A 72,089-nucleotide genomic window follows, 5' to 3' on the forward strand; every position below is an offset into this window, starting at 1 on the left:
CATCACACAGGTACCACGGTTTGGGAGAGGGAGTGTGGAAGGGAATCAGGTGCACAAAATGGCATACTCACACACCCGATTCTCCACGCAGGAGCAGTCCCGAGCAGCATCACCTATTACCACCAGTCACCACATAAGCAGAGAGGGCAAAGTCAGAGCCAAGCGACCTCACCCCCGGGAGGGCTGCAACTGTGCCCCAACGCCTCGGCAGAGACCAGGTGAGCGTAACAGAACCTTGAGGTGGAATTTGCAATTGGTGATCGGTCGACGATTGCTCGGATCTTTGGGGTCTAAATTAGGTTTTTTTGGTAGTGCAGTGACTGTAACAGTCTGATGGCCTTGGGAACCACACCATCTCTAAAGGACGCATTTACAAATCGCATAAATATCTCCTTATGCTCTAGAATAATATTGGGAGGCAGGATATTCTCTGTGCATGCTGTGGGCCGCATGGACATTAACATTTTCTACATCTCTGGTGTAGAAATTTCCAAAAAGGCGAAAGGAGTTTGATGGAGTCTTTAATAGTAGGATGAGAAGGAAGTTAGAAGTGCTTTAGGTTTTTCAAGCAGTCTAAGTGTCTCAAAGAGTTCTCATGTTTAGTTTCAAGATTGAAGTAGTTATTTTTATTGTCTGTGATTGTGTCTTTGTACATTTTATCTGCCTTTTTCCAAACCTTTTTATTTTCCTCGTTTCTGTGCTTTAGCCAGAGAGGTTCTAGTCTCCTTTTTTCCTTTTTTAAAGCTCCCAAATTAGGTGTGTACCATTGTTGATGTCCGGGGTTGTCTCTAACTTGTCTGGTTCTACTTGGAGCTATGTTTTCTAATCTCTTAGCTATGTTTTTAGCATATGAATCGAGTAAGTGTTCGGCTGAATCCATGTTCCATTATGCTGGCCTTTCTGACTGACACTGTCTTATCTCTATTAGCCTTTTAGATATAGATGGCTCCCTTGGATTCCTTATATAGTTAAATGATAAACCTTTTTCATACTAATTTTTACCAATGTCAGAACGATGAAGGTTAGAGAGGCAACGGATGCCTGACAAGTGCATGATTCTAAAGTCAGCTATGAAGTATGATAATGAATCACTTCCACAATACTTTTTTTATCAACTTCTGAAGAATTTAAGGCCGAATCATCACCCCAGATTCAAACCTGTAACCTTCGGGTTACACACATATCGCTGCAGATTTTGCATTACCTATTGAGATCTCTTACTGAGCTAGCACATCAAATTGCAGTTTAATGTGCTAGCTTATCTGAATAATATTTCCACATGTGCAAGACTATTCTCCCGCCTAGCCTCCTTTTCCAGCATCACTCCACTGCTTCTTTTCCCAAAACCTTCTAACACTTCAGGCAGCCTTTGAATTTGTTCAGTGTTTTGTTCACTGAGAATCAATTTGACCCTTCCTGAAATTTTTTTTAACTCGCCCTGGATTCTATAGCTCTTAAGGAGAATTGTGCAGACTTTTCATGTAATACAAGTTTATGGTCATAAATAAAACTACCAAATTGCACTTGAAGATTCGCAAAAACCCACAGAATACCCTTTAAAAAGTTTCCCTAGGCATTATCCTGACAGCCAACCCAACGACCAACTGTTTTGTGAGGGTTTGTAATCCAAACATTCTATGTGCCATTGAGCAGGAGAGTAGACTTTTCCAAGAAGTGGATTCTGGGAAGACAGAGAAAATTGTGGTGCAGTGGGCCTTCCTCGTCCACCAGTTGTCAGCTTTGTGGGGGTAATTAACAGAGACAGGATGTGTAAGAGGGTGTTCCCAGAAGTAAAATACTTAAGGAGACCGAGCAGCCCTGAAACTCTCACTAAATAACCCCGACCATTGATGAAATGATGGCTAACCTGAAAGCTTGACTCCAAATCAGGCTACCATCAGTTCAAGCTTGAAACGAATCTTGAGGACTATCCAGATATTCCTGAACTACGCTGCCCTCCGAAAATATGAAAGACTCAATTCTTGCATCTCCTCAGCAGCAGGGGTTTCCACGACATAATTCATGGTGTGCTCACTGGCCTCAAAGAGGTACTCAATTTCAGCAATGACATCCTAGTCAACTCAAAGTAAGGCGATGCATACTTTCACAGTATCTGAGCTGTGTTCCAAAAGAAGTGTGAAAACATCAAGTAAACAATAGAGTCCTTTGGGTATGTCTTGTACAAGGAAGGCATGCAAACAGAGCTCAGAAGGTTAAAGACGTCAAGATGATGCCACCACCTCAGAATGAATTGAAGCAGCTGTTTCATCCCTTATCTGGCCACAATCACAAAGCCCTTGTAGGTTCTGACAAAGTCCAGCACAAAGTGAAGTGGACTAAATGCTACCAGTCAGCCATAGAAGACACTAAAGAGTCCCTTCTCTGTGTTACAACCATGACATAATTCGACATAAGCAAATCAGTAGAACTCTTGGTTAATGACATTTGGTTTCATCTAGGCAGTGCCCTTGCACAAGTGGACAGATACAGAAACTATCAAGTGGTGGCATACCACTAGTACCCTGACACAGTTGAGGCAGTGAAACTTCCAAACAGAAAGCTATAACTTCACAAGCCGTGGCTTCCCATAGTTCAAGACTTTGCCACAAGGCCACCTCCTCACATCAACAAATGCAACTACAAAGATTCAATTTCATGGTAGAATTCTGCCAAGAAGTGGACAACCATACAGATTTCATGTCCAGAGACCCATGGGCCACGGCTACCTTTGAAGTCCGACAGGCTCAGGAGACAGAATAAAACATTTAAATAATCATCAAATTTGGGACACTAGAGGCCATCCAGACAAAATATCTAGTTAGAAAAGTGCCAAAGACCAGTGCTTACAAGTGATCCTGCAAGCATTGCAATCTCAGCAATGTTATAACATCATTCAAGCCAGTGTGCATCAGATGCCTGAGTTCAGTGCACACTTACCAGATAGCACCACACTACGGAAATAACTATCCAAGTCAGCAGAGCCGATCCTTCTAACAGACAGATGGATTGTGATCACAGAGGCTATAAAAGACAGAGCAGTCCTGGTAGCCTATGAAGGGCCAAGAATCAGTGATGCCCCATCATTGATAACAGGGTTGAAGCATCCATAGCCACGCGTGTCACGTGTCAAACAACAGGGAATGCCATGCAGGTGGTAAGAATAGAAAATGTTACTGAGAAGCAAGAGGTAAAAACACAGAGGTCCCTGTCATTGAAGACCATCAGCATGTGCCATAGCAGGAACCAATAAGTATCCCCCAGCACATTCATTCACACCCAGATCTAGTCCATTGCAACCCAAACAATCATCAAACTGCAGACCATGACACAGGGCCAATAAGCTGTCACTGAGAGTGAGAGGGAGCCAGTTGAAAAAAAAGAAAAAAGGAATGAACTTTTCACAAATAAATATAGAGATAAAACAGTTACTACAAATATCTCAATTTACAGGTTAAACACATGCCATAACATTTTTAAAAGACACAAGTAAGTTTTAAAAATTAAATATCATTAACTCTCATCATTACATTTTTTAAAGTCATTAATGGGCTACCATTCAATAAAACCCAAGCATTTGCAAAACCTTAATGTTGTTATGGTCCGTTTGACCTGTCTACCAGAATAATATTGTTGACAGTATAAATCATCTTCGATTCCCACAAAACAAAACATCGAACCTATGAGAGTCTCACACACTCTATCAAAAGGTGTCTCAATCAATGGGCCTCATGCTGTGTTTTCCGGTCCGGAAATAAGGGTGCCGGTAAGCTCACTGGCACCCTTGTTTCTGGACCAGCAAACTACGGGTTTGCCTGCCAGTGCCGCTGTGCCCGACAGGTCTGACAGGTCTGACTCTGCCGGGCACAGCTGTCACGGTAGGCAAAGCCGTCCAAGAAGCACCGGCACCGTTAACAAAGGTTCCGGTGCTTCCGTGTCCCCATGCAATTAACAGAATTACAGGCGCCTGACTTTGCGACCACCAGTCTTGTAATGGCCTGGTGGCACCGGGAAGTCAGGCACCATTGATATTTTACGGGTCCTGCGGCAACCAGCCGATAGCACCGGTAGCATTACTGCCAGACCCATAATGAGACTCAATGTCTCTTTTGGTGTATAGTTTTTACAAAAACGACAACATGGGTTCGAATGGTCAGTTACATTATGGATGTTACAAATTCCACCCGTCAAATTGAGGTTGATGCCAAATCTCATAAACAGTACTCTTAATCTTCCATTTGTAAATGTTTCCAAATATCACACTAAATGACCCCATTACATCAGTTGTTGATGCGTGCAACCCACACCATCTAATATGGTTTGCACTTATTAACCCAACCTAACAAGAACTCAAAGGTTTTACCTAGTAACAGATCCTTAATATTGGAAAATAGGGTTGCAGGAGGGGGACTTAAAGAGGAGTAACATGTTTCATGGCACACAAACTTCCAAAGATAGGAGAGCAAGCTCATAACGGATGACCATAAGCAGTGCACATTTTGGTATGGAGAGTACCTTCCTCCATAATCTTGCCTCTAAACCTTTCATTCATTCCCTATTAAAAGAGATCATCATCTCCAAACCAAATATCAGTTTAGGGACCACTTTCATTGTGTAGCATTTAGTTACCAGGCTCTAAGGGAAAGTCACATATTTTCTATCACCTTTCACTTGTAGTGACTTGTGTACATCTCCAATTCTTCTTCTATGTATCAGGGACCAAAGATTCATGAAGTTCTGAACAGTATCAATACATATGTTCTCGAGCATCCATGTGAATGCCACCTTCCTTCTTCCATCCACTAGTAACACTGGTAATCTGCTATCTGAACAATGACCTGCAGCAGATGCCCAAGAGAGAGAGACAGGGGGCAATGTGGGGTGTGTGTTACCCAGTGGAAGGTCTGGGCCTCCTGATCTGCATTACAAATTCCTACCAATCCATGTCAAGGTATTCCCAGAGGTGAGGAGACACTCAAATATTGGAGGGAAGGAAATGGGAGAATGTGAAGATGCACTGTGCTGGCCCTGCTGTGATTGGCTAAACGGGGGTTGGCAGAGCAAGAGGAAGGGGAGGTGTCAGACTCTTTCAGACTGTAACACTGGCAGCAACGGGGGCTCATGCACGCACAAGATCGTAACTGGTATTGTTTTGCTGAAAACAGTGAGGAGTGAGCTACGGGATGCAGGGACATTGGTTAAAAGTGGGCCTAGTTCCAGGCCAACAAAGAGGGATGTAAAGGCAGTGATTCTGGCATGTTTACCTCCAAGAGGGAAAGATGCTTGATTGGATGAAAAAAGGGAGGTGGATTAGTATGTGAGTGGGGGGCCAGGATTGATGAAAGAGAATTGTAGTGATATGAGGGAGAAAGACAGGTGAATAAAAAGGGTCAGCCATATGATTACTGTGGCCACAGAAACATGTATTGTAGGCGAAGGAATCAAGCCACAAGAAGAAAACAACTGAAAAGGTGGAAGGGCTTCAGAAAAAGTAAATAAGTGGAACAAAAGAAAGTGAAGTGAGGATTTATTTATTATTTATGTATTTATACAGTGAGTAACAATACTCTGTTGATCACAAAAGAAGATACAATAGAGAAGAAATAACGGGAAGCAGTGAGCTTCTTACAATGGGGTGAGTTTAAGTAACATTCTGACCAAGTTGTGGGGAGCGGGGGCGGTAAATGAAAGTCCCTGAGGACAATACATGGGTGGACATACATAGATTAAGGACAACCAACATTAGACATTTTTAAGTGCAAGTAGACGCTACGACCATCTGTGTTTACGGATGTGACCATGATGGATGAAGCGCTAGAGTGGAGGCAGTAAAAAGTGAGGGGCAGGGTAGAGGCGAGCAAAAAATATTAGCTAGAAGGCAGATGAGAGGTAGGCTAAGAGGGTAACTCAGAGATGAGGAGGTAGGCTTTTAGTTTGGGTTTGAACAAATCATTGTGGACTGTTTCTCAAATGTCCGAGGGAAGACAATTCCATGCAGGCTGAGCAAGAAGAGAGAAATAGCGAAAGCAAGAGGAAGGACACGAGGGTGAGGCACCACAAGCATAATCAAGGAGGCAGAGCGGAGATTACGAGAAGGCTTATAGAGTTGCATAGGTGAGGATAGATACAGTGGTGCCTTTCCATGGATAGATTTGTGAACCAGGAGCAGAAATTGAAATCCAGCCCTGTTTTGCATCATCAGCCATCTGGCCTGGTGACGGTACAAGAAAGTAGGTGTGGAGTGAAGGAGTTCAAAGAGAGGGTTCTATGTGAAAATAGCCCATGGGAAAAAGTTGCCAGGTAGGTGACTTTTTTCCCTGCACCACTAAAAGCCTTCCCCATATATTCTAGGATGAGTAACATTTTCAATTCTAACTCCAGTCCTCCAAAATTTGGGAATGTGCTTGATTTTTAGTGGGGGTGCAAATTTGGGCAAATATCGCCCCCTGGCAACCGTTTCCCAGGTAACCTTATCACTGAGTACCAAAGAGAGTCCAGGTAGCGAAGTTAATGGTCTTGTCAAGAGGACAGAAAATCTAGTTGGGTAGACCACAGATGATGCTGGCACAGTAGTCCAGTTTAGAGAATAGAAGAGTGGATAAGAGATGATTGGAGGTGTTGAAGGGAAGCAGGCACCTGACTTTCTTGATATTTAGGAAGTTTAGGTGAGTCACTGTTGCCGTTTTGGAGATAAAAATAAAGACGGTGTGAGAAGGGTCATATATGACACCAAGGTTTCTAGCTGAAGAAGAGTAAGGGAGAGTGTCAGGTGGGAAATGGATAGGCAGGCAAGAAGAGCACCTCTGTTTTGATAGAGGTTAACATCAGAGAGTGCAAAGCTATCCAATATTTATTGGCAGAGAGACAGTTTGAAATTTTGATAAAGAGAGTTCAGAGGAGAGTTCAGGAATGAGAAGGAGATTTGGGTGTCATCCGTGAAGAGTTGATACAAGAATCCAAAGGAGGAGATTAGTGACCCAAGAGCTGAGGTGCAGAATGTAAAGAAGAGAGGACCCAAGACAGAGCCCTGTGGAACACCAACACTTAGTGGTGTGAAAAGAGAGGTATTTTGTCGCTCCAGGATTTAATCCAGGCAAGGGTTTGATTGTGAATATCAAGAAGAAAGAGAATATTAAGGAGATCAAAGTGATTAACAGTGTCAAAGGCAGCGGACAGGTCAAGGAGAATTAAGATAAGAGATAGGTTGAAGTGCTGAGCAGAGGAGATGAAGTTGGAGACATTCATTAGAGCAGTTTCCATGGAGTGACAGGAGTGGAAACCTGCTTGCACGGGGTCTCGAAGGTTGTGGATGCTTAAGAAATTGGTAAGACAGTTGAACACAACTCTTTCGAGCTCTTTAGAGTAGTGCGGAAGGAGAGACAAAGGGCCAAAGTTAGCTGGTAGATTCGGGTCAGCCCCTTGCTTTTTTAGGAGAGGGATTACCGTGGCCATTTTGAAAATATAGGGAATGCAAGCAGAGTCTAAGGACAAGTTGAAGAGTTCAGCGAGGTGAGAGACCATTAACTAGCTGAGGAGCAAGAGGGTCTGATGGGGTACAAGAGCATTTAGGCTTCATCAATAGAGATAATACTTCTTCAGTATTAGTGTAACTAAGCCAGAGGATGATGGTAGAGTAGGTGGAGTGTAGAATGTAGGTGGAGGGAGTGTGAGGAAGGTCAGGAGAGAGTCTCTAATTTTGGAAAGGTTTGCAGTGAAGTATTCAGCTAGGTCGTTATCTGTGAGATTGGAGTTGATATTCATGGGTTTAGGAGGAGTGAAGAGTGAGTTTAGGGTACTCTGTAGCCGGTGAGGATGGATGGAGTGAGAATCAATGATGTTGCACTAGAAATCCTTTTCTGGTTTATCAAGAGAGGACTTGAGAGAGTTCAGGGTAAAGAGGTAAAGTTTCAGGTCCTCACACGAATGGGTACACCTCAATTTGCGCAGCGGCCGAAGCAATGTCTCTGCAGAGAGAGCGTATGAATGGGGTGACTCGTGGTTTTGGATGCTGAAACTTGGGGGTGAAAGTTAACAGTGGGAAGTGAAAGGAGAATGAGTCATATAGTAGTGATTGGAAGCCGGAGAAGGCAGTGGTAGTGGAAGGGGCATCAGGAGCGTAGAAGGCGAGTGAGAACTGTAGGTGTTAGAGAAAGGGAGGAATGGCAGAAGGTTTACATTTGATTTCAATTATAGGTGAGGCAAGTAGTAATGAGAGGTCAGAGGGTGGAAAGGAGATGGTGGTGGAAACAATGGAGTGATCAGATAAGGATTTGTGACACTAGTATTAGTAGCTGAGAGAGGGGTGGAGATGAGTAAGAGATCAAAAAAGTTGCCCCAAGTGTGGGTTGGTAGGTTATGGATAAAGTAGAGAGCGTTGTCATTATGAAAAGACTGAAGTTCAGATTTCGGAAAAGTGGTTGGAGAGGGAAGGTTATAGTTACCTGAGAGAATCAGGTGATGTTTAGTGGAAAGAGAATCACAGAGTTGCACAAGTTCATCAAAGAATGGACTAGTGGGACCAAGAGGTTGATAGATGGAGATGATGTGAACCGAGTGAGGTGGAGCAATAGTAGAGATGGTGAATTCAAAAGAGGTCAGAGAGAATTTGCCATTGGAGATTTTATTATTATTATTATTATTGTATGTATTGAGCATGGGCCTAGCTTCGAGAAGCAACAGAGTGCTTTATAGAGTGATACACCAATACAGATACATAACAGAGCACTTTAGAGAGGTGTACAACATTACAGATGCATAACGGAGTGCTTTTCAGTGTTAACAACAGAACAGATATACAGCGGGGGGTAGGATAAAGAGGGGGACAGAGGAGGGATACAGATGTACTGGGTGGCGGGGAGCAGAGGGGCGGGCAGCGCTGAGCGAGGCAGGTTGCGCAAGGGCCAACGTGATGGCCTAGGTGTTGAGGAGGAGAGACTCCTTGAAGAGGTGAGGTCTATTCTGGATTATAAGAGCTTGGAGGGGGCTTGTGATGCTAACAGGGAGGAGGTTCCATAGTCTTGGTGCTTAGGCAGAGTACATTTGTTTTCTGGTCCTTTCCTTTTTGCAGCAGCAGATTGAAAGTCTCTACGTGTTCTGGCTTATTGTGGTGCGCTGTGCGCCAGAGATGCAGAGTTTCTCCGCCAGTTAGCTGGGTGACTGTGGGCGATTGCCTTATACATGATGCAGCAAGACTTGGAGATGATGTGTGCATGCAGTGGGAGCCAGTGAAGGTTGATAAGGGCCAGGGTGATGTGGTTGTATCTGCGTAAAGCCTTGATGAGGTGTGGAGCCGCGTGTTGGACACTTCTCAGGGGCACAAGGAAAGATAACGGGAGGCCTTCAAGGAGTGCATTGCCCCCATTCAGGTGGGATAGGACCAGTGCTTTATTGTGGATTTAAAACTATCCGGAGGGAGGAAGTGCTTGACTTTTCACAGGAGGGAGAGCTGATACCAAGCTGTCTGAGTTGCATTAGCTATGTGTGTCTTGAAGGAGAGGTATTTGTCTATGTGGAACACGAGGGACATGGCGCAGTAGATGAGCTTGGGTGTGAAGCCCTCAGAGTTCATGGTTGATAGCCAGGTCTGTATGTCTGGGTGTTCAGTGTTGTTGGTGAGGAGTAGGAATTCAGCCTTGGAGGGGTTGCGCTTCAAGTATGCACTGGATATCCAAGACTGGATCAGCAAGAGGCATGTTTTGAGCCTTTGGATGTCCTTGATGGAGTTGATTTTGAGGTTTAAATTTTGGAGTTATTGAGGCGTGAAGGAGTAGGTGTCCGGCTCCTACACCTCTGACAGCCAGTCGAGGAGAGTGAATTAAGGATAGTTTGGAGTTATGTAGGGCCGGCAGGGTGCCAGTGTCAGATTGAGAAATCCAGTTTTCAGTGATGGCATGGAGGTCTAGGGGAGGACAGTTGGTGTGAAAGTAGTCAGTGATAAAGAAAATGTTGTTGAATACAGACTGAACATTCCAGAGTGCAATGGTCAGTTGATGTGTCAAGGAAGAGTAGAGAAGTTGAGTCCGAGAGGAAGAGAGGCGAGGTGGGTAGGTGTTAGGGGAGGTATGGTTAGCTTGTCATCTTTTTTGTTGGAAATATGAGCTGCAAGAGAGATGGAGCAGTGGGAGTTTTGAGATGTGAGATGTGAGGGATAGCAAAGGAGGAAGTTGTAGCATGATTGGAGAAAACATAGGGAGAGGGGAGTAGGAAGAGCAGCAGGAGTGAATGCATTAGAGGTGAGTAGTGCCGTATGGAGAGACAGCACAGCAATTATTAAGCTAGCAGTACTAAAAGGTGCAGCAGAGAGAAAGGTAACAGCAAAGGCTCTTAGGTGAAGAGGCCAAGAAGCTAGCCAACAGATGGTCTTCAGGAGGGGGATGTTTGGAAAAAGACGAAAAGCATCAGAGGTTGACGAGGAAGATATGGATATGGTACGGGAGAGGCGTGATGAGGAGGTGAGACTGTTGCTGCCAAACAAATTTAAAGAGGCAGCAAAGGAAGGAGGAAGAGTCCTTAGTGCAGTACTATCTCAGGGCATGGACAGACAGGAATGTAATTGGTTATTTATAATGCGCTTAATACCCATAGGTTTCTAAGTGTGGAACCCAGGATCGACCCTGTGGTTCTTGCAGCGTCTTGCTTCCAAGGCGAGCTCGTTATCCCTGAGCTATCCTCCCGAGACTGGAAGGAGAGATGGAAGTTGGAGCAGCACAGGGCAAGAGGCTACCAGCTTGGACACAAAGAAATAGTTGATGTTGAGGACGTCTGATGAGGAATGGGGTAGGGAGAATGAGGGCCAGAAAGGATGTGCAGAAAAGTCTAGGGAAGGTGACAGGGTTTGGGATTGGGGTACAGATAGGGAAAGAGGGTAATTGTCACCTGAGAGGAACAGTGAGACGTGAAATGAATGTTTGTAGGAAGCCTTGGGGAGTTGGGAACAATGGGGAACACAGGAACATGGTTAGATGGGCTCTCTGAAAGGAGGGGGCATGTCAGGCCAAGCCCATGAAAATCAGGGAACGTGTGAGAAAACGCAGAGGGCCCATTCATTGTGTGGACCCAGGACGGCAGGTAAATTGTGTTAAGTGGGTAGTGGCGACAATGATATGATATGATATAGCATTTATAACGCATCTATACGTAAATGTTTCAAGGCGCGACAGAGTGTGGCTGGGGGGGAAAGAGACTGAGAGAAAAGAATGGTCATAAGTAGTAAGAATTTGAGGAAAGAATAGCACCAACAGAGAGAGTGGTGGAATGCATTTCAGAAGGATAAAGGGAAGAAAGAAGTTTCTGGAAGGGGCAAGCGATGAAGAAAAGGAGAGTAAGTCAAGGAAGGAGTCAATGGGGCTAAGCACAGGGGGGAAATTGGTCAGGAAGCATGTGGAGATGGGAGAGATTGCAAGTGCTGGCAGGGTAGTAAAGCAAATGGAGCACAAAAGTGAGGAAGAAAGTGAAGCTAAAGCAAGTGTTGATGAAGAAGACAAAAGGATTGATAAGAAGAGAGATGAGGTACCCAGGATAGGTAGAAATGACCTTAAGCTGCCTTACATGGGATGGCAAAGCCTTGGTTTAAGATTTGCCACAGGCAACTAAAGAAAGGATATGGGCTGGGCAATTTGTAGACGTTGTTTAAACTACTACATAGGGAAGTGTGCTGCAGGGAACGTTCTAAGAAGAGAAGACTGAGAGTCCTGAATACGACTGAGTTTTGGGCTTCTGCTTTCCTCATTTATACTAGCATATTCAGCGGGAAGTTCCCATAGAGAAGCAGAGTTTTAATTAAATATACTGATGTGGTAATGAAGTCACAAATTAACTTTGGTGGTCGTTTCTTGGGGTTTTTGAAATGATGAGTAATTTAAATCCAGAAAGAGTGATGATCATGGTAGGACCAACATGAGTTTGATCTGCGGCTACAATGGGTGGAGCCAACGAGTCCAGTGGGAGACATGCACGGAGCTAGTTGAATGCTAGTACCAGATTGCCATTTCCTGCTCATTTCATACAGAGGAGGATGGGAGGAGCAGACTAGAATTGAAGCATGATTTGGTGGTGCCGCTTGGCATTTAACAGGGTAAGCATATTGCTGCGCGGCACGTAAATACAACCACAGGTGCACGAGATGTGCCAGGCGGAATCCATTAATGCAGTGTGATGCACAAGAAGGTGCTCGCAGAGGTAGGGGAAATGGGGGTGTTAGAGGGTTGCTAAGGAATGTCCCATTCACTGGTTAAGCTTGAAAGTTTGAGGGAGTGGATGAACCGCTATCCAAACAGGTCGGCAGCAGTGTTCTTTGAAACACGTTTTACAGAAGGTTTAATGATTTCCTGCCAGGGGCCTGGAATCTGCCATCAGTTAGAGACCATCCAGCATTGGTAATAGATGAGATGAATTCAAATAATAACGGAAAGCAGGAGGACTACCATTAACAAACTTAATCATATCCCTCATGGGGGTTGTGTCAAGCAAAAGAAAGGATGTATACAGGCTTAGTCACCACCTGGCATGGCCAGAAGAAGAATCCATTCATGATTACATTGACTGTACAGTGAAATATTCTAGTTAGATGAAGCCAACACGTCGATGAGTAAATGTGGGCAGGGGCACAGATGGCACATTGTGACATACAATTTGCCTTCAGGATACTGCTTGTTCACCCTGGAAACGTAAAGCTTCTGGGAATACAATTTGGGGGACCGCAATACGTGGGCAAAGCATTGCAGATGTGTTGCTCGGCATTGTGCACTCTCTCTGAATGTTTCAGTGCATTTAAGGAATGGGCGTTCTAAAAGTGATCAGGCTCGAAACTAATATCACACGACCTGGATGAATTCCTGTTAGAAGGTTGTTGTGGGGCGGAAGGTGAGTGTGCTAGCCTGCTGAGTGATTTCACATCTCTGGCTGAGCACCCGAGAATCCCATATCCCATTGGCTCCTGAGAAGATGGAGGAACTCACAAAGATGTTGATGTTTTTAGGCATTCGTCTGGATTCGAAAGAAATGGAATCAAGGCAAGGTATGTATGATAAGTTATTTATAACGCTCGTAATACCCAGAGGTCTGTGTTCCGTGTCGTCTTGCTTCCAAGGCGAGCACGTTGCCCCTGAACTATCCTCCCGAGACAGAATGTACATTCAGGCATCTGATCAATGGAGCGCTACAACATAAATCATGTGCCGTGAGAAAAATAGAGCAACTGTTAGGTCACTTAGACTTTGCTTGTTGGGTGGTTGTTGCTGGCGGGAAATGTTGTAGCTAGCTATGGCTTGCCTGCAGTGAGAATGCAATACCAGGGGATTAGAGTGATGGATAGGATTAGGGACAAGCTATTTTTGAGGTGCGATCATGGCATGTCAAGTTGGTTGTCAAAAGAGTTTGAAATGAAATGTTGCAATGTTTTTGGATGCAGTCTGTGGAAGAATGGCCACTTGAGTGGTTGGTGGCTAGAAATAGAATATCATTTTTGGAACTCTTCCAGTGGTAGAAGTGCTACAGCTGTGAGCAGAGCTGGAAAATCAATAAGTATCTTTCAGGATTGATAACAAGTGGCAGTGATAAACAGGTAGTCAAGCAAGAATAAGTTGGTGAGGAAGCTACACAGGAGAATGTGTGCGCTCCGCTTAGTATTAAATATCATGTTTAAAGTGAAACACATAGGGCCTGATTCACAGACCATTTTCCTATGAGATTGCGCCATTATAAAACCCGTCCATGAATCAGGACCATAGTATGGTCAGAAAACTGCATAGCTGTCACACTGTCCCATTCACAGTGGGCGGGAAACTGTGGAATGCGCCATGAAGCGGGGTGAGTGGCTGCCAACACGGGTACTGGAAGAGAAGTGGCAGATAGACAAACTGAACCATTGGCTTTAGTGGAGAACTCATTGGCCAGGTCTACGAGAGTGTGTTACAGAGATGCCTGCTAAAAGTGTAAGGAAAGTGGAGCCAGGAATGGATGGAGCCTGGGTATGTGGGAAGGAAGGGTGCAGGTACGATGCAGTGACATTTGTTTCAGGGCTATTGACAAGAAACTGTCTACGCTTACCATATCATTTAACCTGGAAGGGCTAACGTTCTACAGGAAGTGGATATGGGGCTATGAGCCATCAGCTGGTGAAATGGGAAGGAGGATGTTGGTAGGTTGGGCCAGAAAAGGGGTGGGGAGGCAGGAGGGCAGGGGTAGGCCACTAATGGAAAAACCGTTGCATGAGTGGAATGGGAAGTTGTGCTATTCGAGTTAGGAGGTTTGTTTGTTTAAGGCCATGCCCCCAGTCTTTTTTGGGGAGGCTTTTCGTGTTTCTGAGTGGGTGGGGAGAGCAGGGGTACATGGTCTGGATCTACGAGAAGAGGAATGGGAAAGGGACTGTGTTGGCATATAGATCAGTAAGAGCATGATGGACTAGAGGGGCAAGGGGGTGCTGGTTGCAGCATATGTCCGGGGAACCTTTGATTAGCCCGGCAAGGGCTCCAGGAGGCTACTATGCTAGAAGGTGTGTGGGGATGGAGGGTATGTTCTTCAGACGCGGGGATGGGTATGAACTGAAAGATAGAACCCAGCACACCTTGGTACACACTCTTTGCAAATTAGGTTGCTTCGGAGGGTGCCAGAATCAGTATGGTGGACAAACAGATAAAAGGATTGGGAAGGTGGAAGATTGACACGTTTAAGGGTTACGTCATGAGGATTTGGGGTCCAAGGAGTGGGATTTAAAAGGCTTCAATGCATGTTTTTTTTTTCTTCCAGTCCAATGCTGTCAATACATTAGAAAATTCGATTTGCGGATATTAAATTGTGAAATGGGCCAGCAACAAAGAGGAAGCACAGACATACGGGAAGCAGCTTGGTCGAATATACACTGAAGTGGAAGTGGTATGGTTAGCAGTGGGGGGTATGAGAGGAGGATAGTTACTGCTAATCCCTTTTGGATTGCCGAGCCAAGAGGAAAGGTGTGGAGTTGCTGCTGATTATACGCCTCAGTGAGAACGACTTGGAGCAATAGATCAAGCTGAAAATGATAACACTGTGAAAAAAGAACTGGAGATTATAAGGAGACTATAGCTACGTGCGAAGAGCATAGGGACAAGGTGGCTTCCATGGAGAGTGGAGAACGGGACAGAGAAGCCAGCAGCCATTGGCAAAGACAGGAGAGAGATCAATGAGGAAGTGGCCATTTGTTTACAGGGCAATGGACATTGGAGTTAGACGTGAGGTGACCTGCCTTTTCTACACCTTGTTGCCCATCGATGGTCTCACTTCACCTAATGCAGTCATCTGAAGAGGAATACAAATTTTGTTACAAACCTGAGCCTACAACCAGAGTCACCCCTGGATGTAGGTCAGGGTTGAAAATACAATCATGTGATACTAGCATGATCAGATTTATTCAAAATGAAAATAGACAAGTGGGGACAGATTTTTGGTAAAACAAATGTTTATTTATTTGTAGATAAGTGACCACCACAAAAAGACGTAGCAAGAGGGGCATGGCTAGGCATCCATAATTGTCCTGAAGAAGGCTGGAGCCATCTGAGAACCACACTGAAAAGGCCTGCACAGTCCAGCCGAAACATGTGTAGAGGACTTATATTGTTCATCAAGAGCTACACCAGTATATCAACAGGATGCATAGGAATCAGCCAGAAATGTTTCTTTGTGTGAAGCATTTAGTAAAAAAAAAGCTATTATAGAATGTTTACATTTGGTTTTAAATATAAACGTGGATAGAAATAGGTACGCCTGATCAAATAGGTTGAATGGAGTTGGGGCAAACAACTTGTGCATGTGGTTGTGAAATGAAGTTGCTTTTTTAGCCTTCATATTACCAATTGTCATTGATGAAATGTGTATAAGAAGACATTTCTATTTTGTACTCTACATGGTTATAACTTAGTGTAAGAATTCCTGTCCACCACTTATGGTCTTTATCAATTGTTTTTCTTTACAAATTTGTATATAGTGTTTGAAAAGAGTCAAGCAAGAGATGTGAATATAATTAACAAAGTCACCAATGAAATTGAAGTATAGGTCTGTAGCTCAATGTGTAGGAAATGTTTTAATGAGAAGTGCACAGTAGCAATTGGTAATTAGATGAAATTATAATTAAATAACAATCATGATAATTGGAGGGAAATGTTCTGAAATCATTGTGCTAGCTTGGGCAGGCCCCCTTAGAATTTGTTTGAATTACCTTATTTTGAGACAGAACTGGCATACTGTCTGATCGTCAACAAATCACTTTGACCTCAGGAACCCCCACTTCCCAGCCATAAAAAGCAATGCTTAGAATGATTAAATGTTTTAAATATTATATTATGTTTGGTGTTGGCATTTTAAAGAGAAAAGAAGAGTCATAAGTAATAGAGGAAGAGAAAATTCGATGTGGTGTGCAAGGTGGGGCTGGAGTTTGGTTTGACCACAATTGGCTGAGGTGCTTCTTCAATAGGTGGTTTGATTTGATGTGATTTGATCTTTGTTGATAAGAGAACTTATATTCCTCAAAAGGGAGGCTTCTTGGCGCTTGAAGGAAGACGTTAACATATTTTGTAAATGGCAAAATGAAACACAGCAGTTAAAAAGACAGAAACCAAAATAAACAGACCACCAAAGAAATACCAAATGATTCTAATATGTGATCTAGCAGTCCAATGGAGTACACAGAAGGGGGGGGGGGCAATTAATTACATGAGATAAGTGAACCTGACTCAAAGTATGTAGAACCGTTCAGAAGAAAAGCCCAAAATAGGGCAACCTGCAACTAGAAAGGGAGACCTCAGGGAGTTGCTGTCACAATGCCCACTCTTCCCAATGGCCTGCTCAAAGTCACCACAACAGCAGGCCCTCTGCTACAGTCCGGGGAGAATCATGTTTCAGTACTGCAACAGGCATCCTTGACTTCAAGGGTAACAGAAGGGGGGGCATAACAGGACTGATGGAATGAGAAACAAAGTCGACAGATATAGTAAATCATCAAGATGCAGCCATACAAATATATGTTGCAAATGGAGGTCAGCAGTCCTTTAAAGGAGCTAGGCAGACTTTCCAAGAAGACATTTAAACAAAGAAAGGCACAGTTATATGACCGCCCTACAACTGCTGATCCAATGTCAAATTTTACCTTTTAACTGTGGCTTCAGAGCACATCCAGTAGTCCATGGAATCCTCCAGAGACTCCTCAAACAGGGCATGTTCCTCCTCCAACTTGCTGTATGGCAGTCTTAAACAGTCTTGCTGTAAACCAAACGCACTTCATTGTTGTGGTGTAGAGAAGTGTGTGCGGTTTGTTGTGCTGTAGAGGTATGGTTGTGTTTAGTTCAGAGTTTGAGAGGTGTATGCAGAAGGGTGAGTTTTTAGTAAGGTTGGTTAGTGGCAGTGCCCGTTCCTACCCCCGCTGTTCTGACTAACTGTGGCTCATATCTCTACCCATGTTGTACATTCTAGTGTGCTGCAATTGCCACCCCTACGGTGTATGTAGAAGTGTGGGTTTTTAGTAGGGTTATTTAGTGGCAGTACCTTTTCTACCTCTGATGTTCTGGCTAAGTGCCGCCCATATCCCTTCCCCTTTAGTACATTATGGTGTGCAGAAATTATCACCCTGCGTGTTCCTCTAGGGGTGGATGTGTTCCCTGTTCCCTGCGGTCCATCCGTTTCAAGGTCGGGACATCTCTCGCCCCCTTTTCCATCTTAGGCCCCTACCACTGGTCGAATTAAGTTTGACCCATCTCCCTACCCTGTTTCCCCATTGACCCTGTATTTATTGCATCTCATTATGGTTTGACACCAATCCCATTGGAATAATTTGACCTTAACCCTCGTGGGATTCTGGATTAAAGTTAACAAAGTAGCCTTTATGTTGGCCATGGTGTACACAACCAATTTCCGCCATCTAGATATTTTATTAGAAGCTAAGGGAAAGTATTAGTGCTGCTGTCATACATAAATATGTAAATTAGAAATCATAAAATGAAGAAATAAATCTTCTACATCCCTAGTCTTATTCCATTTTTGGGCCAAAAAACTGAATATGACTAGGTATACAGAAAATGTATAGTCTTTATTTTATGTTTTTAATAGATCCACATGTTCAAATTAATCCAAATTGTATGGTATCTAACATTTAATTACATGGTCTTATAATAACCTCAAAATAATAGTAGGTGCATATTCTCAGTATTGATATACAGCAGAGGGGGTACTGGTGCCATTTGTGGAATTTGCTGACACAGTGTTGTTTAAATTTACCCCACTCCTGTAATTCATATAAAGCCTTATTTTTGTTTTAATTGTTTGACAGGGTCAAGGACCTGAACCTGTCAAGGGGGAATGGGTACCCCTCTCACCCTGTCATAGGAGGTCTAACAGGAGATTTGCCAAAGTCAGTCATGCCCCAGTGGATGGGTGAGGGGGTTGGGAAGGCCCCAGTCTCTGTCCACTTTACATTTGCCCAACAACAAAGGAAGTGCACCACTTTTGCTTTCCCCATACCTGCTGTACAACATCTATCCAGTGTTTTCTCTCTAGTATTTTGGGACTGCTGAGTCCATGGTTCATCACAGCGGAGACCCGATCCTAAGGCTCACCATAGAAAGGAGGGTGACTGTGATAAAGTTGGGAGTTGAGTGTAAAGTATTCAATGGAGTGGAGAGTAATAGAGTGAGAGAGTGGAGAGTAGCAGAGATGGGTGAGGAAAGTAGTAGAGGGAAAGAGCAGTGACTGGGAGAGTAGTAGAGAAGTGTATGTAGAGTAGTAGAGAGGGGAGTGAAGTGCAGTAGAGAGGGAGTAGAGAGAAGTAGAGATGGGCATAAGGAATAATAGAGAGCGAGGAAGAGTAGGAGCAGACAGAAGAACAACAGAGGGAAAGAGAGTGGAAGAGCGAGGAAGAGAAAGAGGAGAGTGGGACGAGGAGAAGGGATGAGAGTAGAAGGAAGGGAAAGGCAGGAAAGATCATCAGGGCAAGAAGCACGAGAGCGTGAGAGGAAAGACCGAGTGAGACCTGGGTGTTTGGAAGGGAATACTTCTTGATAATATTGCTATTGTGGCATCCCAGTTTAGCATCCATCTAGAAAAATCCTGGGGCGTAGTAAGCGACATAAGCCGGTTGCCTTAAGGCCCTCACGAGTAGCAAGCCAGATGTTTAGATAATATGGGTAACCTAGTGAAGACCTTGGGATTTAGGGAAGTCTGGCCTGGGGTGGAGGGAGACGGGGGAAGACCAGAGTGAAAAGTATGGCCCATAGTGAAAACATTTAATAAAAACTCTTGAGCCGTCTTGGTAGGTTATTGAGGCGATCTGTAACATTTGTTTGAGCTATTTTGCAATGAACATTTTACAAATTTTCCTTTGAAAATGCAAATGGCTAAAATCACAAGACAACACTGTTTAATAGGTATGTCACCTTAATATTTCATGAGACCACAAATAGTATAAACAGTCCTACTTTGGGTGAATTAATTAATAGGTCACATTTTTTGTTTTACTTCTTTTAGACTGTATGCAGTGTAGTACGTTACATTGCATTCCAATAGTGACCCACTTATCGGATCTAAAATGCCTGCCAATTACATGTGTTAAGGTTGAGAAGTATGTGCTGCTTAGGTATGACACGGAACGCTCCAAAACACACTGGTCAGGATTTTCTCCCATATGTGTTTAGTGTACAAGTTCAAAACAAAGCAAAGTGCTTGCTTCAGCTGCTGTGAATGGCCGCTGCTTCCAGCCCACTGACTGCACGGGATTTTGTGATGACTGGCAGCTTCACCAGCGACCCTGATGAGCTAACGCTTCTATTGTCCACCAGGCTACGCAGCCTGCTCTTGCCAGGGTATATATGTTGGGCCTCAGCGAACCTCCACCAACAAGCCCCGTAGCTCCAGCAGGAAACAGCTCCACAGGTAAGCAGTCATCCCGGGTTGCCATTAAGCAGGCGGCTGTTTGGTGCTGACAAGACTTAGAGAAACGTTGCACTATGGCACAATCCGACTGGACAACGCTCTGTGAATCAGGCTCTAACTTGGGTAGTGAAGAGTGCAGTATATCCTGCTAATTCTGTTTTTTGACTTCCGACTAGCGTGGGCGCTTCTAGAAGCCTCTGTAGTGGGGGGGAAAGCCATTATCAGGCTGAGTTTATTCAAAACAAAAATAAATATTCCCCCTTTAGAGTTTACTGCAGGCCGCTGATTTTTTTAACTCTAATGGAATGTCACGGTAGCACCAATTTTCAGCATAATCTCAAAGCTCAAGTCACCAACAGGACCCACGTTGCATAGAAAAGCAACGCATAGAAGGGCTCTTTATGTCCCTTCTATGTGTTCTTTTTTACAGGAACAGCAGTGGTGTGAACTAGTTTCCCGTTTGCATTCCTGACCCTAAAACAGGGATCCAAATGTTCCCTGTGAAATGCGCTTCCAGCACCCCCGCAGTTGTAGGCAGCCAATAATGCATTAGTGACCTGCCCGTTTTTCAGGATCTACAAGTGAAAAAATCCTATTGCACTTTTCTCACTTGAGGTATTCTTCGTGAAACAGGGTCAGTATTCGATTTTGGAGAACATGTTTACATTTTGCATGGTTGCAATCAGTACTCCAGGCAAGATTTTGAACTTGGCAGTAAAATGATTTTTTGGGGGAGTAAAAAATGTGAGTGCATTTCCAAACGGGAGTATTTTATAATCGAGTAAAAATATGTTTTAACTGGAAAACGGAAATGGCCTTGTAATCATTATTTCTTTGCACCTAGTTAGTCATGCATTTGTTTAGTTCATCTGAACAGGCAATAATAATAGTAGTTTCTTCCTGTGGCACTACATGCTGGTCCAAACATTTCCATGGAGCTATTTGGGTAAAAGCTGGGGCGCGATGTACTCCCTGTCTGCATCCCATTTTTTCTTAGGAGTATTTTTAGTCCCTATTTTTATTTTTGGGGAGTATTTGATGATTTTTAGGAAGTAAAAGTGGCTGATACACACCTTATCTGTACGGCTGGTTGCAATTGTAAAGGGAGACAGGAAGCAGTGAAGTTCATTCACATTGAATCAGCATACATCATACTTGCACATAAAAATAAATAAAATATCAATATCAATATCAATTGCACGTCTGTCTTTCATGATGTATTGGTGCCCCTGGAAAACACAGTTGGGGAAGATCCAATAAGGTGCCCAGGTCCTCTGCTTGGGTGGAGAGGCTCCTCCAACATTTCCTTCCTTAATATCCTTAGAATTTCTTTATTTGGGAATGTCTGTTGAAAACAATCTTCTAAATTCCGGTCTGTTTTTTCAGCTCTTCGCTAGAACATCCACCATGTCCCAGACCTCTAAAGCTGCTGCTGCCGCTGCGGCCGCCACCGCTGCCAGCCATGGCAGAGACTCCTCCAAAGAGAAGGGGGCACCTGCTTCTGTGCCTGTGCCAATCAGCAAGCCCAGCAAGGCAGCGGACTCTTCGGTTGGGACATACAAGGTAAGGAGAATGAAGGCCACTGCCCACCGGACTTGCATCTACAGTCCATTGTATGTAAAGCCTGCACAATGTTCAGTCAAGTGCCCTATCATACGAAACGCTTCAGAAATCCATGTAGAGGAATCGCTTTGTGAGCTAGTTTCTCTGATGTGGGTTAAATGTCTGCCCGCATGTGACAATAGCAAGGGTCCTCAACCCTGAGCTGGGGAACAGCTGAGCGCCATTTCTTTTCACCTTCAGTTTCCAGCTCGGATGGCTTCATAGTTTCCCCTTCACCCAATCCTAGATTTTTTGACAGCAACACTTTGCATCTACTTGCAGTTCGACCCATTTCAAATATATTTCGAAGCCTTTGTGTGCTTGCGGTTCCATGTCTTAAAATCGTGAAAAAAATGGCCGTGTATACAAAATCTCGCGGCAAAAATGCTGTGGTTTTGCCGCCACAATCATGTAAAGGATGCAGGGGACACCCCCACAACCCCCAGACCCATTGTACCATTTAAGGGGAATGGGGGACACCCCCGCAACCCCCGCTCCCCTTAAATGGCATAATGGGGTGCACCTTTACCGGGTCAAACCACAGCATTTTTGCCGCGATTTCTTTTACCAGAGACATTTTTGCAGTGATTTTATTACCTGATATCGTGCCTGAATGGAAAATGTTAGTGGCTAAAAAGCCAGGAAAGTTTACTGAATGTGACTCTTCATGACCCGCCGCAACTTTTACCTCTACATTTCACCACACAACCCACATCCTCCAGACTGCCCACTCTTCCACTTAGACACATGGCATCACACAGAAAATAGCAACTACCAGCTTGAGCTCACCAACACTCTAGGATTCTCACCCCCCACTCCCTCTCCTCCCCCTAACATCCCCTCCTGTTCACCTTTTCCTTCCAGAACCGTGCGCCAAGAGACTGACAAAATGGGCTCTGTACTTTGTTCCCTGGCTGCTGTGGGCAACCATCTTTAGTATTAAACATAGAGGAACACCACAGAAGGGACTGGGCCTGACAGGGGCAGAAAAAAGGCCCGGCCAGCACAAGTAAACTGACCTATATTTCCTAATCAGATTTGCGAAGAACATGTTTGAATGGTATCTGGATGCCTATTTCTGGGGACAATGCTGCATTTTAACCCACATTCAGCCAGAAACAATGACCAAAGCTAGCAGCTGCACAGAGCGTCAAGTCTTCAAATTGTACCACTTTGTCCCGCAAAACTACCCCCCACTGGCTGTTGGGCCAGCGTTTCAGGAATGTCCTTCTTGCCCTAGGCCAGTCCAAGCCCGAGCAGGGATGCTGTCTGTATCTGAGCCCATGCCCACAGTTGGTGATGGGCGCCTTTCAGGGGTGGACTGGCCTACAGGGAACTCTGGAGATTTCCCGGTGGGCCTCTGCACCCTGGGCCTCTTTTCTGTGGTATTTGCAAATGTTCTCATAGGAAAAGCATTGGGCTTGCTGAAAATGTGTCATATGGGGCCACTTTGAACTTTATTTCCAGGGCCTCTTTTGGTCCCCAGTAATTATTTCCAGGGCCTCTTTTAGTTCCCAGTCCAGTCCTGGCGCCTTTCACCACTGACTATGGTTTCTTGGTGTGTGATTCTAACAGTGCTGTATGAATCACAATGATAAGGATAGCCCTTCCTCTAACAATCTATATATGGCACACCTGATAGAAAAAAAAAACATTAAGACTCAGCTAATATTTGCCCTATCATGCATCCTGTCTGCAGCCAGGTTAACAATGGTTCATTGTCAATGCATCAAGTCTAAAATGGAAACCACTGAGAAATAAGTTGCTACCACTAAATTATCAAGGATTCTTTTGGGGTTAATTAATTTCATAATTGTTTTTGGTTCCATATTGTCATTGTAAAATCCAGTAGCAGGCTAGCTTAAAAACTAAAAATGTCTCTGACGGGTCAAGCCAAGAAAGTGTATGTCAGCCCTTGCTTTGATAAAGTCTGGTGTCATGCACAAGGGTAGGGTTTGGTGACCTGATGACTCCATGTTCCCTGGATAACACCAGACTATCATTGAATGAACGAATGCTTTCTTCGATGTACAGCTGTTGTGTATCTTCAATTGATTTAAGCACCTGATAGCAAGGGGTTGGAAAAGGAAAGCCCGGGTGTGGAAATATGCTGTCTGGGTGACATGCAACCATCTTGTCACTGTAAGGAGATAGTCTAGTTAACCTCATAAGACTGTGAAAATTGTTTAGCTCTGACCACAATTAAAACACGAAAGGAGTTTTTAATGGCAAGTTATCTTTATTTCTGAAAGGAAAGTTTGAGGAACTTTTACCCTAGCAAACCTAAAACATTACAATTGATAATGGGTAATCCTGAAAGTACATAGTACATGGCTACACTTGTATAAGCACCTCAAGGGGCTCCCAGATTGGAGAGAGTGTAACTTCATGACAGGGCCCCATTTCCCCCTGGCAGTAAAACCTAAATGCCCAACACGACCAATGCAAGGATTTATCTAATTCCTGGCGAAGTTCCATTTTACAGAAAACTCTCCCTTAAAATGGGGCCACATTTGGTGTTTGTGGGGCCAGAATTGCACCAGTTGGTGCCCACGTTCTTGATGGCACCATAGGTGACTGCCTTTTGTTGCTTTATCACAGCACCGGCCCTGCTCTTCAGACTCCTGCTTGAGGACACACCATGGACCCCGCCACCTTCCCGCTCTTTTCCCACCTGCGGTCCTCATATGTTAGCAATGGAAAATGCGAGCTATAGCTCCTCACATTTCACATGTACTTTTCATGCTGTGCTTTGCCGTGTGACCTCCCTTGTTCTGTATTTGGGCCTGGTACTGCGCAGAGTACTCAGGTTCCTCTTGATTATATTAAGCAGTCCAATGCCCATGAAAACCATTAACATATTGTTAGAGATTTGCTTCTTGTAATAAAGCCATCTCTCAGAGACACTACATGGAGAAATGGGGTAATGAATTTGTGTTGCAATGTTTGTATTGCAGATCGTAATTTTCGAGCAGGAGAACTTCCAGGGGCGGCACTTGGAGCTGGTAAACGAGTGTGCCAGCCTTGGGGACCGTGGGTTCGACATAGTGCGCAGTGTGATTGTGGAATCTGGACCGTAAGTGATCTCTATCTGTAACCATCCTCTCTCGATACGGTTTCTTCGGTCTAGTGTACACGTCACAAGTGAACGGTAGCAATGCAGATGCCTCCTGGGACCACAGTTTACTGGTCTTACAAGTTAAAAGTTGTGTCCCTTTTCTTGCATGTGCAAATAACACAAAAGCTACCTTTTTCCGAGTCTCTTTTACAAGGAAAAGATGGGTCTGTTTTGGCCTCCCTGGGGGACGTAGTGATTCTGGGAAATTTGCGTTAGATCGGATAGGAGTCGGATAGTGAGGAGTGGAAATTATCAGGCCATCACTTGATCTGGGTTGCTGGTAGCAATGACAAGTGACACGACCACCGGCCTTGTACCTCTGCTGCAAAGGAGTAGAGGGACTCTTTTTCAGGGGAGAAAGAGGTAACCCCTCCTCCTTAGCCTCTCCATTGAGACACAAGTCAATTCATTTTCTGAATGAAATTAATTAGTGATTTCATTTCTGTGATGGCAGGTGCACTAATACTCTCAGAGGCCTAGCACACCCACCTGGAGCAGGGCCAAGACCACCAAGCAGGCTTCGCAAATGTACTTGGAACCATCTCCCTAAGAGGTTGGGATTGAATCTGTGTGCAGAATGGTCAACGGCTTTTGACTCAGTGCTCTTCCTTGTGAGCAACCACGTCCCTTTTCTTTAAGAACTTTTTTAGCTGTCTTCTGTAGCAGGAAAGCAAGGGTCTGTGCCCCCTCCCCCCACACCATGATGCCAAGAACAGTGGGAACTCTTGCTGTATGCAACATGTTCTTTGATTTTCCTGTAGGCGTTGGGCTGTGACATGTGTTATGGCAATTCTTCCCATACATGCCAACAATATTCATTCCATTAGGGATGTGCTAGTCCAGCCTTGGTTTTAATTTTACACTCTGGGATTTTCAGTCCAGGGATTATAATGGGGAAATACAGGACTACAAGGCCCAGAATGCTAAATCAAAACCAGGATTGGACTAACGTTTTCCGAATGTAATGGATAATGTTGGCATACGTGTCATTACAAAGATTATCCAACTATGAAAGAGATCCTTGCTGAATCGGATAGACATAGTTTACTAATAGCAGTCGTTGTCATATCTGGTATGTACATATTGCCAACGTTTGAAAGGCCTTTTTGCCATCCCCTATTACTCAGATCGAAAAGGAATATACATAAATCCCAAAGTGCGCAAACATGACAGCGTCCCACAATGGGATGTTTTTGCAGCTGCAAACATTTTGATCCAAGCCATTGCTAAATTTCAGTAGCGTTCCTGTCCATTTCACGACCCAAAGAACCCAAATACAAGTTAACATGAGTGTTAGAGCTAATGGCGCCTTGCCCTACAATCGTCTTTTAAAGTGGTGGTAGGAAACAGTGAAAGATTTGCTGCAGACTGGTCCCTTTGCAGAAGAAGTGCACAGAACACGAATCGGCCACTTCACATTTCTATTCCTGGAAGGTAGCAGGGCGTCTCGAGCCATTCATCATCTAATGGTCCACTGGTTGGGCATCGCTTGTCTAATAATGCCCTTCCCAGGAGGATTTGTTTGCCTGCTGCGCTGCTAAAAGCAAGAAAGTGCTCAGTACGTGGGCTATTTTCGATCCAAAACAGATGTACTTTAAAGTTTCTCGCAGCCAGGCGACCTTAAGGTCCACCTGTAGCATAATAGCAAAGTCGCTTTGCCTCACGCCAAGCCTATTGGACATTTTGCAGAACTTAGCTGGCTGGCAGATAAAGGGGTGTGGGACCCAAAGCAAGACTAAACACCTTTAGCAACAATTACAGAGCAAGTTTTCAGTAAAGAGGGCAAATTGAAAAGAGGAAATGGCTGTCGAAAATTGATGTTCACAGCTGTTAATCATGTGGGCTGCTTGGCCAGAAAGGGAAGTTAATTTAGGTCCAAAGCAAAAATAACAAAAGGCATTACGCTGCTGTATTTTCCATTCCCTTTGCTCATGTATGGCAGTAATACTGTTCTATTGATAATGTCAAACATGCAATCGCAGTTTCTACAGTATGGGCCTCATCACGAGTTGGGCGGTAACGCTGGCGCTAATAGCGCTGGTGCTATCTGCCCTACCGCCAAACCCACCGGCGCTATCAGCGCCGGATCACGGGTTTGGCTGATTTGGAAATCCCCATTCCCCATTGAGCCCATTCGAGAATGCCCCATTCCCCATTGGGCTCAATGGGGATATTTTGCGCTCATACCGCCGGCGGATTTCCCGCCGGCGGTATGAGCGTGAATTTTCGGCTGATTTCCCCCAGCTCAGAGCTGGGAATGAATCCACCAAGCCCTTGATTTGGCGGACCCTTAAATCCGGCGGTAACAGCGCTACCGCCGGATTTAAGGGTTACCGCCAAACTCGTGATGAGGCCCTATGTCTAATTTCGGACACGCGGTCAAACAATTTATGGCGTACATTTTTAGATTCAGTTAATTTCTGTCAATTTAACGCGAGGTGTTGTTTGCCTGGCAGAAATAAATGGTGTTAAAATGTTCCTTCTTGTCTCCTTCTTTTGTGTTACCAATGTGTTGTTCTTTCCAACGCCTTTCCACATGTGTGTGCGACCTGGGTCTTCCCTGCGGTGGCCATCTTTCCAGCTGGGTTGGCTATGAGCAGTCAAACCTCCGTGGGGAGATGTTTATCCTGGAGAAGGGCGAGTATCCTCGTTGGGATACCTGGTCCAACAGCTATAGGAGCGACTGCTTCCTGTCCCTGCGCCCCATCAGAATGGTAAGCATCCAAACCACCTCTTCATATTCATCTTCAAATGAAGGAGTCTTCGAACAAGGTCATAGTAGCATCGCTTATTGAACAATAAATAATAGTCGACATTTTCACTCTTTCATTATTTTCAACCCTTTGACTGCTTTGACTGTCTACGTCACCATGGGCCCAGCGAGCAATGGATCACTAATAAATTGTTGCCGCAGTTGCTGGTATTTGGGGGGCTGGCGGGGGTCACCGATCATGCACAATTTAGAAGCCATCCGGGCAAGCCAGGATCTAGTTTTGTATGCATACGTCCTAAGGACAATGAAAGGGTTAATGATATAGGGAGGAAGATTCTCTGACCCCCCCCCCCCATTATTCCCTTTTTAGAAAGACAGCATCTATTAGTTGACTCTGAGGGGGGCTCTCACATATCACACATATCTCTCCATCCTTCCACTAACTAGCAGATTATTGTAGCGGTGCTGAGCCTTGAGGCGTGCATATGTGTTGCTATGTTGTGTTTTGAAAGATGGCAGTGTATCTTAATCAATTAGGTGTATTTGCTGATAAACGGTGCTAGTTGTTTTAAGACAATAATAAAATAATGGTGACGGAAAAAAGGAAACGCAGTCTGTGAATCTGCATAGGTCGGTTTTCAAGCTGTGTTGTCAAACAGTCAAACATGTATTCATAGGTGCCCTTCTGCGAGAATGAACACAGCAAAAATGGCATGTTCTTTGGGAAGGTATCCACTCGAGAGTCAGCAGCCACACTTTAGCTCACTGTACCTTTCACAGAAGGTAAATATCCATTTGCATATCAGTCTTTGTCTCACCCACATGGGCAGACCAGCATGGCAATTCCCCTCTGAACAAGAGTACCAACAGCAACCCCAAACACGTGTTTCAGGCTACTCAGGCCTCATCAGGGAGGTGGAGCTGTGTTGTCAAACAGAAAAGACAGTCACTGGTCAAAACCAGGCGTACAAGCAAACCCCACTGCCCACTGCCAGGGTGTCTCTTTCCCGGTCATAAAACACAATTAATGGAATGAGCCCCCTCTCTCAACATTCCCCCTACACTGATAAATAACTGTCTGTGGCATATCATGTAAGTTGTAAGATAATATTTTCCAAATGTGGTTAGGAATCCCAGCCACAGCCTGTTACATTTGCATTCAACACCAAAAGCAAGTTCAAGAGTGAGCTTGGTTAGGAGATAGGATCTGTTTACAACAGGAATTATTCTTTCTGGTTGATAATAAAGGTAAACTGATGGAATCTTTTTACAAAACGATTAGGTTGAGGAAAACATCCTCCACCCATCTCCCATCTCATGGAACTTGAAAATGTAGCAACAGGGAAGCGAAGACCCCCTGGTTCAGCATTCCATAGCCAGGTGCCCTGATTCGTGGAATTTTTAGCACAGTGAAAAGTGACTTTGCACTGGTGCACTGCCAACAAACACCCTGATTCACACATCGGTGCTAAAATACACTTTGGACCGCTCTGTGAATCAGGGTGTTTGTTGGCAGTGCAGTCGCTTTGGACTAGCGCGGACCGGGGGATCGAACCTTTGTTGCTCAGCGTCATCTTGCTTCCAAGCAAGCGCGTTGCCCCTAGGCTGTCCTCCCGAGTCCCTTTGCACCGCGCAAAAAGTTCCATGAATCAAGCCCACAGTCTCTGAATGTAGTTTATGTACATCAGACTTAAGGGATATTATTTCACCCAGCATAAATAAATCCGGGGCTAACACAGGTAGAAAATGAAATTGCTTTACAGGTACCAACATTTGTTCAGCTACAGACTGATACAATATATGGCGCCTGATTCACACGCTCTATAATCGTGCAACCTGATTGAAAAAGGCTTTCTGAATCAGGCCCATTATGTTTAATTGTTTTATTATGTTTAAAGTGTAAGTATATTTTCTTGTGAGAGGTGTTGCGTTATGATTCACTTAAGGCCCATTAGACTCTGCAGTGTGCTTTATTACATCTGTACGTTTTAATGGAGATGTATAACACACTTAACGAGTGCATGTGTACAGTTTGGTTACTGATCGCTAAAAGCAACGGTGATGCTGTTTGGCAGACCTGAGTTGGACACTCCCTTTAAACATGCATTATTTAAGCCAACAGGTAGAGCACTTAGCCGACGTACAGCATTAGCTTTCAGAAATGGCTGTGCGTCCCAAGTTAGAATGGCACTCGGCCCAGTAGTTATTCTTGCGCAGAATGTTAAAGGGCCAATTCAGAAATCCTGCTGCAAGCAGTGCAGGGTGCTCATCCCATCCTTCTCTTGCAAGGATTCTGCATGAGTGCCATGATGCACAGAGGGGACCTGCGCGTAGTAAGAGGGCCAGGCTGTGTGCGCATGTGACGCGTCGCACAGCCCTTCGTGGTATCTAGATGTGCGGTTTTGGCCCATCTCTCAGGTCAGCATCAGGCTCGGACTGGCCTATAGGGCAATAATAGACCCATGGCCGAACCAAAAACACAAAATGCTAGTGTGTGTCAGTTTTTTGGTCAAAGTGGGACACGTTTTTGGCCAATTTGAGCCAGTTTGATGAGTTAATTCACTCTGCGGCTAGTAGTTTTGAACAGTGTTGCTGAAGAAATATTCTTAAAAATACACAATTTGCATCACACTTTGTGAAAAAAAGACCCTTTGGTTACTATTAATACAGTGTCACAAAAGGAATGAAAAGCCATCTGCATCTGTGGGCCCCTTTTTCATTGGTGCCCGAGACAATTCTATGACCCTGGTCAGCATTGACCCTAAGCATCCATGTGGATGGATGGTCGGGCCTGCTGACCTCAGCATGTCCAGAGCCCTGTGTCCAAATTGGTACTGGGAGTAAATCCCAGATATTGGACCGGGGAGAGCATCCCACTAAAAGAGCAGGTGTGCATTTCCACCCTTGGTTGCCACAAATGCACGCGTTGTTTTTGTTCTGCCTGTGTGAGCTGTTGAATGTAGTAAATTAGAAAAACCCTTTGTAAATCTGTCCCTAATCATTTTATTTTGAATACAAAGCTGACTTTTTAGCAGACTTTAAATCCTGTGCTCTTTCTGTAATAGATTAATAAGGCTTTACTAGAAGAGTAAGTATGCTTTGGAATTATTTTGATGAAACATCCAAAATGCATTGCTGGCTATTGGGGCATTGATGCTAGAGTCACGGTTCATAAGGGTCCCAACCTTCTTAGCAGAGTTCCCACTGAGTCTGTGCCCACAAGCGTTGAGATCACTGACCCATGCCAAATACTAAGCATGCCTCACAGACTATCCGTTGCCTCGTTCTGTTTGCCCCCTGCAGGACAGCCAAGAACATAAAATCGCCCTGTATGAAACCGCTGACTTCAAGGGCAACACGATGGAGATCCACGAGGATGACGTGCCGAGCCTGTGGGCCTACGGATTCTGTGACCGTGTGGGAAGCGTGAGAGTGCCCAGCGGAACGTAAGTCTGGTCCTTTCCTCGCCTCTGCGCTCTGCCTTATGGGAAATGCTCGTGCCCGCATTCTTCCCCTCCCGCTACGTCCTGTGTTCTACCTATGACATCGGACATGCATTACTCACATAATGACGAATGCAAATATGTAGTTTAAATGATTCTCACATTCTCAATAGACAACAGGGCAAGAACCTCAGAGCAGGTTGCTTCTGCATTAAAGGGACGTGTGTGAACCTTGAAGGTTAAGCATTCAGTCGCAAAGGGTGGCATTTTTTACTAATACTGCACCATGGATTCCACTTTCACTGCTACTGAGATGTCTGCTCGTGCCCGCTACTGTTTGATGTGTTCGCTCTGGAACTAGGAAGCAGCCTGGGTTCTAGCCCTGCCCTTGGCACCTGAATACAAACTGTGCGGGATTCTGAAATCAGAAGTATGTGCTCTGTTGACAAAAAGCAATACACTCTACATTTCCCCCTTCCAATCCCGGCTACAGTCCTGTAATATGATCTCAGCTACCAAACCACACGGCAGTTTTTTCTACGCCAGCATTTCATCTGCGCGATGCGCCTCCTCCACGCCCAGCATTTCATCTGCGCGATGCGCCTCCTCCACGCCCAGCATTTCATCTGCGCGAAGCGCCTCCCCCACGCCCAGCATTTCATCTGCGCAATGCGCCTCCTCCACGCCCAGCATTTCATCTGCGCGAAGCGCCTCCTCCACGCCCAGCATTTCATCTGCGCGAAGCGCCTCCTCCACTTCGTGACCGGTTCAGAGCACGATGAAAAACTGCAGCCTAAAAACCGCATGTCGGGAGGGGGGAGGTTGGGTCTCCCGCATTAATCCATAGCAAATACATATATTAAATATACAATGGGAAAAACTCTGACACAAAGCTGGGTGATTATTGGTGCAATTGTCTGATGGGTATATTAACACGCCCGCGCCCCAAAATGGATGCACCCCTGTCTATAACTGCCACATAAGTTGCACCTTCATAACCCCCCCTTCCCCTAGCTGAGTAGTGCCTGCCACTCCTGGATCATGGATGCTTCAGTGACGCCACGTCAGCACTAAATACTCAACTCCCTATGGTCATTGTTCATTGTTGCCAAGGTATAATGCTTGAAAGGATCCACAGAATGGTCCACCTTTACTAGTGCCTTGTAGAACCCACAGTCTCTACCAGCGATCAGCATCAGCAACATACGTGTGGTATGCTCTCTGCCCTCGCGCCGGGCCTCAGTCAGTTGCACCTCCCCGTGGGTTCCTCACACAGTCCCTTCAAGTTGAAGATTTGCCTCAAGCATTTTCCTCCGACTTCTAAAACGGAAACGGCAGTCCTCAAACCCAAACCACCACACGCCTCTGCTTGCTCCTCGCTGCTAGAATTAGACCTCTTCCTAGGTCATGGTAGCTGGAAACTGCAGTCCAAAAAACCCAAACCACACGCCTCTACTTGCTCCTCGCTGCTAGAATTAGACCGCTTCCTAGGTCATGGTAGCTGGAAACTACAGTCCAAAAAAGCCCAAACCACACGCCTCTACTTGCTCCTCGCTGCTAGAATTAGACCGCTTCCTAGGTCCTGGTAGCTGGAAACTGCAGTCCAAAAAACCCAAACCACACGGCTGTACTTGCTCCCCCCTGCTAGAATTAGACCGCTTCCTAGGTCATGGTAGCTGGAAACTGCAGTCCAAAAATCCCAAACCACACGCCTCTACTTGCTCCTCGGAGCTAGAATTAGACCGCTTCCTAGGTCATGGTAGCTGGAAACTGCAGTCCAAAAAACCCAAACCACACGCCTCTACTTGCTCCTCGCTGCTAGAATTAGACCGCTTCCTAGGTCATGGTAGCTGGAAACTGCAGTCCAAAAAACCCAAACCACACGCCTCTACTTGCTCCTCGCTGCTAGAATTAGACCGCTTCCTAGGTCATGGTAGCTGGAAACTGCAGTCCAAAAAACCCAAACCACACGCCTCTACTTGCTCCTCGCTGCTAGAATTAGACCGCTTCCTTGGTCATGGTAGCTGGAAACTGCAGTCCAAAAAACCCAAACCACACGGCTCTACTTGCTCCCCCCTGCTAGAATTAGACCGCTTTCTAGGTCATGACAGCCGGAATCTGCAGTCCTCAAACCCAAACCACACGCCTCTACTTGCTCCTGCTGCTAGAATTAGACTACTTCCTAGGTCATGGAAGCCGGAAACAGCAGTCCTAAAAACCCAAACCACACGCCTCTACTTGCTCCTCGCAGCTAGAATTAGACCACTTCCTAGGTCACGGCTGCAGCCCAAGTTCTCACTCTTTTTGCTGCACTGTGTGTTTTTGGCTTGTTTAACTCATGTTTAGAACAACGTTGATGGTCGCATTCTATATCCCAATGGATGCAGTGTTCTATGTAAATGCATAAAGTCATTCACTTTATCTAGATTTGATATGAACACATTAAAATTATTCTTATGTCAAACTATCAGGCCTATAGTTTAAATCTTTTGGCTGTAAAGGAATTACTTGAAAGGAAATGTGGACAGTCACAAATCAAAATGAGTTCGCTTGAAAGGCTGTAAACAGGCTGAAAGTTCAAACTCTGTAAATATTTTCAAATCGTTTTTGGTCGGGGAAATGGGAAGACATTATAAGAGTTTCCGTGGGTGATATTCGGTACACACATCTTCTTTCAGATACTCTAGGAGCGGAAGTAGAGTGGTTTTCTAAAAGAACAGCTGTGTTTCAAACTCATCGTGTGCCCGATTCTCAAAGATCTGCAGTGGAGCAAATTATGAAAGGGCCATCAGCACCTCACATTTTCCGAAATCTAGAGCCAATCGTCACGTGCCTGATACTCCTCTGAGGTGCCCTTGATCAAATTATGCACGATAGCCTTTGTAAGACGCTCCTGGCATCTCCTGATTTGCCCCAGTTTTAGGTTTTGTGTATCAGGTCTGAGGTAGCAGGGGCAAATCTCAATTGCTCACTGACTTCTAATGTTTTCTAGTGCCCAATCATTTCAAGCTTAAGTTTTCAGCCATGATTACTATATTATATCAAGGCTACGTGGTCATGGTTACTGTTTCCATCAAAGTGTTTCAGGCAAAAGCTATTGCTTTGAAAAATATCTATTGAGAACTAGTTGGGGGAATCCTGCTCATGCAAATGTCACACTGGTTAAAAGTTTTACCCGGGTTTGATGGCTGATGTTATGCTATTTCGGCTGAATTAATGTATTGTTATAAAGCACTCCCCAAAATGAGCCCCACGTTCTTTAAGGTGTACGTTTCGCTTCTTCCTTACAGTTGGGTCGGATACCAGTACCCTGGCTACAGAGGCTATCAGTACCTCTTTGAGCATGGCGACTACAGGCACTGGAACGAATGGTCCGCTTTTCAGCCCCAGATGCAGTCCATCCGCCGTATCAGGGACATGCAGTGGCACCAGAAGGGATGCTTCTCTATCCCCCCCACTGCCCCCGCAACCACCAAGTGAGCCAACCGCAAACTCCTGACGGCTGGCAGAGCTCCTCCTGGAACTATTCTTTCAATTTAACATCACTGCATTTTTTTTTATCTGCCCTGTCAGCTGGATTACTGTATATTGCACATTTATTGGATGTAATTTACTTCATGATGCAAACAAAATAAAAAATAAAACAAGAAGCACTTGACTCAGACATTTCTGTGCAAACTGCATTCACAAGTACAAATTCACCATTACCAACTGAACCCTTCATTCTTCTGCGGTCGATACATTTAGTATGGGTGATAATAACATCTACTATCACAGTGCTTGGAAGTAGGAAGAATTTGATATATGATATGTGGTAGTAATATCATTGCTATTATTATCATTAGTAGTAGTCTGTTGTTCCAGTATCCTGGTTTAGTAATCATTAACTGAGAATGACCTTCCCAATAAGGTTAATTTTTAGTCTCCTTTCCTTTACAACTTTTCATAAAAATATAAATAAACTGCTAGTCTGATATTGAAAGTCATTAAGGAGTTTCACAACTATATAGACTTATCTTCCTTCCTCATAAAGTCCTAGCACTCTGAGATGACAGTCAGCATTACATTTTGCCTCCAATCCAAAACAATCCTGATATACTACTCCGACCCCTAAAATATCATACATGTTGCTTTTCTCCCCAAGACAACCTAGTCTGCAACGAGCTAAATTGCAAGGCAGAGAGGTGGAGCACATTTGTCAAAATGGCCGACGTGTGCTACCTTTGGTGCCTCCTGCACAAGGTTTTATCACCTAAATGTAAACTAAATGGGAATAGGGAACTCTTTTGTAAAATCCAGTTATCTGGAAGAGATCCTTCACTGGGGCATTGTAACAGAGAAGGCCCCTGATGTGCCTGGAGCTGTCCCCATTGCAAATGACTCCCCAATTCCCCAAGAGTACAGCAGGGTGGTGTCTCACGAGGTAAACTGCATAAACATACACTAATTCATTTCCATGCAAAATATATTTATACTGTATTATGCATAGAGAAACGCACAGGCATAGAGGCTATTCAATAGCCTAAGTAATAGAGATCTACAATTCAAATAAATGTATTAATATGAACAGCGGCAAGAACATGTATCAATAGTTAAAAAAAAGACATAGATAATACATTATAAATAACGACTAATATAAATCACTTCAATCTAGCTGACTACAATTTGCAAAGAGACAGCAATAAAGTTCATCAGAAAGTATGGCTTGCATAAATGTCAAAATACATATGAACAGATTAATATATCGTAAATGCAAGTCTAATATGATCTGCAACATACAGCATAAAGTGCAATTTATTATAATGAAAACACTATACCAATGGAATAATATACAGACCACATATTAGAGCCTTTCATGTCTCTCAAAGATCTTATAACAATGGCCAATAGTCACCATACACCTCTAATATTGATCTCTAAACATTCGTAGAGGACCAAGTGTCAACTATGAGGTGGTTATGGGAACAAAAACCAATTTATTTTCTAAAAGTTCCGAACTAGATGTAAATAGCGAACACCATCCTTTCAATATAGTTTAGACAGACAACACAATTATTTCATCCAATGTTGTCCGTCTTCTTCAGGATATACGAAACCACTCAGTCTCTTCCTATGTATGGATTATCTTCAGGGTAGAGATGGTGCTGTAACGAAGCGCTTATGCATTTTCCTCACTAGTGCGAAGAGATCTACAAAAATAAATAACAAAACATCCGTAATCACCCTTTGTGAGTTAAAAATGATTTAACCACTCCAATACATTATAACCAACACGTTCTTTAAATCACAATGTATAGTTTATATGCCTCTCATCTGGATGGCCTTTATCTCATTTTAAAACAACGGTAAATCAATTACCTTAAATAATGTTAGAACGTGGGTACTCCCCATCATCCCTAATTGTTCAGTCTATGTTGCTGGACAATAAATCTCCACAAGCAACAAAAGAAGAAACACACCCAGACAATCCGAGGTAAAAACCTTCCAATTACACTGTAGTGTAAGAACTATTCATTAAAAACATGTGTGCCACACACAGTACATACCTGTGTCCCAGAGTGCACAGCTCAGTATCCCCAGCAAAGCCGTCACTTTGAGCCCCCATGGCAGTTCTTACACTGTGAATTCTCAGTGCCAAATAATTGAAAAGCATCTGGGGAGCAACAGACATACAGAATGTTATTAGAAAGCGCCTCCCTCTGGCATAATCCTGGTCTTCAAATTGCTAATAGGAGATTGTACTGGCATAGTTGGATTTCAAGGGGAATACTTGAGATAGGGGATGTGCGGCGGGATGGACGAATGGTACCTTTTGAGGAACTGCAATGGTTATATGGTCTGAGCAATAGAGAGAGTTAGATTCATTGGACTAGGTATGTTATCTATGCCAATAAAGGATGAAACCAGCAGGGTGTGCTATTTTTGCTTCATCACCACATATGGTATCCACATATGTTAAGCTAATGCCCGTGGATCCTCTCATTGATGACTCCTGGAAAAAATGGTGACATTTTGGATAAGGAATGAGGCCAGATAGGACGAGTAGGTTTTAGGAGTAAGTTGGATCTGAATTTGAGATTTACACATCAGAGAGTTTTGGGACGTCTGTACTGGACTCCGGTGCGTATGCATGGTTTAGGCTTGATTGGAAATGCTGTTTGCTGGGGTTGTGGTAAGGAGAGGGTTACTCTTATGCATGTGTTGAGGGATTGTTTGGTGGGATGTATTGGACAGAAGGGATACAGTATTATCAATGACCTGTCCTAGGATGCCTTTGCAAGTCCTTTTACTAGCCAATAGAGGCCGGTGTAAGATTGCTAGGCAGTATAGTCAATGGATTGACAAAGTGCTAGCAGTTTCTGTAAAGCAAATATTAAAATTGTTTAAAACAAGGAAAGAAACGCGAGTGGAGAGTTGGGTGAGTGAGGTGCAAGTGTTATCTGACTTTGAGAAGTTCTTGTTTCAAAAACTAAATAAAGAGGATGATTACTTAGACCTCTGGACACCTTTTCACAGCCTCTATGGTGGGTAGGTATTTAATCACTTGCATGAGAAGTAGGTTAGTGGAGGATTTCTGGTTGGGGGGAGGGTATGTGTGCATTTATTTTAATTTTTAGTTATTTATTTTTCTCTTTTTCTTTTCTCTTTCTTTTTTTCGATGTTGTGTCACCGTTCAATGTGTTCTGTGGGTATTATGTCCAAGGACAATGGGCCTCATTACACGGTAGGCAGTAACCATGGCGCTATTAGCGTCATGATTGCCGCCTGTATTTTACCGTGTCCGCCTTGGTGGATGGCGGAATTACCGCCCTACTCCAAGGTGAGCGGGGGCGGTAATTCCCCATTCACCAAGGCACTTCCCCATTCCCATTTTTGCCCCCATAGGGCATAAAGGGAATGGGGAAGGAGCTAATTACGGTACCGCAAATTGCGGTACCGTAATTAGCACCAAGGTCCCTTTGCGGCACCCTACTTTAACGGCTGGTAAAAGCAACCGTTAAGGTCGGGTCCCGCAAAGGGAACTCGTAGTAAGGCGGTAAGGGTTTACCGGTACCGGTGCCCTTACCGGTACCGGTAAACCCTTACCGCCTACCGTGTAATGAGGCCCAATGCATGTTAGTGGGGATTGTGCCATATCACAGTTACTATAGTACAAGCCTGTATCATAGGATTCTTAAGTTGTGTTAGTGTATTCATTGATTGTTCAGAAAGGAACTGTAACTCAGATATTACATCAATGCTTGTATTAGTTACTTGTTGGTTATATTGTAAAATTAATAAATAAAGTGTTTAAAAAAAAAGAAAGCGACACAATGCTATCTGTATGGAAGTGCTAACTAAAGCAACCAAAGGTAGCAGGTGCCCACAAAAGGGAAAGCTGAAAAGCTAGCTGACCATATATTGATGCCCGGCGTACCCGAAAATAAATGCACGTAAATCCAAATGTAGATGTAGCTCTTCAAGGGATGCTGCAGTCAATATTGGTAAACGGGCCCAAATGTCCAAACCAGTGAAACACTGAGCGCTGCAGAAGTAAAATCAAATCTAACGAGCAATTAATAAAAATGTCACTGGTTATGTCCTGTGACTAAATGTTAGAACAGTGCTGCAAGGCATATGCTAGAGTCTATTCACAGCATGCTTACCCTATTTAATGTGGGATCGCATCCTCGCAATAAACATCACAGACAAAATATGCTGAAATCAAACAGGCGAACAATGCTTTCGCAGGCTTTTAAACTGAAACTCAGGCAAAGCTGGAATGTTAATACCGCGTACGCACAAACATGCCGGCACTTGAGCACCATGTTGGTGGGGGGGCCCTATGTACACTTCACTCGCAGATAGCTAGAATCACAAACCAACATCTTGGAAAACAAAACGCTATGTACACTTAACCATGGTCGATATGTCCAAATTAAAAAGAATAACAGGCATATAGCCTGATTCACAGCCACCATGTAATGCTGTGTCTCACTGATATTATAGGATACTAGCAGTTGTACCCATGCTTTGCACGATAATTCCTATAACAACAAATAAATTAGACAAAATATATTTCTATTTTATAGTTTTTACATTGCCTACACCATGGAGCCTAACTATATGCCAAATTTCAGGTTTGTAGCATGTTGGGAAGTATGCTGAACATTTCGAACAGGCATGAACATATATCCACAAGTTACCCCACCACCCCCAAAATGAGAAAAAGGTATATATATATTTGATACTTTTTACATTGTCTACACCATGTAACCTACCAACATGCCAAATTTCAGGTTTGTAGCATGTTGGGAAGTATGCTGAACCTTTCAAACAGACACACACACATATCCACAAATTTCCCTTTTATATATATATATACTAACGATACCTCCTGGCGTTGCATGGGTCTGTAGCTGACATGCACGTGGGCATCTCCTATAGCCTTGTGTATGTTTTATTGTGTCATAACTTATTATTTTTGAAAATGGCAAAATCGTCAATCTTCCGAAATCACCTATACTGATAGCATAGGGTCAGACCTCGCCCTGTGCAGGGCGAATGGGTGGGGTTGGTCAAATTTCACTATCGCCAGTACACTCCAGACTGGTATGTCGACCTTCAGCCCACCAACTGTTACGGGGCTGGAGCCAAACCCAACATACAAACACACTTTGACAACTATAGATATAGACAGAAGATCGATAGAAGATTTAAAGTTTCCCCAACTGGTTACCTGTTGGGAACACTATATCTTCCTGACAGCTCAAAGGCGTCCAGGCATCAATAGTAATGGAGACGCCGTATGACATAAACAGACATGCCCTCTGTAATCCATTGACACACAGCTGAGATGTCTCAGTGAAAATCTGTTAGTATAATAGTGACCATGGATTCTAAGAGTACCTATAAAGATAGGACCTGAGTGAAAACTGGAGCCATGGTAACTCCCTGACAATGTGACTATGATGCATATAACAATAGGGCAAATCTATGATGACTAGTGCTAGGGGAATATCTAGCTGTAAAAAACACTTAGTCGTATTCTAAGTGTTGCACAACCAAATGCCCATGCACATGTTCCCCATTAGGGAACAAGGGCCTGTATAGCGCACTACCCAAGGAACGGCAGATTTTAGAGCACTCATAGAGTTCTCTACGCTTTGTGCCCCATTACCCTGAGAGGGATTTTAGGAGTCTCAAGGTGGTTCGCCTGGGCAGCCAATGCAGGTGACTCTACAGTACCTTGCTAAAAGAAGTGTGAGGGGTAAGTAATGTGGGCTCAGACTTGAGCATTTTATTAAGAAGAATGTAAATACATCCTAACTAAACTTACTCTATCAGGAAGTTCCCTACCTAGTCTAGAAACTAAGGTGATCACTCCTAGCATAAACAAAACTGGCCCTAACACTAAACAATAAACACATTAAAAATTAATCATAAACAACATAAATAAGTAAATATCAACAACAAATAATTCGGATGACCTTCACCTGTCCTGGGTACATTTCTTCCGCAGGATTGTTCAGAGGCAATTTCCTCAAATGTTCAAAGACACAATTTAAGTCTTGAACCAATTCTTGTGAGTTCCAAATGAAAGAATAATTCATCAAACAGGGATCCACTGGTAACAGTTCTTCAGTTTTCTGTTGAAAATATCCCCTTCCAATTCCAGCCAAGAAAACAGCACCAATAGAAATCCTGGATATCTTTTTTCCAAGATTATTTTGACACAGTTCAAAGATTAAATGTACAACTTTTTCTTCAACAATCTTTCAAATATTTATGACCTCTGCAGTGTCTTTGGTATAATTGTCAGGATGATTCTTCTTAGGGTGTTGCTTTCCTCTTGGCAGCCACTCTTCTACTACTTTTACTGTGGAACCAGGCTGCTTGACTCCACAGTATGCTACTAAGTTAAACACCTTTAAAACAACATCCATTGACAGTATTATACATAACTACAGTTCTGGAATTTCTACTCTTCGACCTCCACAGGTAGGCAAAGCACTCTTCTTTCCTTTGCTATAAGAAAGGGGCATCCTCTTTACCTCTTCTGTCTGTTTTACTGTCACCAGTATAACCTGTGTTTGCTTCCTGACTGCTTTTCTCTCAGCTTCAACATTCTCATACATTTCCATTGTCAGCAGGGCTCTTCACAATGACGAACGGTTTCTACTTGCACCCACTTCTACGCGAGTCAATATAGAGCTGGTAACAGTTACAGGCAAGGTTTTCAAAGTGAACCTTAACACAGAGCTACACTCACCAGCTCCAGCAACGCTGCAGCGGGGGGCTGCTTACACTTTCCGACATCCTCTCATTCTGCTACTAGATTAGACACTCTTGGAACACACACCCCTCTGCAGCATGGGTGTCTCCGGTCCAGTCTTGTCAATGGGGAGTATCCTTCACTCCTCTGTCCCTAGGCTTGCTTCTTTACACGGACGTCAGCATGGGCGTAGGACATGGGGGGGATAAAGGGGACAAATCCCCCCATAATTTTAAGTGGGGGATATAATGGCATATGTCCCATCCAGAAACTCTTGTTGTGCACAGACAGTGCACTGCCACTGTCTGCTGCTGCTGCACATAATTACTGGCTCAGGCAGGAACGGCTGCCAATGCCAGGCACAGGGCAGTCAAATGGGGTGTGCAGGAGGGGCAAACTGCCACAGGCATCGCACTTGGGGGTGGGGGGACATCGCGGTGCATTCCAGGAGTGAAATTCATTCCAAACCTATGGAGGCCCAGGGAACGCTGTCTCATGGAGCTCTTCCAATGCTGAGCGAGCTTAGCCACTATTGGACAGTGGCCCATCTTCTGGCTTGACAGCTTTAGATCCCTGATGAATAGGGCAGTAGCAAGTCAAAGACTCTGGGAGCTTGTATATTGTGACTAAGGGGGACACACAATGCACACAAACACACACACACACATAAGCGCACGCTGCAGGAGTTCGACCTGCAGGATGGTGTAGATTTTACAAACCGATTACGGCACATCATTTTTACAAGGAACAGTGACTCCTATTAACCTAAAGAACCAGAAAAAACATACCTGCTGCTGGCCTTCCACACCACGCTCAGAATGAGTGTTGCCAACCTTCCAAAACTCTAACAGGGTGGGATGTACTCCTGCTAACCTTCCAAACCACATTCAGGTTTAAGGCGCATTTATCCTCTTATAAAGCACACTTGAAATCGGTAAACTATAAACTTTCCATCTTCAAATGCACTATAACATGGAAAATTATATATGTTCTCCATGAGCCCACAATAACACGGAAGAGTGATATGTACTTCATGAAATCACTACAAATGAGCATTGATAAAGCCAACAGATTTGGCTTTTGTGTAGCCATTGGATAGGCATTAGGCATGCACTGCGTGAATGGTGATACTTGACCATGATACAACAACGCCTGCAAAGCGTGTGAACACCTGGGCTGCTGGGCAAATGATACGAGTGCTTGGCAAACACCTATGATACCTATACACAATACAAAACTGTTGTCTTTGAGAATGCTTGTTTTTCATATGACTTCAGCGCAAGGAAGATATGTACGGACACGCACACTACTTATAAATCAAGTAGTTGAAGGCATACATGGTTAAGACACATTCTATGACATCAGTAGGACAATTACACCTGCAATTATTATTTGTATTTCTATTATTATTATTAGGGTATTTATTGAGCACATACTGTGCTTCAGCAAGCCACAAAGTGCTTTACAAGTCTTAGGAGAAGAATCGGGGGTGGGGGAGGTTAGGCAGTTTGGCAGCAATGGCTATGAAGGCAAACAGGGGAGGAAAGAGGAGGTATCAGATCCCCCAGTCCCAGGATAGGTGGGCAGTTGAGCCAATAACTCTCAGAAAACTGATTAGAAATAACACTGTAAGGCCCTCTGCTGCACAAAGTTTGGTGTTACTGTTTGATAGAGATTGCTCAAAAAGTTCTCATGAGGATATGTTTTGGTTGGGGAGATGCAGATAGTGAGTTGGTATGGCGATAGGGATTATTAGCATGGGTGAGTCAATAACCAAACAACACCCACATGCTGTGTGTCTCTCCTGATATCCTATCTCGCTCCTATATGCAATCCAGTGTAATCTTTTTGGCTCATAGGTGGCGCTTAGGCATCACCTAATAACCACAATTTATAAGGGGTGCCTCCTACCACTCTGAAACAGAGAGAAGAATACACATATTGCATTAAGAACACTGATATTGAAATTAGCTATAGCCTTCCACCTTTGCAGCAAATCTGAAAATGTAAAAAGTGCTTACTTCAAACCTTCCAGGCATCTCACCATGTGATCCACTCTGAGAACAATAAAACATGTATTGGCCTAAGAATACATATATTGACACCCCAATACCTCTGAAAGACTTATAGAGCTGTTGCAGAATCTGTCAGTGGTTAATCAGAGCCTGTTGTGAGACTGGCAGAGTCTATCCCAACCCTGCTGACCACTCAGAGGCACAGAACCTTTGAGAAATGCCCTAATGTGTCCAGCGGTGGGGGAGCCAGCTTGCCCCCGCACTGGGCTCCACAGTGCAGAAAACTTCCCATGGCCATGTTAATCCCTATGGAAATGCCCACCCAGTTCCTGCCTACACTCACCCAAAACACCTCTTCATTGTAACTTTTTGAGCTAACTTCAATCAAGCCTTACCATCAAACTTTGCCCTCAAAGTGTCTGTGAGCGGTTTCTCAAACAAGTCTTCTGAGAGTTAATGACTAATTGAAGTTGTAAACATGCTACTGCTGTAATAAAAATGTCTTGACCAGGTCTGCCTTCAGCCACTTGATTTTAAAGCACCACGTGTCTTTCACTGAAGTTCTGTTAAAAACAAGCAATGGCAAAGCCAACAGTTTTGGCTTGTGCATAAGTATTAGGCATTTGCCAGGCACTGCTATCAGAGGATCAGATACTCAAACCATGTTGCACCTGCTACCATCAACTGGCGGTTAATACCAATACTGCAGTGCCTTTCCCATGCCTACACAAATGCCCAAACTGTTAGCATTGCCAATGCTTGTTTTGCTTTGCCCTTGATTTACAGGACCATGCATCAATGGTAAAGCAAATATACTACTTGTCTAAACTGAACCACATTGAATATAGGCCGGCCTAGTCAGTAATAACATTTATGGTGCGTAGTCAGCCTGGACATACCTTCTTTTACTGGCTGGGAGTCCTTATATGGTAATAATGGCATATATTGGTGCAGCCTGAATGGACATACATGGGAACAACCATCACAAATATGTTTTTATATTAGTATATGTTGTGTGCAAAAACAGCATGACATGTATTGGAAAATGTTCATGTGCATGGTTGGTGACTTGCAACTATTGGGTTTTTTCATGTGCTTCCGTACAAAACCAATTGCAAACCATATGGATTTCTACCCAATTTTGCAAAGAAAGTGCCTTAAAATGCATCATTTTAACCCAATGTTTGAAATATTTTCTTGGGAGTGAGACACCCCTCAAACTCCCCTTGTTTGGTTTGGTCTCCCACGCTGTGCTTTCTCGATCCCGCTAATTGATGCAAACATTTAAGCCTCTTTAGTTCGGAAATTCACCAGCTGCCACTATACATCATCTATCTGTCACTGTTTATGATGTGTGTTTTAATGTGCACACAGGGGCAGGATGCTCCTTAATGCTGGAATGGTGCACCACACGCCGTCATACCATCCTATATATCTTTAGGCATACGATACAAAAGTTAGTCTGGCATAAACCTTTCTTCAGTACAGAAATCTAACTTTGATGTAGTTGATTTGCAGTTGTAATAATTACCTCTATTTGGTGTCCTCCACATAAATTTAAGAGGAGATTTCTCGAGTCTCCTGGCCCAGTGCAAAACATGGTAAGGGGGCATCACCCCATTTTCTGCCCCGGGCCTCACCACACCTTGTGACAGCCCTGGCCGGGCAGTTGCTTTCAACTTCACTTGCAAGCAAAGAAGGAAGTTCTGCTCGTGGCGTGCCATGGCCCGAGCCACACGCATGCACCTATGACTGCAGGCACTGCCCGTTCGAGAAGCAAACTGCACATGCCGCTGAGCAGTGCACTACTGCGCAGCCTCCGGAGTCCAGTCACAGTGCTGCTGACTACTGTCGTCGAAGCGAGCACGGAGCATGAGCGGGCAGGCTGACTGAGGCAGCGATGCCACGTGCTGAGTCTCAGGCTGGGCATGGACGGTCACATCCTATTTGCTTTTTCAGCAGCGACCAGTGAAATTCAAGTGGTTGCAGTCTGACTTGCTGCTTGCTGGGTTATCTGCCAGCCTGCCTGTGCCTTATCAATCCGATCGTGTGTTTGAGAATCAATTACTCTATCAGAGACCACGAGTTTGCTGCTAACCTTAAGGTATGTGTCTGTATGTCAGTGTGTGTGTTGCCTACCAATTTAGCAACAAACTTTCTACGCCATCGTCATGCCTTGAATTACATGGTTCTGTTATTTTCAGAACTTGCCTGTCTTCACTTGAGTGGGCTTCCGTCGCGTGTCAGGAATATTGTCGTTGCGTCTTAAATGAATTACCTCCTTAATTTATTCACAGGATTATTGATAGCTGGCTGCTGCCTGCTGGTGGCATGGTTTGATGTTTGATAGCCTAGATATAATGAAGATATTTGTTTAAGGGGCACAGTATGAGTATGCATGCTGGTTGCAACTGGGACCATGAAAGCATTGAATAGGCATCCAGACACACATGCACCCATCACCAACCGGCACATATGTACTCTCATCCTCCCATCTTCTAACAGTGCATCGTTAGATTTAAAGCTGATGTACCTCACCTTGTGCCTGTTTGGAAGGGTGCTGTGGGATACCAGATGGTGTTGTGTAAGAATCAAGTTTTTGCTGATATCATTTTATTTTGTACAGCGAGACAGTCCTTTCTATGTGGGGTATTAGCTGCATTTAAAAACAAATGCTGACAAAGCCAAGGGCAAGGAGAGAAGAATACATGCAAAGGACACCCAGGGTTCTATTGAGGGTGGACTGGTCATACATGACCAGGCTGGAGGCAGAGGCTTTGATTTGCTGCAATAGCTGGCAGCGTAAAACGATAGATACAAGGTGTGTCTGGACATAGAGCTTTAATGCTGTGAGATTGCAGAGGTCGTCTTGGGAGCTCTATGATAAGGGCTCTACGATAATATCTGTCAATCTGTGTAATGTGCCCTGAGAACCCCAGTTGTAGACTTGCACAGCACTAGCAGCACTAGAAGGAGAGAGCAAGAGAGCAATTCCTGGTTAGTCTCAGGTTTGGGCGGGGTAGCATTTAAGATGATCTTGAGAAATTGATTTTATATTTTATATATAGAATTAGCAATGTGCCAGGTGTGTTGAGGTAGTTCCTTGTATTGGCCAATAATGTTTTAGGTGAGAGGGGGTAGGGACGGGTCCCAGGTATGGACTTGTAGTGTATGAATTGACTGCGGGGGGTGGGGTGCTCATAGATGTTGGCCAGAATGTTTCCCAGGTGAGCTTGAACTGTTGTCAGGAATGGATGGGCCCATGGAGACAGGAGCATGGAGGCTGCCATGGGTGTCTTTCAGGAATGGGCAGGTAGTATGCAAAAAGTGACAGGAGGGAAGGGCCCTCAGGCGTGGGATGGCAAGTATTGTGCAAGGTGGACAAAAGGTGCACTATGGATACTCAGAAATGGGTAGATGGACCGGAAATATGCCATACAGCTAAGATGTGTGGCTTGTAGTTTGAACAGATATGGGAAGAGTTAGGCCTGGCGGTTCTAGGCTGGTCAATATGGGTAGAGGTAGACCTGTAGCAGAGAGTCTGGTGTGGGCAGAGGAGGGCCTTCAGCAGAGGTTCTGATGTGGGCAGCAGAGCGGGCCTGCATTAGAGATTCTGATTTGGGCATATGTAGGCCTGCTGCAGGGATTCTTATGTGGGCAGAGGTAGGCCTCCAGCAGGGATTCTGATGTTGACAGAGGTAAACCCTGCAGCAGGTATTCTGTTGTGGACAGAGGTATGCCTGAAGCAGGTAATCTGGTGTGGACAGGGGTAGGCCTGCAGCAGGGAATCTGGAGTGGGAAGAGGTAGCCCTGCAGCTGGGATTCTGGTGTGGACAGAGGTATCCCTGCAGCAGGGGTTCTGGTGTGGACAGGGGTAGGCCTGCAGCAGGGAATCTGCTGTGGACAGAGGTATGCCTGCAGCAGGGAATCTGGTGTGGACAGAAGGTAGGCCCGCAGCAGGGAATCTGGTGTGGGCAGAGGTAGCCCTCCAGCAGGGAATCTGGTGTGGGCAGAGGTATCCCTGCAGCAGGGGTTCTGGTGTGGGGAGAGGGATCCCTGCAGCAGGGGTTCTTGTGTAGACAGGGGTATGCCTGTAGCAGGGATTCAGGTTTGGGCAGAGGTCAGTGGTTGTTCATTGGATAGGTGGACAAGTGTTTAATTTGGATCCACCTTTAAAAATATAGAAACAGCTTTTTTATTTTTTCCACATTTGCCTATGTGTCATCCCAGCCTTCTCTGTCCCAGTTTTCGTATTCCTGCCTCTTGTTTTCACTCCCCTCTGCTTATGGGTGGGGTGACGGGTCGGGTCGGCTGCCTGAAAGGAGAACAGTTGTACTCGTACCGTAACCCACTCTGGCTCCATGCCACATCTGAGACCGGGACATGGTGACCCGGTCACCCTGCAGCTACCCTGAAACGCAATAGGGGAACTGCAGCACTGTGCGGGCATTAGGGGAGGTGTGGTATTCGGATGATTACTGAAAAGTTTAGCACTGGCCACTGGCTTAAGAGGTGCTCTGTGTGTCTTTTCAACACCTGTGAAACTGCCAATGTAAAGAGGCCAGCTGGTAATCTCACGGTAATCTCACGGCAGCCCACTGGCTTGCACCCCTTAAATTCTTTGCTGTGCACGTGCACCACCTGTCAAAAGGCTGCCGCCAGCCCCTAACTGATGTGCATGCATAAAGGGGGCCTAGAAAATGTACAGGCTTCGATGGGTCAGAACAGCCCATGTCTCTTATTCTAACCATTAATGGTCAACAATGGGAATCGCCAATGGTGGAAATTTCGGAGAGAATTGGAGGTTACCCACCTTTGTAAACAAGGCACATTGATGGAAGGTAACTTCTAGCTGGAGGGATGTTGAAACGAATACGTTTTAGGACTAGAAACTCTTTTTAGGTATCTTAAATTGAAAAAGTGAACAGAGGCACGTGTGTTTTGCAACCTGGCAGAACTGCCACCCTTAATCTGAAGTGTAGCGCTCTACGCAAGCCAATGTTTTACTGTAGCATGTAAGCTTTCCCAGGATATGCCACACTTTCTCGACAGTAGTAAGGAATTGCTCCATGAAATAATTTCTGACAGTGGCACTAAACCATTCCTTGCATGAATGGAAGCTTCTAGGAGTGCCCTCGCAATGCTACCCACATCCAGCCCAGACAGAGCCATTCCTCTGGCATTCCTCTGCTTTTGGGGTTCAGCATGTGCTGAGGTTGTCACCTCTGCTGAAAGAATATGTGTTTGCTTGAAAGCAATAGTTCATTAATTACATGCTCCTATTTCCTGCAATGACATGAAGCAACTTTGGGTGCTCTCATTCTAGCCTCTTTCACAAGCACAGTTTTCACCTTAGTGCCTTGATGTGGGGAAGTCGCCTTTGGGGGGTACATAGGTAGGTTCTCATGTTGTGTAAGATTCACTCTCTGTGGATTACCCTGTATTCCTGTTGAGGCTCTCCCTTTGTCTTCCTAAATTACCTCTCACTTGTTTAGTCCAGGCTGCATGAAAACTCTTTTGGGTGTTCATGCAGACTGGACTAAACAAGGCAGGACAGTTCTACACCCCTAATATCACCCCCCCCCCCTTTATGCTCTGGCTCTCTCTGCCAGAATCTCATCATTCGATTTCATTTGCAAATATTAAAGCAGATAGTGTGGTGACCATGCATTTTAAGCAGTCGTTACTCTGCTACGACACACGAAAGTATGTCGTAGAAGAAGTAGTGTATGCTTCTTGACCTTGATTCGAGCTTCAGCTTTGTTCCGGTATGTGGTCATCGCTCTCCTCGGTTGTTGACTGCAATATACTTTATCCCATGTACAATTTGCATGTGCTCGGATTAAAAACACATTGCTGTTGCAAATGTGATTAACCTTTGCCACTCGAAACACCTGTGTTTCTGCTGTGGGTATTATCATGTTAAAACTCTCGTTGGTCTGCCTTTTGTATCGCTTGCATCCGTAATTGCACAGATGAGCTGGGTGTCTGTCTGAGCCACCTCGCTAATAATCACATTACAAATTAGACTCAATCATGTTTGTGTGTGCAATATACACAAAGATATAATGGATCTGGTTGACATACAAACAATAGCAACAGAATTTATCATGTGTACAGATCGCGCAAAAGAAATGAGGATTTTTTAACAAATGTGTGTGATCAACATTCACTACAAATAAATTGACAGATCATTTTACTCTGTGGTTCGTGTCTGTAGCAAAGTCCCCAAGGTGTCCCCTGTCCCCCCCAGATTTTATGTGTCTCCTACGCCCTGGGCATCAGGGTGTAGCACGAATATGGCTCTGCAATCACAGCCACTAGGTGCACCTGGGAAGACCTTCAACTTCAGCACGTCTCTCTCAGTGCAGCCACGGCAAAGCAGGGTTTGTGAACACAGGACCCTCTCAGAACTTGCAGGTGAAATCTGCTTTCCTTGTGTCCCGGCATATCAAACTGACTCATGAACTGCCAGCCTTGTGCTCTTCTCCTTCTGCGACTACTGCCAGCCTTCCACCTCTTGCTCCAGCTCCATCTATCTTCCCCCTCCTGCTGCAGCCTTTTATGCCTCTTAGGTGGGGCAGGTAATTTCACGTGCAGGCCATTATTGTTAATTGCCTGACCCTGGCAAGAGCTATTAGGCCTACTTGCCTGTCCTTTACTCCTACGTGCCACTTCAGCTGTCCTCTTTGTCTCAATCCCAAGGGGGTTCTGGGACATGTAGTTAATTTTTAGAAATGTTAGATTGTCTCACTTCTGGTATATCTTCAAGGGTAGAAGTAATTTCCTTAGTATTTTTAAAAGAGGGATTGTAGGTTTCAATCTTACTAGAGGAAAAAGGTGTATAGAAGGCAACATTTCCACCATTCCTTGTAGTATACCTTTGGTATTGAGGAGGGTATGTGTTTTAGGGATACAAAAGCTTTGTTGTGTTGGTATAATATGTTTAAATGTTATACCCTTGGGTTTTTCTACCTCTGGCCACCTGGGAGGAGACTTTAGGCAGGGGTTTAGTGAGGGATCTGCGGGATTCTTCACAACGTTCAATGGTTTTTCTAGAGCATGGCTAACATATTCCTGCACCTGAGCTTTGCAGGATGGCCCCACAGTCTGCCTGAGGAGGTGGATTCAATAAAGCACACTTTGCAAAGACTGCCACGCCTCCAACACACCCTGAGAGAGTAGCAGGTTAGGCAGCCACTCTCCTGCATTGCACCCACGACTGCGAACAAGGAATTGATCAAAGAATATAGGTGTAAATGAATTTGACCTGTGCCTGGCACAAAGTCCCATGGGCATAATGTTATGAATTCAGGACCCTGATATCCTGCCTCCTCCCCTTCCTAAAAAAAATATTTTAAGTTCTGGTTCTAATATAAAAAAATACCCAGTGCCAAGCATGTCTGCTTCCCGCGCCACCATCTAAAACAGAGCTACCACCCTATCACCATCCAATAAAAATATACTTGTTTTGCCGCCCTCTTCAAAATCAGAAAATACCTGCTAACCTCCCAACATATCTACTCCTTTACACCTATGAACATTTAAAACATACATGGCGACTTGCCTCTCTAATTTTTTGTGTTCTGGCCCCCCAAAGATTCAAATCAAAGGTAATCTTTTTTTAAATTGTTTTAGTTAAATGTAACTTTTCACTCTATACATACAAAATAATTAGAACATCAACGCCATTATAAATACATATGTACACTATTATAACATATTGTCCAAATACATAACATGTCATAACATTTTGTCTTAAAACATTAACAAATTTAAAATACTATAACAGCAATTTTGCCAAGACAAGTCCATAATCGATAATATAACATATGAATTGTAATTTGCATTGACTAATTATGTTTCAATTGACAACGGATTTAAAATATTACTGTGGCGTTAAGCCCCCATTTCAAGGTCTGGAACGGGGGTAACAGCCCAGCAGATCAAGTTAACAGCCCGAGCGAAGCGAGGGCCATTAACGAGGGCTCTGGGCCATTACCCCATTCTAGACCTTGGAACGGGGGCTTAACGCAACAGTAATATTCTTTACTGAACATCAATGTCTCTTAATCCTATTAGAATACTGATTTTTTAAATTTTCTTATTGGGTCATCCGACTGAGCCTGATCAGCCCCCTTCTTATATATCAACCTGATCTGTTGCCTTAGGTTCCTCTTTGCCATGGGTATCACCGGGTCTGAGGGCCTGTGTGTTCCTGCATTGGCTGTTACCAGACAATTACCGCCAAGTGGAATAAATTGGGACGTTAGTTCTATAATTTGACTCACAATATAATTGGGATATTCGATTCCCATACTTGCAACACAGTCCAATGGCTTGGTCTCAATGCATTGGCTCATAGCCTTCATATTATTATCAATCCAGCTAATACAATAGCCCTTCTTGCCTGTTTCCAGCTGTCCCACTTTATGAGTGCACACCACTTAATTTGGCAGTGTAACAGATAATTTCACTAACACATCGTCACTATAGGCATTAAGCATATTGACAAAGGAACAAATAAGAGGCAACAGTTCAGGGCTTAAAAAAACGATATCTGTTGAGGATCTGGTGTTTCCAGTTTTCCAGGTATAATTACCCAGAACATACCCTGCAAGTCTCCCATTCAGCATGACTAATTCCCAGTCATGCACAAAAGCCAGCCATCTCTTACCCTGCCTATTCTTTTGCTTTTGATGCACCAGGCTTAAGGACTTCACGTTCAGGTACTCACTGCAAACCATATTGTCAACACAATGAGCGTTTAACTCTTCCCCCTTCACAGTCATGTATTTTCAAGTGCCAAACATTACCCCATTCAATATTGCATGAATGCATAGCATGATATTTTCAGATTCTTTCCCACCATGATATATTACATAAAAGCATCTTATGATTCTTCAGTGAGCCTGGCATTATAGTTAGAACCACCTGCAGATAACTGCAGCCACTGGTATATATTTCGCTAGGTGATAGGCTAGCTCTCACTCCAACCAAAATCCCCCCGGGCGACCTTTTTCACCCTTAATTGCCAATTGACAATATGTCTGGTACCCATTGTAACAAAACCTTGGATGTCGTCCTTTCTCCCCTAGAGGAAGCCCCTTCCCATGATTTAAGGGAGGTGAGGCCGCTACATGATAGTCCCCCTTGGGGTGGTAACAGCGGGGGCATCTCATGGGGAGGGAACGCCCCTATGGGACTAGTGATGAATATCTGGGGGAAACACGCAACATCCAAACTATACTGCAACCTCCCTCATCCTACCACCCTATACAGGGTGTCATAGATCCCCACACTTCCATGTACTTGTGGAAGGTAGATCATCCAACCTCCTTAAGAAGTATTAGGATAAGGAAGAGTAGGTACTACCTATGTGAACCATGTAGAAAGACTGGGATGAAGAAGAATCCAAGTAATCCTTTTGAGAGTGATAACATCAGTACCAAGATGAGGAAGAGGCGCTGAGTAATGACGAATGCTCCACGGAGCCAGCAGTCTAGTCAATATGGATAATATGTGAGCAACTGGAACAAAAAAACAGAAGAAGGACTGAAGATGGCGTTCAGCCCTCCTACAAGGAGCTGCAAGCAGGTCGGCGGTGTGGCAAAGGGAAACCAGGGATATGAGACACGAGGTAAGAAGGTGAATCCTCCAAAAAGGGTTGGAAGAGGAAGTGCCCTTCTCCCGACTGGAAGAATGCTGCCAATACCAACAGAAGAGTCGGGGGCATGCAGTCCACATCGGGAAGGCAGGCCAGCGGGGAACAGCAGCTACGGAGATGCCGAAGCTGGAGCGGACCACGTGGAGAGCGTGGGACAGAACAAATTGAGTCCTGGACCGGCCGGAACCTGAAAGGAAGCTCTCTGAATGTAGGGAACTGCCAGGGCTAGCTGGTGGCTACAGAAGAAGGGCCAGGGGCCCTAAAAAGAAGGGTGGAAGTACCCTATAGAACTGGGCTGAGAAGAAAGCTCAGGAAAGACAGTGTGAACGAATAATTGCACCTGAAGTAAGAGTCTGGGACCCCCAAGTACCGAAGATAAAGTATAACAGGTGGGCTAAGAAGAAAGCCTAGGAAAGAGACTGTGAATGCATAATTGCATCTGAAGTAATGGTCTGGAACCTGCAAGTAAAGAAAGGAAAGTGTAACAGTTATGTCGACAATAGCAGTAGCTGGCAGGATGGTGTACCAGTTCTAATATATGATTAGCAAAGAAGCCTGGGAAAAGCCAGGGGAAGAGAGTCATTCCCCCTGATGTTGTGAGAAGCTGAGTAAAAGCCAGGGGAAAGGCAGTAACTTCATCTGGCATTCTGATAAACCTGAGAAAGACCAGGGAAAGGGAGTCCTTGCCCTTGGTGTTGCAGGAAGCTAGAGACATTGTGAGAAGCCTGAAAAGAACTAGGGGACGAAGGGCATACCCCCTAGTGTTGAAAAGACATCACATCTGGTGTTGCTTAATAGGTAACACACAGAATGATGTCGGAACAAGATCTAGGGGAAGAGAGTCATACTCCCTGGGATAGAAGCAGAACACCTGGAGAAGGGAGACACTCTCCAGGTATCCAACAGTAAATGGTCAATAAGGAATGCTCATGCTTTGGAACTTTGATCTTTGAGTTGAACCAAGAACTTTTAGTCCTCTTTAAGACTTTTTACTTGGAATTTTGTTTTCACCTTGGAAAAGGATTGTGACCTGGGGAATGGAGTCACTCCCTCGGGGAACAGTCCCTTGTTTTACTGGAATCAGAGTCCGCTCTCCGGAAGACGGGAGCCATTCTTCTGCACTAAGAAGACTTAGCAATTCTTTAGTTTAGTTATAACTGTAAGGGAACACAATAGGTTTCTGACACAGGACAGTGAACTTTTTATTATTCCTGGACATCCTGACAGAGTGTTTTGGTTGAAGCAGGGAAACCCCTCTTAGAAGATAGGGAAAGTTAGGGTTTTCTCTTTATTTTTTTTTTAAACAATGAAAGTCTATAGCCAATAGAATGCCACCTGTGTGTCAGTCTACTCCTTCCACACCCTTACAATATCAATATACATCTCAGTTGTCAACCAACATTCCTGAATACAAAAAATATCCATAGTCATAAGCAAGTCAAGGCCACCCTTCAAGTTGTAAAATACTTATGGCTGCATGTGTTCTATGTAGCCAGATGTATATGTCAATTTCGTAATGCAGGATTCGAACACAGATGGCCAGGTCCAGTCTTCACCAGGCTGTTTCATAGGTACCTGACCAGGTTCAACTGGCCTATCTGCAAAAACCGTCCGGCCCACGTTTGACTTGGTGACTCTAATGTCTTGCTTCAAAGACAATTTTTTGAACCATGTGGTCATAGAGATAATGTCATAACCCATCCTCAAGAATTCAAGAAGGTGACTCAGGACCATATTTACGATTGTGGGTGACACACATTGTCCATATGTAGAGTCAGTCCTGCACTCATACATAAAATCAATATATTCCAAGTCCCTTGAACCAAGTTCTCTAAGGGCTAGGATCATGGAGAACAGCCCCACGACATGTGAACGGTTCACAGGGACCAGGTAGGTATTAGGGAATAAATGCATTATGATGAAAACTGAGTTGTGAGTGAGAATCTGCTTTTCATGGGAGTTATGCTCCTTTGTGCGACAACCTGCATTACCCATCCGATGCAGGATCTACTGGGTGAGTGCATGTCGCATGCTATTGGCCTCCACGTGTGTTCCCGAATAATCATCAAACCGAGGAGCCTCACTCGTTTCTAAAAACCTCAGATCCCATGACATCCAAGTCCCCACCACTTTAACATCTTTTTGAATAGGGGGGGTTAGTTGCCCAGCTCGTTAGGGTTCCCCTGTGCCCAGAATACCTTTTGAATCTTCTATTAGCTTTCCTCTTTGCTTTCTGATCCGGTGCCAGCTGTGTCATGAAGAATGATCAGAGAGGTTGCGTTAGCCGAAGCCGATGGTACTTTTCCCTCCTGCACTATTATTGGCTTTTATTCTGTTCAGCCTCTTTAGACGCTCCCTTCTAGTTATTCAAACTTCGGAGTGCTCAGAATCCCTCATATTCATATCAAATGGTTCTACTTTGGTAGATTACGAATCATATCCTGCACAGTGCGCGAGCGCTTTGTAGAAAGCACTTACATGACTCGGCAGCTCTTACGAGACATGATCTGTGCGAAGCACGCTTCTAGGAAGGAAGTCAGCAGAGCACTAGAGAGCAACAGATCAGCAGCAGCTCCCAGCGCTTCTCGTCTAACGTGAGAACAGGAGTTCCTCAGCCTACAGAGACACCAGAGATGAGTACCCATGACAGCATGACAGTGAAGTAGCTGTCACCTATATGTATATATTGCATTGTTCATGTAACCATTAAAGCAAGTTACCAACACCAATAAGGCTTGATGATTATACAACATAATTGGTGATGATGATTCAACTGAGACCCCATGACTGACGATGCAAGGTGTGACACCACTCCCGCCGTTTGTGCAAACTCCAGGTAATCCCACTATACCGTGGCCTCAGTGGGAGCCCCTGATGTAATAGATGTGGACAAGCTGGGTGTTGTGGACTTCACGGCTGTGAGGAAGAGAGAAATGCTTCCAATGCATTGGGAGTGAAAGGAAAAAGAGTGTTTGTCAGCCTCACGCCAGAGGTGATTGTGGATGATGACGATAATGTGTACAAGGAAGCTGTGAAAATTGTCAAGAGATTTTACAGGAAGGTGAGCACGTACTACATAGAATCAGGTTCTACGGCCAGAAACAGAAGCCCACTGAACCTGTGGATGATTACGTCATGAAATTACGTGAATTGGCTGTCCTTTGCAACTTTGGTAATAATGCAGAAAACATAATTTGTGACATGCTCACGGTACGCACGAACAGCAGGAAAGTTCAATACAAGTTCATCTTAGAGAAAGAAGTTTGATTGGACAAGGGCGTTGAAATTGGGAGAGCAGTAGAAGATGTAAGGAGTTTGCTGGTAGCCCAGTGGCCACAGAAGTGCAGGCTGCAGTGTTTAGAGGGAAGAAAGAGAAGCAGCCATCTGAACTCAGAGAGGAGAGATGGGGTAGAAAGCAACCTCTCAAATTCCATAGATGTGCCAGTACACAGCACTTCGCCAACAACAGAGAATGTCCTGCGAGAGACAAAGAGTGTTCCATCTACAAGAGGTTTGGGCACTTCGCAGTCACATGTAAGTGCCACAACAAAAAGGTGACAGCCAAACAAGCCTAAGAAGGGGATGAAGAAAACAGTAGGTCTGAAGAAGATGGAAGTCCCACCATAATAATGGTCAATAGCTCAAGAGCCAGGAGGGAAAAGCCACATTGGATCATCAAGGTGGTAAGGAGACGAGAGTGATGGCCAACTCAGGGTTGGATCTGACAATGCTACCCATCTGCACATATAAGGAAAAGGTAGGAAGTGACAATGTAGAAGTGTTTAGCACCAAACACAAGCCCATCGTATTCGGATGTGCCTCAGTACGCTTGTTAGGGTACGCCAACTGTGTCATTGAGTTTAAAGGGAGAGAAACCAGGACCAGAGTTTAAATGCTAAGGAAGGTTCAGCGTTCCTGGGATGGGACGATCAAGCTAAACTTAAAATAAAGCTAGACCCCAGTAAGGGGGACCAAGTAATGGTGGTAGATGCAGGAGGAGTGCCAGTGTCAAAAGAGGATTTCCCCAAGTTGTTCTCTGAAGGACCTGGTAGAATCAAGAACTATGTGCACATGATAATGGTCAGAACCAATGCAGTTCCTGTAAAGCACAAAGTGTGCCCAGTGCCAGCAACAGAAGGAAACGTGTTGAAGCTGAAACTGGAAAAGGTGGTGAAGGAGGGCACCATTGAAGAAGTGGAGTCATCTGAGTAGTCGAGTCCATTGGTGCTAATCAAAAAACAGAACTCAAACGATTTGAGGCTATGCATAGACCTTTTGCAGTCTAAATTTGGAGGTTATTACAGACATCTACCCTCCCCAGCATAACAAACTGATACTAATGATAAAGGAAGAAAAAGTATTTTTCAAGCTGGACATGAGGGATGCATATCACAAAATATCACAAAGAATCAAGGGTCCTTACCGCGTTTGTCACCCCGTTTGGCACATATCAGTTCACATATCAGTTCACAAGGATGCTGTTTGGGTTATTGTCTGCAGCCTCTGCATTCGAGCAGATGATGGATTCGGTGCTACGTGATGTGGGAAATGTCTCATATTTTCAAGACGATATATTGGTATACACCGAGGATGACCAATCACATGATGCGGTGCTAAGGCAAGTCCTCATGAAGTTACAAGACGCAGGTGTGAAGTTAAGATATGAAAAATGTGCCTGAGAGCCAAGGAAGTGGAAGACCTAGGGTACACGATATCCAGTCAGGGAATCATTCTCAAAAAAACCTGTTACAAGCCATTGTAAAAGCCCCGGCACCCTGAAACAAGGATGAGTTAAGATCTTTTCTAGGGCTTGCCGGATAATACGCAAAGTTCATCCCCAACTTCTCAGAGGTCACTGTGGCACTGAGAGCATTGCCCAAGAAAGGAGCCGAGTTTACATGGTCGCAAGAGCCGAAAGCAGTATTCGAATCCATAAAGGGAAGAATCGTGAGAGCCCCATGCTTGCAACCATTCAATCCTGCCTGGGACACAGTCATCAACACCGATCCCAGTGCGTATGGTCTAGGAGCTGTGCTGACCCAAAAGAAGAGAGATACAGAACGCAGAGTGGCACTCGCATCCAAGGTGTTGTCCACTGCAGAAAGAAAATTACTCAACGGTGGAAAAAGAGATGTTAGCCTGTGCGTGGGCAGTAGAATACTTCAGGATATACATATGGGGCACCACATTCAGGATAGTCATGGACTACAAACCATTGTTCCATATGTTAGGCACGGGAGGGACAAAAACATCCATGCCTCGACTAGCGCACATTGCAGCAAAACTACAAGAGTATACTTATGAAATAGCGCATTTTGCAGGGTGGAAGAACGCCCAGAAAGACTGCATGTCCAGACTACTGGGAAACAGAGAGAAGGCAGCCACATTCCTCAAGGACGAGTGCGTGGTGGCGTCAATCCAGGATCTAAAGAATAAAGAATTCTTAGAAATGAATGAGGGTCATTGTAATGAAGAAGATCACACAATAGTGAGGATCACTGGATGGGTTAGGAGGAGCTGGCCGGGAAAGAAAAGGGCCATCCCGGAGGGCATGAGGCCATATTGGAAAGTGGCTCAAGAAATCTTCGAGGCAGAAGGCTTGATAATCAAGGGTGATCAAGTGATCCTACTATTAGGCATGAGAAAGATCATCCTGTATAGGGCCTATTCAGGACATTACATTTAGGAAGCACCATGACACAACACCGGGTGCGAGAGGAACACTGATGGCCTGCCATGGATCAGGACATACGCACGATGATCGACAGATGTCACGAATGTCTAAACAGTGACAAGAAGTTGAAAACAACACAATGAATGTCTAAACAGTGACAAGAGGTTGAAAACAAGATAAGGCCACTAATATCCACAGAGGTCCCAGAGTGGCTGTTGCAAACGTTAGGCTTGAATTTCATTCTACCCCCCCGGAAGCTCTGCCCACAGAACATCGATATGGAGTTATGATTGACTATTTATTGAAGTGGATGGAAGCTGAATTTGTGCCAAATATCACCACCATGACTGTGATTGAAGTGGTAGCAGCTGTGTTTCAGAGGGAAGGAATACCAAAAGACATTGTTACCGACAATAGAGTTAAACTGGTCTCACGAGAAATGGAGACTTTGATGGAAAACAACAACATAAGGCAGATTAAAGCAGCATTGTACCACACCGAGGACAATGGACTGGTGGAAAAGGTGAACAGGTTTATCAAAGGGGCAATACAGCTGGCCACAGCATCCGGATTGGACCCATTTAAGACAGTTAATGAAGACACAGCAGACCACCGCTTGACCCCCGATGGTATCACGCAAGTGTCACCCTTCCATATGCTATGGGGAAGAAGGGAGGCGTCCACACTGGTACCTCCATGGCTGTCATGTGTAAGGGAGGATGAAGAGGGGAATATAGAGGATGTAGTATGGAGGATAAAGAACAGCAAGATACGGATGAAGAAACAGAGCGACCAGCGAAGAGCAACCCAAACTCGACGAGTCAGAGAAGGAGATTGGATCAAAATCCAATTACCGCACAAAGACCAAGTGACTTGGTCCAAGTTCAGTTGACCGATCGAGGTAGTGCAAAAAGGAACCAACCACATCCATACCCAAGATGGTCGCAAATGGAACATGGAACGAGTGGAAGTGTTTGAGAGACATCAGCCTCAAGGACCACATCGACTCCCTGGCTCCTGCCCTGGCTGACATCTGCAACTACTCCTTCACCACTGGAGTCTTTCCATCCCCTATGAAGCACTCCCTTGTGCACCCTCTTCTTAATAGACCCTCTGCCGACCCCTCCTACCCAGCCAACTATTGCCCAATCTCCATCACTCCCTTCCTGGGCAAATTCCTTGAAAAACTGGCCATCTCCCAACTTAATCTCCACACTAAATCTGTTGGCTGTCTACATGACCATCAGTCTGGCTTCAGAGCTGCCAGAAGCACGGAAACTGCTCTTCTGAACAACCGTGAAGACCTGCTCTACAACCTTGATTCTAACACTCCTTGTGTCCTAATCTTGCTTGATCTCTCTTTTGCCTTTGACACTGTCAACCATGCCATCCTGCTCTAATGTCTCAGTGATAACATTGGTATCATCGGTCAGGCCCTGGAGTTGCTGACTTCTTTCCTCTCTGACCGACCCTGCCAGGTCCAACTCGGGCCCTTCCTCTCCGCTATCTTTTTCTCTACTTGTGGTGTCCCCCAGGGGTCTAATCTCTCTCCCTGGCTTTTCAACCTATAACTGGCACTTCTTGCCTACCGCATTGCTGCTCTCTGCCCTAACTTTCAGTGCTATGCGGATGACACTCAGCTCATTTTCAGGCTACCCTCGGCCACCTCCTCTCCATCTCTCATCTCCGACTGTCTGTCTGCTATCCAGGAGTGGTGTGCCGCCAATGACCTCTGCCTTATTGCCAGTAAGACTGAGATTCTCCTCATTGGCACACCCGCTCCCTCCTTTCCTGTCACTCTCTGGCCGACCTCTCTTGGCCCTCCTCCTGCTCCAACCTGTGAGGCTAAAAACCTCGGGGTCATCTTTGACTCCACACTCTCCTTCTTTCCTCACATCTCTGATATCTCTAAGATGTCACACTACCAGCTGCACCTCATCAGAGGTATTCTACCTTTCCTCTCCTTCCCCAGAAGCTCACTGTCTCCGGAGCTCTGATTTGCTCTAGGCTGGAAAACTGCAAAAGCCTCTTTCTAAATCTGCCTTCCTCTACTCTCCTCCCTCTGCAACTCATCCAGAACAGGACTGAGAGACTTATTCTTGGCCTCAAGCCCAGGGATGTATCTTTCCAGGACTGAAATCTTAGCACTGGCTCCCAGTGACTGTGAGGATCAAGTTCAAAACCCTCTGCTTTGTCCACAAGGCCTTCTGGGGAATGGGGCCCCAATACCTTCAACTCTCTCTTCCTAAATATCTTCCTTCTCAAGCTCTTTGCTCATCCGCCTCCAACTCCCTCAGGGTCAGTCGCTTCTCTGAGCAACAAGTTGGTGGTAGATCTCTTTCTTCGGCTGGGGCCTCCCTCTGGAACAGCCTCCTTCCCTCCCTGAAACTTGAGGAGAACCATCTCTGGTTCCGGAAGCACCTCAAAACCTTTCTCTTTGCTTCTGCCTTTTCTCCTCCTCTCCCCTGCTGACCTCTGGCTTATTCGGAATCTGCACTGGTTACCTGGCCACCCTCTGATCCTGGGCCCAGGCCCCTACCCCGCCAGTCACACATACCTGCACTGCCTACCTGGCATCCCCCGCACTTGGGGACTGTTTCTGTATACCTTCAGTCCCACTACCAGCACTTGACACCTGATGTCTGCACTCACCTTTGCACTTGCCACCCACTGGCCGTTACTTTACTTATTGTTATTATTCTATTCCCATGTACTGCACGGTCCCACAGCACGTTTCCCCCTTCCACCATCCCATGCATCCATGTTCTCCCTCCCTTGCTTCGTCGCGCTTTCAAACATTTGTGTATAGGCGCGTTATAAATACCATATCATGTCATATCAAGGGAGAGTAAAGGCAGAGACATGGGCACGAGAAGACCCCAACCAGGCCACAGCAAGGGAACCTGATTCAGACCCACATAGGGTACCCCTGATAGAAGCTGAGACGGAACTAGAGCAGTCTGACCTAAGTCCCGAAGTAACCGACATTCTGGCTGACAGTAGAGAAAAGGAGAACTGGCCCAGAAGAGATTGGAAAAGATCGGTGAAGTATGATGAATATGTTATTGAGTAAACTGTTTGTGTGTACATCAAAGGGAGGTATGTAGAACGCATTCGCGAGACTCGGCCGCGCCGAGTTGGCGAGAGACATGCTCTATGCAAAGCACACTTCTAGAAAGGAAGTTGGCAGAGCGCGAAATAGCAACGGAGCAGCAGCAGCTCCCGGCGCTCCTCCTCTAACAGGAGAAGAGGACCTCCCCACCCTACAGAGACACCAGAGACTTACCAGAGACTCATGAGTACCCACGACAGTGAAGTAACTGTCACCTACATATATTGCATTGCTCATGTAACCATTAAAGCAAGTTACAAACACCCAATAAGGCTTGATAATTATACAACACCCTTCCTGCGTGATATTAATGCTCACCGCGGGTTCCACTGCTGTGGTACCTCCTTGCCCAGTGTTCTGGACAGCCTGGACTTTAGTTTAAAATGAGACTGGTGGGTCAGTATAACGTTTTTTCTAATTTACATAATAAATCTGTGCTCAGAGTTACTGTCTCATGCATTTTCCCACACAGTTTCCTTATGATTTTGAAGGCAAACTGGACTACCTCTACGTTTCCCCATCTGTTGATATATTTTTCGCCAAATCCATATCAGTAGCTTCTTCAGCCCTTTCCCCAAACAGATCTAGTGTGCCAGATAAACCACAGCCTTCCTATATAATCGCCATTGCCCCCACCTTAGGTGTTACTGGCCCTGGCTCAAGGATCGCAGGGCCCAATTCAGGTAATATTCTGCATTCTTTTTAAAGCAAGTAACAAAAACTGAGTAGATACTTGTTGTTGTCAATGGGGGCGGGTTTTAAACTATCCTGGAGATTTGTATCTGTCAAGCCCCTGCCTATCACTGCTATATAAAACTGTGAAAACGCACTGTAAGACCCTTGCGGGACAACGACTTTCTTACTCTTACTCACACTCTGATTATAGTGGTCCTTTAGTAGAGCACTACTGCATCCACTGCAGCAACTGCAACAACTGCACTCAGCCGTGCAGTCCACACTGCGCTCTGCCCAGTTCTGATAGTTTTGAAGGATTCACAATAGCCTCTATCTGAGCACAGTCACCACCACTGTAGAAATTCTTCCACATAAATTGGTCTCAGATGTGCCAGGTAGGACTGCAACAACTGCACTCAGCCAAGCACTGTAATTTTGTACCTGGTTGTCCCACATTAATTGTTATCCCAGAGGAATTGCTTCACCATTATGATTTTGCTCCGTGGTGTATCACATTAACTGATGCCCCAATGTGATTTTCCTCCCTGGTGTCCCACGTTAATTGTTGGCTGCTGTGTTTTCTCTCTCTGGATTCCCACAGGTTTTTTTGCTTCACTGTGGTTTTGTTCCCTAGTGTCACACATTAATTGTTGCTCCATGGAGATATTGCTCCTTTGCAACCCACATTAATTGTTGCCCCACATTAACAGTTAGCCACTGTGAGTTTGCTCCCTGGTGCTCCACATTAATTTTGGACCACTTTTATTGTTTTCCCACTGTGATGTTCCTCCCTGAGGTCCCACATTAACTGTTGTGCCACTTTGAATTTTCTCCCTGGTGTCCCTTGTTAATTGTTTACCAACATTAATTGTTACCCCACTGCAATTTCACTCCCTGTGTCCCGCATCAACTGTTGCCCAAAGGCGGCGTTGCTCCATAGTCTCCCAACTTTTGCCCCATATTAACTGTTGCCCATTGTGATTTTGCTTCCTGCTGTAATTCTGTACCATCATTATTTGTTGCCCAACTGTGCTTCTACCACCAGTGTTCCACATTAATTGTATGCCAACTGTGATTTTGCTTCCTGCTGTCCTACATTAAATTTGTCTCATTGTGATTTTGCTCCCTGCTCTCCCACATTCATTCTTTCACTGTGATTGTTCTCTCTGGTTTCCTGCATGTATTTTTGCTTTACTGTGGTTTTCCCCCTAGTGCCCCACATTCATTGTTACTCCATATAGATTTTTTCCCCAGGTGTCCCACATTAATTTTGGAAAACATGTATTGTTGCACTGCTGTGATTGTACTCCCTGAGGCATCACATTAACGGTTGTGTCACTTTGATTTTTCTCCTTGGTGCCCCACAGTGTATTAAGTGTGGTCCCACTGTGATTGCACTCCTCTCTAGTATCCCACACACATTGTTGCCCCAAGATGATTTTGCCCCCTGGTGCCTCACATTAATTGTGTACCCTCATTATCTGTTACAGAACTGTGCTTCTACCCCAGGGTTCCACATTAATTTGTGAAAACAGAAAAAGAATATCGAGGCTGAGTACCCCAAAAGGAAATACACCGAACACGGGTTACAAAGGAACATACAAAGTACTTTATTTTATACTGAATCCAGTTACAAAAACAGAGCAAAATCAGATAGCTATCAGCCCTCAGTACAACACAACGAACTCCAGCGTGGTTCAGTGTGTTCAGTGAGAGACGCTGTACATTAGAATGCATTCGCTTTTTATACATTTAGTGGGTGCGATGTCCAGCCCCACTTAGGTTAATATTCCTTTTAATACATCTAGGATTCGTGCCAAGTCTCAAATAACCGCGTATAACTGGTTTGCCTTTAATACATGTATCAACAAGCGTATGCAATAACTGTGTATTCTAAAGTTTTCCATGCAGGCCTTCTTAAACATTAATACAATGTAGTTAAACAGATGTTCTTCGTTCGGTATTTGAATACATTGTCTCAACATATGCTTGTGGATTAGTTTTCATTGCATGAGTAATCCTTCTACACATAGGTCAGTGAAGGACAAGGTCTCAGTTCATGACCTCAATAAGTGGCCTGCAGGCAAATTACATATTAGCTATGTACAGAGGTCAAGGCGGCCATGTTGTATACTGGAATGACATCGTCCACCATTTTAGCTCATAGGGTGACTTTTACACAACGAATCCTAAAATGGCGGTTTGACCTAAAATGGCGGCCTACATGGATTTAAGGTCAGGACCTTGCAACACAGATTTATTTCACAAGCGACTTTCGAGCAGCTTGGCGTAGGCCAATATTAAATATATTTATTACAATAGGAGGCACGGTATACTTTCTATTTCGACAAACCCTCCTTTTGGCCTATGCCAAGTGCTAACGACTACTTTGGATCTCCTTGCAAATAACTCCATGCATCATTGTCCATGCGCCCTGAATCACTATCAGAAATATCTATTGCCATTAGATCTTTTGCTAAAATATCCTTCAATATGTATTCTTTGGAAGTCTTATCTGGGGCATACATTTTATGTCCTATCGAACCTATCGCTTGTGTGCAACATCCCCCTAGTATCGAACACATACCAGGCAGACACTGAATACAACAACAAAGAAACAACAGTATTCCCAAAATAATCAATAAGACCGAAAGCACCTTCCAACCCCAAGACCGCAAGAAGTCCCAGAACCAAGCGCTCAGTTTCCCTCAGGAACATGCAACTAAGGATGTGCAGATTCTGTATTGCCTTGAAGATAGTTGGGGAGGAATCTGGTACGAAAACACAGCAAGCAGACCCCACTAATTTGCATACTCCACCACGCTCAGCCAGAATGACATCTAATGCCTTATCGCCTTTTGTTATAACGTCATATTATAGGGTATGTCTGTGGTCCGGTTGATTGTTCTCTCCAGTACTCTCGCTAGTTTTCTGATATCTTCTGAATTCGCTATCTGCCCCCAAAATGGCACAACCGATTTTGCTATATCTCCCAAGACTTGTGCTGGAGTTTCACCATTCTCGTCCCGCCTTGGACGAGCCTTCGAAACTTCTTTTGTACTAACTATAAACACCCCAGGTAACAGGATCCCTAAATAACAGGTTCCCTGCCAATCCCTGGGCAACCACGGGAATGCTACATTACCGCAGACAAAGTAGATAGGTTCGCCTACATACAAAGGTCTCCCCAGTCAAATTTGCAACATTGGCACAACCTAAACATTTTCACATTGACTGAGTTCCATTCCTCTGTATGCAAAAAGAAACTGAATCGGGGCTATGGTTAACAGTGTAAGAAGGAGGCATGGTGTCCTTATTGCCTATCTGAGCCATTTTAAAGGAAATTAAAGATTGGAAAGGACGAGACAGTTTGTCAGAAGGCCTAATAGAAGCAACATTCAGTTTACTCCTATTTGCAAAAAGCGAGCATCCCAGGGGAGTCAAAACACGTTTCTCAAAACTATTCAAATTGGTGCCATCAAAGTTCCCTGAGATGCTATCATTCCATCGGCCAAAGAACAGTGCTCTAAGAGAAGCATAGCAGGCAGTTGACAACGGTACCAACCTAGCCCCCCGTGATGTGGTAAATGTGAGCAGACCCAGCAGTTGGATTTATTAAAAATGCCATGTGTAGCATTCATGATAAGTAGTAGAGTGTTATTATGGTACCTTTGTCTGTGCTGGGAATCCCAAGGGGATAAAGTGTGCAAATGTACAAAGGGAGTAGGAACAATGGGTGCACTTTCAGTAGGCAACAAAAGTTCTAAGGAGTGAGTTTCCCCGAGGTACCATAATCCTAAGGCAGCGACTAATAAAAAAACAAATATCATTATAAGAATACAGCAATACTTTTTCGGGGCCTAGGCATTTTGTCCATTGACCCAGTTGGTCACCCCCTTATTTACAAGTCCAATACGAGCGGTGGCGGTAGCAGGCATTGTAGTCTTCGGATGGAAACCCCAATGTTCGTTGCTGGCGACCCCCCAGTCGCGCGACTTCTTGGTCCTTCCACAACCCTAGCCAACAGAATCCCTTTTTCTCAAATTTGGCAATGCACAGCTGAACCGTGCCGTAAGTCTATCTTCGTGGTCGCAAATTATATAGTACTTTTCCTGGTACTGATTGATCCGGAAACAATATGTCGTCACTTCCTGCGGGAAGCAACGTGTCGGAGGCAAGTGAAGAGGCTCAATCTGAAACAGCCGTTTCCGGGTGCAAAATTTGTGGAGAGTGTGGAGACAAAATGGCAGCTTCCCCAAGCCTCCCGGGCTCAGAGATATTCTCTGACACACTCTCAGTGCTGCTTACTGCTGTGGGATCATTGGTTGCAGTATCAGCGAGGGGTTCTGTTTCTTCTGTAGCGTGTGGCACAGGGCGAGGAAGTTTCTTGATGTGTGACGCGTGGATCCAGTTCTTTCGTCCAGCTACCCGCACCGCTGTCTGGGTGACCAACAGGACCTGCAATGGCCCACGCCAGCGAGGCACGAGGCAGGAGGTGTGCTCAAATGATTTGACAAGCACCCAACTCCCAGGCCGTATGCCGTGGTCCGGGCCCTCGTTTCGTACAGGTAAAGCTTCTCGTACCTGGTGATAAATCAAATACAGGGTTTTAGTCAATTGGCTACAATAATCTCAACATGCTTTAAAGTTCAACATTTTGGAAGATTCCAGATATTGGCAGGTCTCCCCATTACCACCTCAAATGGAGAGAGCCCAGTCTTAGTTTGAGAGGTTGTACGCATGGCTAGTAACACGATCGGTAAGGCGTCCGGCCATTTTAGTTTGGTGCCGGCACACGTCTTAGCGAGCTTGTTCTTGATGATACCGTTGTGTCACCCATCATCATCAAGTTTCCCCAAGCCTTCAGCCCACCTCTTCGACTCTTCCATTGTGGCATCAGCTTGGATATCCCGTACAGACCCAACACCCTCATCCATTACATAGGCATCTACAGTCTCCCTTGAAACATACATCTCTGTGAAGAGATCTGTGGCAGTTTGTCTAGCTATCTGATCAGCGAAAGCATTCCCTTTTCCAATATCATCTGCAATCTTTCGATGTGCTGCACATTTCATAACTGATAACTGAGTAGGGAGCGCAAGCGCTGAGAGTAGTTGCACTATTAGGGAGCCATGTTGAATCTTGGTGCCATGCGAAGTTAGGAACCCTCTTTCTGACCAAAGTCTCCCAAAGTTGTGAACCAGCCCAAAGGCATACTGACTATCAGTATATATATTTACTGCAAGCCCTTCGGAAAGTTCACAAGCTCGGGTCAATGCTATAATCTCTGCGGCCTGCGCAGAATTATGCGTAATTCTCTTAGTTTCCACAACGTAGTGATTGCATAAGCGGCTGTGGATGTACCATCCGGAAGTTTAAAGCAGGAGCCGTCACAAAACAGCTCTCCTGCGGATTATCCAAAGGAGTATCTTTCAAATCAATTCTACCCTTTGTTTCTTGTTCGATCGTATACAAACAATCATGTGACTCTTCATCGCCGCAAGTAGTATCTTGCGGAAAAGGTAGGAGTTCAGCCGGGTTAAGGACACAACACCTCTTAATTTGAATGTGAGGAGCAAACAAGATCAATTCATATCTTGTCAACCGTGCAGAAATGAGGTGTTGCGTTTGAGTTCGGTTCAATAGAACATCTACAGAGTGAGGCACCATCAGGGTTAGATCATGGCCTAGGACCATTCCCTCACTCTGTTTTACAGACGCGGCAGCAGCAGCAACAGCGTGCAAACATCTTGGCAAAGCGCATGCTACAGGATCAAGGGCGGAACAATAGTAACCGCACAGCCTATTCTTCCCTCCATATTCCTGCGTTAGTACAGCCAAAGCACATCCATCACATTCATGCACAAACAATACAAAGGCCTTTTCATAGTTTGGTGTGCCCAAAACTGGTGCAGAGCATAATGCAGTCTTAAGCAAGTCAAACGACTGCTGGTGTACCGCGTTCCATGGCAATGGGGAAAAAATGCCCTTCTTTGTCAAAGCCACCATCGGTTTGATCACTAGTGAGAAATTCGGGATCCACAACCTACAGTAAGAAGCCATACCGATCAAGGCCCTAACTTCCTTCTGTGTATTTGGGACAGACATGCCAGAAATGTGTTTTATTCTTTCAGGTGTCAATCTTCTTCCCTCCTTTGACAGGAGATAGCCTAAATAGGCAACCTCCTGACAACAATATTGACATTTTTTAAGTGAAGCTTTGTGACCATGCTTAGCTAGATGAATAAGTAATAACACAGTGCCCTCCTTACAGGCACTCTCAGAGTCAGCAGCAAGAAGCAAATCGGCAACGTACTGAAGCAAAGTACAGGTAGAGGGCAATTCAAGGGTATCAAGTTGTTCATTCAAAGCCCTACTATAAATACTAGGACTCTCTGTGTACCCTTGAGGTGCACAAGTAAATGTAAACGAGCGCTCCCCTAAGGTGAACGCGAACAAATATTTACTATCCTTGTGTATGGGAATACTAAAGAACGCATTCTTTAAGTCCACAACACTAAAGTAAGTAGCTGTAGCTGTAATCATGGTTAGGATTGTCGTTACATCAGGCACAATTGTAAATTATGGTGCCACAACTTTATTAATGGCACGTAAATCAATTATAAAACAGAATGGAATTACATTATCGCCTTTCTTGTACACGGGTAAAATCGGACTATTACACAAACTTCCTGAAATTTCTTCAATCACACCGCGATGCACAAAATGGGAAACAATATACTTCAAAGCTTGTTCGCCCTCAACCGAAATCTTATACTGGGGAATGCGTGGCAGCTCAATTCCATGTTTCAGAATTATCTTAACAGGTTCAATCTGTAAAACACCGACATCATTGTCGTCGACAGCCCACAAGCTCTCTGGTACATCAATGAATTCTGGAGGCAAAGGTCTAGTCAAAATTGCGAGGCAGAACATTGCTGTGGTGAAATCGTCAAGCGCACTCCATCAGAAGAACAATAAATCACTGCATTTAATTCTTTTAACAAATTCAACCCCAGCAAGTTCTCTCTGCAATCCGAAGTCAACATAAATGGACACTGGTACGTAAAGGGACCCAAAGAAATAGTTACCGGCATAGAAACCGGACAAACAACTGGTGTACTGGAAAACCCTACAGAAACATTGGTTTGCCCTGACAGTGGAATGTTTGGAACCCGCGAATGATCAATGGAACACTTCTGGGCTCCAGTGTCTATCAAAAACTGATGTTTCCTATTTCCCACCACCATTTCAACGTAGGGACCTTTCTGATTGATGGGAATAGGTGTAGGTTCCAAACCCTGCTTCGGGCAATCCTAACGAAACAGAATGTCATCAAAAGGAAGCTCTTCAAATAAATATGCAGTGCAAGTATGATCAAATATATTCCTAGTGTCCACACTCGGAGTCTGATTGTCCTGCGAAAAAGGTTGCTGAGGGTCCTGTGTAAACTGACCTCTACCAGGGCCTCCTACTCCCGGGTGACCTCTGGATCGCCTACCCATATTACCAAATGTATTATTCGACCTTTGTTGAAGGACGGGGCATTGTGCTCGCCAATGACCCTCTCGATGACAATAAGCACACTGGTTAATATTCACAGGACCCAAGGGCACATTCCCCTGCGGGACATACTGACCTCTAACCTGAGAACTACCCCCTCTGGGGCCCCTAACAATTTGCTGCAATAGCACTTTAGTTTTTAAATTGCCTTTCCGTTTTTCAATCCTATCTTTTTGATTATTGACACGGTTCTCATAGTACTGAGCCATGTGCAGTACTTCTGATTGTGATTTCGTCTGCCAAGCGCTCTGAGAAGACATAATGTGTGACTGGATGTCAGGCAGTAATCCACGTACAAATCTATCCACAAATAATATTTTCCCAGACACTGTGCCTAAGTCTTGTCCACTGAAATCCGAGAATACCTGTTCGAACCGATTAAAGAACTCAGTAGCACCTTCAGACTTTCCTTGGACACAGGCCGTAAGCTTGTCCCAAATAATTCTCTTTTCGGGAATTATGGTTTTTAATTTAGCAATGATTCTATCAGGCAGAGTTAATATCACCCGTTGCGGTCTTTCGCCAGCTGGCCTTTCCCCATTGAGTCTGGTTTAATTCGCCCGTGTATCTCCCAACCTGTGTACATCGTCAATAGTTCTAACTTGTTTCCATAAATCTACGGGCAGGAGTACAGGAAACAACAAATCAATGTCACCTAAGTTGAACACTGAGGACTGCAAATTGGATTCCATCTCTTTTTAGAACCCTGTCAGATTTTTCCTAATATCGGGGATAGATTGCCTTATAGTATTCACTTCCTGTCTTGAGAACGGGACGTGAACAAACTGTGATACATAATTGTTCACAGCGACTATATTATTTACAGCATCGGCCGCAACCTCAACCTTCGGGACAAATGTCGGAGGAACCTCTCTCATAGGCAACAGAGAAATAGGTGACTCCGAACGCTTACTAAGCAACAGAGCCAAGTCGAGCGCTAAAGCAGTCGAAGAAGTGTCAAGTGAAAAAGCTCTCTTATAAATGCTCAATAACTCCGTGGGACAACTAATCTTCCTTTTTACACATTCATCCTGCAGGTAGTCTACCATTACCTGTATCATTTTCTTCTGCATTTCCAACGTATATTGACTATATGTGTCATATACCTCAATTGGAGTTATCGTTATGTCTGAAATCCATCTAATCGCGTCTTTCTTACAAATTCGCATTTCCTCTGATATCGGTTTACGACACGGGGAAGTAACCGTTTCTGTACATACATATTCTCCTCTTCATCATCCTCATTCTGTAACTTTTCTAACTCCTTTCTATACCCAAATAACCTCTCGACATGCTCATTTACCTTCTCCACAGTATCTCTAGAAAGCGCTAGAGTATTTAGATCCCTTAACCCTTGCGGAACATCCGCATTATTTAATCTTCCCCACATTATACATAACTGAATCCCTAAACCTTCAATAAAAGCATTTTTCTCCGGAAAATTATCCGTATTACTGTAACGCTCACCTGATTCCCGTAGAGGCGCCGGTCTTGACTGGGCGTATACCGTATCTTCAAAGGTGATGTGTAACACACGGCTGGCTCTTTGGGCTGGACCTCTGTGCACTGTATGTCTGGCTCGAAGGGTAAGATGTCTGCAGATAGAAAATGTGGGATTAATGAACTGGGCAATTGAATGTCTCTCTCTTCTTCCCTTTCTCTTCTCCTGTAGAACCCCAAAGGTTAACGCTCTCACCTTAGGTAAGTGAACGCCGTGCTCTCCATCTGCCTCGAGGCAGGGTGCTGTAACCAGTTTCTTCACTGGATAAGGGGAGCAGGCCTCTTGACTTCAGAGAACTGCTGTCCGTCGTTTACTGCACGAACGGTAAGTTTCGAGTAATTCTACTGTCTTTAAAGTCTTTAGTAATGATGTCTCTTGTTATGCAGGGTTCCGGCGATGGCGGATGGCGGGCTGAAGTGAGTTGAAGATGGAGCCCGTGTGATGAATAGAAGCGCCTGGAAGCACGTAAGTAAGCGCTTGTTGCCTGCTTCACGATGCGCTCTAACTGTCTTTTTATTTTGCAGGTACAAGTTTGGGGCGGCTGCAGGGTGCCGGAATACCCACTGGGTTAGATGTGGAAAGGAGTAATGGCACGTGAGTATTAAAGTTCCCCAATGTCTTTAAACGCACCTTGTTTTGTCTTTCAGATGCGGGATGCAGCGCCGAAGGCCTCCGGAGCGTGCGAAGAGTTGGTAAGCTTTTGTCTTTCAGATGCCGGAATGCAGTGTGAAGACCTCCGGAGCGCACGAAGAGTAGGTAAGCCTTTGTCTTTCAGATGCCGTAATGCAGCGCGAGGCGTTGGTGACAGCCGATGGACCAGGTAAGTGAAGAGCTGTCACTGAAGACCGTAATGCTAACCTGTTC

At 44.7% G+C, this 72,089-nt stretch overlaps 1 protein-coding gene across 1 annotated transcript; it reads left to right on the forward strand.

Moving 5' to 3' along the window:
- Positions 1-19,849: 19,849 nt before the first annotated feature.
- Positions 19,850-34,413, forward strand: CRYBB1 (crystallin beta B1). Its single transcript, XM_069620400.1, has 6 exons — positions 19,850-19,887; positions 21,274-21,450; positions 24,447-24,565; positions 27,189-27,321; positions 30,624-30,766; positions 34,054-34,413. The coding sequence occupies exons 2-6, from the start codon at positions 21,295-21,297 to the stop codon at positions 34,241-34,243; spliced, it is 741 nt and encodes a 246-aa protein (XP_069476501.1). The 5' UTR covers positions 19,850-19,887; positions 21,274-21,294; the 3' UTR covers positions 34,244-34,413.
- The last annotated feature ends 37,676 nt before the right edge of the window (positions 34,414-72,089 follow it).

The sequence above is a fragment of the Ambystoma mexicanum genome, chromosome 10 (genome assembly GCF_040938575.1).
Source record: "Ambystoma mexicanum isolate Mex_15411 chromosome 10, UKY_AmexF1_1, whole genome shotgun sequence".
NCBI classification, from domain to species: Eukaryota; Metazoa; Chordata; class Amphibia; order Caudata; family Ambystomatidae; genus Ambystoma; species Ambystoma mexicanum.

Coding starts and splice junctions, on each gene's coding strand:
- CRYBB1 (XM_069620400.1), top strand. CDS start 21,295: ATGTCCCAGACCTCTAAAGCTGCTGCTGCCGCTGCGGCCGCCACCGCT. Junction 27,322..30,623: donor CCCTGCGCCCCATCAGAATG/GTAAGCATCCAA, acceptor TGCCCCCTGCAG/GACAGCCAAGAACATAAAAT. Junction 30,767..34,053: donor GTGAGAGTGCCCAGCGGAAC/GTAAGTCTGGTC, acceptor TCTTCCTTACAG/TTGGGTCGGATACCAGTACC.